At 34.1% G+C, this 70,195-nt stretch overlaps 9 protein-coding genes across 15 annotated transcripts; 7 read left to right on the top strand and 2 right to left on the bottom strand.

Annotated features, from left to right (window-relative positions):
* The first annotated feature begins 1,863 nt into the window (after positions 1–1,863).
* Positions 1,864–8,900, top strand: LOC118043371 (beta-glucosidase 40). The gene is made up of 13 exons (XM_035051337.2): positions 1,864–2,425; positions 5,305–5,371; positions 5,715–5,773; positions 5,954–6,029; positions 6,231–6,302; positions 6,561–6,648; positions 6,736–6,991; positions 7,143–7,258; positions 7,341–7,573; positions 7,718–7,752; positions 8,028–8,130; positions 8,349–8,457; positions 8,563–8,900. The coding sequence occupies exons 1-13, from the start codon at positions 2,288–2,290 to the stop codon at positions 8,735–8,737; spliced, it is 1,527 nt and encodes a 508-aa protein (XP_034907228.1). The 5' UTR covers positions 1,864–2,287; the 3' UTR covers positions 8,738–8,900.
* Positions 8,901–13,172: 4,272 nt separating this feature from the next.
* Positions 13,173–15,801, top strand: LOC118043304 (UDP-glucose 6-dehydrogenase 5). The gene is made up of 2 exons (XM_035051246.2): positions 13,173–13,453; positions 14,086–15,801. The coding sequence occupies exon 2, from the start codon at positions 14,106–14,108 to the stop codon at positions 15,546–15,548; it is 1,443 nt and encodes a 480-aa protein (XP_034907137.1). The 5' UTR covers positions 13,173–13,453; positions 14,086–14,105; the 3' UTR covers positions 15,549–15,801.
* Positions 15,802–19,128: 3,327 nt separating this feature from the next.
* LOC118043303 (uncharacterized) lies at positions 19,129–22,590 on the top strand. Its single transcript, XM_035051244.2, has 3 exons — positions 19,129–19,791; positions 20,542–20,698; positions 20,817–22,590. Exons 2-3 carry the CDS (start codon positions 20,554–20,556, stop codon positions 22,268–22,270), a joined length of 1,599 nt encoding a protein of 532 aa, XP_034907135.1. The 5' UTR covers positions 19,129–19,791; positions 20,542–20,553; the 3' UTR covers positions 22,271–22,590.
* Positions 22,591–27,786: 5,196 nt separating this feature from the next.
* On the top strand, positions 27,787–30,507 carry LOC118043302 (uncharacterized). Its single transcript, XM_035051242.2, has one exon. It carries the CDS (start codon positions 28,730–28,732, stop codon positions 30,221–30,223), a length of 1,494 nt encoding a protein of 497 aa, XP_034907133.1. The 5' UTR covers positions 27,787–28,729; the 3' UTR covers positions 30,224–30,507.
* Positions 30,508–35,433: 4,926 nt separating this feature from the next.
* LOC118043301 (protein KTI12 homolog) lies at positions 35,434–37,920 on the top strand. The gene is given in 2 exon segments (XM_035051241.2): positions 35,434–35,555; positions 36,710–37,920. A coding segment is annotated over 1 exon segment (909 nt). The 5' UTR covers positions 35,434–35,555; positions 36,710–36,751; the 3' UTR covers positions 37,661–37,920.
* Positions 37,921–40,765: 2,845 nt separating this feature from the next.
* LOC118043299 (probable methyltransferase PMT4) lies at positions 40,766–47,486 on the top strand. 5 transcript variants are annotated; one of them, XM_073412125.1, is made up of 10 exons: positions 40,780–40,983; positions 41,432–42,347; positions 42,468–42,603; positions 42,805–43,045; positions 43,665–43,890; positions 44,130–44,289; positions 44,429–44,730; positions 45,382–45,514; positions 46,128–46,331; positions 47,165–47,486. In XM_073412125.1, exons 2-9 carry the CDS (start codon positions 41,836–41,838, stop codon positions 46,275–46,277), a joined length of 1,860 nt encoding a protein of 619 aa, XP_073268226.1. In that variant the 5' UTR covers positions 40,780–40,983; positions 41,432–41,835; the 3' UTR covers positions 46,278–46,331; positions 47,165–47,486. The 5 variants fall into 5 exon arrangements, with proteins under 5 accessions (XP_073268227.1, XP_073268226.1, XP_073268225.1 ...); XM_073412124.1 differs by having other exon boundaries at positions 40,781–40,983; positions 41,435–42,347; positions 47,183–47,486; XM_073412123.1 differs by having other exon boundaries at positions 40,781–40,983; positions 47,183–47,486.
* A 908-nt stretch (positions 47,487–48,394) lies between these two features.
* On the top strand, positions 48,395–50,873 carry LOC118043300 (14-3-3-like protein GF14 iota). The gene is made up of 7 exons (XM_035051239.2): positions 48,395–48,794; positions 48,987–49,293; positions 49,488–49,575; positions 49,682–49,791; positions 49,893–50,041; positions 50,407–50,459; positions 50,538–50,873. Exons 1-7 carry the CDS (start codon positions 48,722–48,724, stop codon positions 50,541–50,543), a joined length of 786 nt encoding a protein of 261 aa, XP_034907130.1. The 5' UTR covers positions 48,395–48,721; the 3' UTR covers positions 50,544–50,873.
* Positions 50,874–55,173: 4,300 nt separating this feature from the next.
* On the bottom strand, positions 55,174–57,134 carry LOC118043298 (uncharacterized). Of its 3 annotated transcripts, none has more exons than XM_035051233.2 (5): positions 56,882–57,134; positions 56,718–56,778; positions 56,135–56,186; positions 55,987–56,056; positions 55,174–55,545 (listed from the first exon to the last, which is right to left on the bottom strand). In XM_035051233.2, exons 1-5 carry the CDS (start codon positions 56,990–56,992, stop codon positions 55,456–55,458), a joined length of 384 nt encoding a protein of 127 aa, XP_034907124.1. In that variant the 5' UTR covers positions 56,993–57,134; the 3' UTR covers positions 55,174–55,455. The 3 variants fall into 3 exon arrangements, with proteins under 3 accessions (XP_034907124.1, XP_034907122.1, XP_034907123.1); XM_035051231.2 differs by having other exon boundaries at positions 56,718–56,790; positions 56,882–57,127; XM_035051232.2 differs by having other exon boundaries at positions 55,174–55,539; positions 56,718–56,790; positions 56,882–57,123.
* Positions 57,135–58,133: 999 nt separating this feature from the next.
* On the bottom strand, positions 58,134–62,818 carry LOC118043297 (pentatricopeptide repeat-containing protein At1g26460, mitochondrial). Its single transcript, XM_035051230.2, is given in 8 exon segments — positions 58,134–58,555; positions 59,312–59,500; positions 59,612–59,749; positions 60,111–60,317; positions 60,808–61,290; positions 61,388–61,619; positions 62,043–62,546; positions 62,548–62,818. Coding segments are annotated over 7 exon segments (1,869 nt in total). The 5' UTR covers positions 62,667–62,818; the 3' UTR covers positions 58,134–58,555; positions 59,312–59,314.
* Positions 62,819–70,195: the final 7,377 nt, after the last annotated feature.

Genomic DNA, 70,195 nt, shown 5'->3' with positions numbered 1-70,195 from the left:
TGAGGTGAGATTGTCATCTGTGTGCCTGTGCCTGCGCAGATAGAAGTTAATTAAATCTCTATTTACAATTACCGAAATACATGTTTTTATCTTGTGATCGAGTGTAGAGATATAAAATTCAATTTTAGATAGTTATTTTAAATTAAGGTGTATAAAAAGTTCTGATCTTATAAGCTGTATTTTTCATTTTTCTTGACAGCTAGTTCAATGTACTCAAACCAACCAGTTACCGGATTTCAATGGTTTTGATTGAGTTCTATTGCATCCTTTGCATGTCCAACCTGAATCACCAGGCGATGAATTGGTGGCGATGCCACTGGATCCGCTCAATGGCATTAATCAAGCGACCCATATTGGCGGCGCGTGGTGCTTAGCTTAGAGCCGGCAGGAAAATACACTTGCACGTGGATTTCTCACTAGATCGTTTTCTGCTCAAGCAATCATGCAAATGTAGTGGCCCATTGGCCAAAAATGGCAATAATTCAAGGACAACTGAAGTGGGCAAGGGATGATCGATCCCTCATTGCTGTATCTCATGATGTTTCTAAATCGTTGATGGACCCAAGACATCTCTTCCATGAGATCACAACGAGGGTTTCACGTGCAGCACAAGAAGGAATCGATTACCAGCAGACTATATTTTTTCATGTGTTTATAGAGTAACTGTCAGTTGGGACCAGCAAGTCAAACTACAACTCAACCGATACCATCAAAGGAAGGAGAATATAGTTCACGTCATAAAAAATCCACGGACATGCCGAACCCCTTGTTCTTGTTAATATTGCACAGGGAAGTCCTCATGTGACTGAAATAATCGCAAGATTCTCAGAACAAAATGAATATTTAAACCTAACTCCTTTAAAACTCTCTTTCTCAAGGACGGAATACAGATGTTAGCTTTCTTTTCCGGAAAAGAAAATATCACTTTTCTCTCCTTAGAAAAGAAAAGCTTGGATGTTTTCTGAAAAAATTAACGGCGACTGTGATGAGAGAGAGAGAGAGAGAGAGAGAGAGAGAGAGAGAGAGAGATGATTGTTTATGGGCGCATTTAACCTTTTTCTTTGACAGAAGTTACGCACGTTTAAAGTTGGAGTTGATTGGTTGATAAGATTATTTCAGAATGCCATTAAATTGAAACCAAATATATCCCTACTGCCCCTTTTATGATTATTTCTTGCAACAAAATTAAAGCGAAAAAAAAAATCGTAACTAGGAAATGTTCTTTGGCATAACTTCAGCGCATACAACTCGGTGGACCCACCGCAGTTAATGTCCAAGGCCACTACGAGAAAACTCTATACGCAAGCATTTTTATTTTTTTATCCCTTTAGAGCATCTTCGAGCTATTTAGAAACAAGAGTTAAATTAATAATATAGTTTTTTAAATTATGTAAATGTATTTCTTTAACATGCATTTCAATGGTAAAAAACGATTTTAAAGAGTCAATTGTATTTTAATATTAATAAAATTATTTATTAACTGTGACTAATTAATTAATACAACTACAAGTCGTTTTTGTCTTTTTTTTCTTCTTTTAATATTATATCCCTTGGAGATGTCTTTAGTAACTAATATGGGAATGTGGTATCCCAATCCAACTGTACCTCAGCATATTATTATTATTTTTTTTTTTTAAAAAAAAGGTGTCTGGCTGTCAGCACAAAACGAGAAAAACAATTATGTTAAACAGAATCTCAATATTTATCTTAAAGCAAATCCAATATAGGCTTATTGTGGGATGTACAGAAGCGTGTGAATGTAGGGCTTTTAAAATCTCAATCCTATATAATTATGATCCCCGTAACCATCACTATTTTAAATTAATGAAAAAAAAAAAAAACTCGAGACATCGATCCAGCACCATCTCATTAATTATCACCTTTCACATTCCCACCGGCGACTATGCCCCAACGACGAACCCTTTCCATATCGCGTCAGGATTATTTAATCCTTTAGTCCCTTTTAATCTCTATCCATTAATTTTAGTATATAACATTGTCCAAATTATTAGTCTCAATTAGTTTTTGCACGAGTCAGCCAGCCAGCTAGCTAACTCCACAAGCATTCTGTTCTTGTTGCGTCATATATTCACTACTTCTCTTGTTCTTCACATCTGAATCATCATCTCTTTCTCCTTGTAAATCCAAACCAATCTCTGTCTCGGTATAGATTTAACCCCCTCTTCCTCCCTCTTTCTGGTTGTGTCTCTATATATAGGCGCATTACCTCTCATCGATCATTATATTAACCAAATAGATTTCTGTATCAAAAGATCGGCAATACAGGATGCTACCGAGAGGAGGCCGCATTGCCATTCTCATAGCAGTGCTAGTAGCTTTTGAGATTCAGACATCCTCGTCACAGATTAATAGGGCTAGTTTTCCAAAGGGTTTTGTCTTTGGGACAGCCTCTTCTGCTTTCCAGGTTTGTGTAATCTCTTTTAATTAATTAAACCTCCTGCTTTCTTCTTGAAAAAGCCAGTGAAGCATGCATATTTTCTCTCTTTTATGTTTCCTGTCGATTAAAAAAGAGAGCCCGTACACATTCAGAGGGAAAGAAAACATTGTTGAGAATGTGTGCGTGTTCTTGACTTCTTTCTGAGTTCAAACCTCAACATTACCAAACTCACCCACCGATGCTTAAAGCAAGCTCTGCCAATGAAGCTTCCCTGGTGGTTTTTTTTTGTTTTAGAAAATGACTTCCAACTGGTTATTGAAGGAAGTGTATTTGTCTTGAACTTCCCAAGTTATGTCATTTCCTCGTGACATACTAGCCGTGCCGTTTAATGCTCTTAGCCAATTGTCTTCTGTCTTTACTCTTTAGGTGGATGCATGTTAGCTACTTTTTGTCAAATACCACTTGTGTGGTTTCTCGTAATTTAGAGACGCTAAAATTCTTTTTCTTTTTCTTTTTTGAAGTTGAGGAATTGTTAGAGTGGATGCGTAAGGTCAAATTTTGTCAATATCATAAACCATTCTAGCAGTCTTTGGTACACTAAAACGAGTAGGGGCACAGACTCGCGCGCCGAGTAACTAGGGCCGCTCCGGAGGACCGTTGCTGTTTCCCTGGTTTTATGAAAGAACCACCGTATTTTGGAACATATGCAAATAGCCCCTCGTTCTTTCTTTCTTTTTCTCTCCGTGTTCAGGATGCCCAATCGCTCTGTTTTCTTAAGTGTTGCCCTCACATGCAGTCCAAAGTTTGGGGCAATTTTAGCACGATGTTATTGCAAATAACAACTTAAAAAATTATATTGGTGGTTCTCGATAATTTGAGATTGAAATTTGCATACTGAATATGAAAATTTATTTATTTATTTCGTAATTATATATTTATTTTTTATGATTGAAACTAGTGTAACATGATATCACTCCGAAGTTGGTCTAGGTTAATCTAAATGATTTGGTTTGGTTTACTATATATATATATATATATATATAAAAGAAAAAAAAAAAATTAGACAGTCCTGATAAATTAATTAATGAGTTCACACTTTTTTTCAATTCTAGGAAAAGGATTAGAATCTTTTAGTGAGCTGATCAGATGAGTATGCCACCAATTATTTCCTTTAGTTATTGTTTGTGGACACTAGGAGAGTTTTTTGTTTTGGGTACCTAAACACGGTAGAAAAATAATAAAATAGCACACGTCAAGAAATAATTAATTAGAGATGTAATATATTTTTACTAGTCTCAAGCATTATTTGCAACTAGTGTTGCAAATGACATGCAACTCGCAAGTTGCAGATAACGATTGAGATTCGATAAAGAAACACGTCTAGGAATAGTTTTTCCTGTCTTTAACTCCCTACCAAGAAAAAAAAAAACCCTAGTCACATGACTACCACAATTTTACCAGCCACAATTCATCAATTTTTTCAGTCACGATTCATTCACAACCAACACAATTAAACACAACATGTAACCACATCCATATCATATAATGTAATGTAATTAACATAATTTAATCTCACCTAATTCTTATATATAATATAATGACATCTAAAAATCATTTCAGATTTTAGAATGACCTCCACCACCACCCAAACTCGTCCAACTTGAAAACAAGCCTATAACATCCATGTAAGGGTCAACACCAATATCATCCCAGTTAATAGATGGGTTTGAGACACTGGTGGATGGTTTAACATCCCCAAGTACTTTCTTGATAAGCGATTTCATTTTTAATCACAACATTAAATCGAGCGTAGTGTTAGTTACTAAATGTCTCATCTCATCAATATCTTTATAAATAGCAGTTGTTACTGTCCAATCATCTCTCCATGATAAATAATGAGTCTATAATATGTATTTAAAAAAATAATTAATTCTCATCATTATAATAACATTATTATTAATAATATATGTTATATCTAAAAAAATTATTGCATACCAATCGATTTCATCTTAAATATCAAGATGTATAATGCATCGGATTACATGGACACCTCTGAAAACCTAATCAGATAGGTACTATAAACTAACCCTTAGTGGTCAAATATGTAGATGTCTAGATCAATTAAGCTTGTCAAATATATTATCATTCCTAGTATTCCAAAGATATAAGTAAACTACATGAATAACTACCAATTCCTCTTCACACTTATTGACAAACCAATACTAAGTAGTTTGTCATTGGGGATGGTGTTGATCGGTGGTGGTGATGGCGACTGAAAAATGGTGAGTGACCCGCGGGTGGAGAGAGAAATGAAGAAATTAGAGTAGAGGTGGAGAGAGGAGGGGTGATCTTGCGATGGATTTGAGTTTGTTTTGCGGTAGGGAGAAAGAGAGGGTTGTTGCATGTAACAGGTGTGAAGGAGGGTGATGAATGTGGTTCTAGATGTTTAAAATTGATTGGAATCGCAAGTCGTGTATAGCGAGATATGACTCGCCAAATGTATTATATATATCCCAAATATTTTTTTACTTTGGTATTTTACCACAAAAAAAAAAAAAATACTGTGCTAAAAACAATGAAAAAACTCACATAATCATCATCTAAATAAATCAAATAAGTAAAAAATGGCCTATTTTTTGTACGAAAACCTGTCGGAACTTAGATTATTCTTTTTTCTCGTCGGATATTGCTTCCACTCATATGATTTGTCCTTAAGTAGCCGGACATATTATAGTGATGAACTGGAGCAACGACTCAAGCAGATGTTGCTTCTTACACAGAAAACTTCCTGCCATGCAAAAAGGCCACAAGTAATGCATGATATGTTCAGCTTACTGCACTATAATGTGATGTTAATTAATTGTTGCAATTACATATTATTGTTCTTAATTTGATTTTATTTGCAGTATGAAGGAGCAGTGAAAGCGGATGGAAGGGGACCAAGTGTTTGGGACGCATTTTCACATACTTTTGGTAATCCTTCATTCCCAGCGAAGTCCACAGTTTGAGCAGTGACAGGATCGAATACTAATTTTCAAGCATTTGAACTAATCTTATGGCATAATTACTGCATTAATATAATTAAAGAAATCACCATCACGTGTTTAAATTGTAGAGTAGTCCTGGATATCACGTGTCGAGGCTGCATTAAGTAATTTGTAGAAGTGTTTGACCTTGCATCCATTAAACTAGTAGCTGATTGCTTCCCAACCTAATTCAAAGACCAGCTCTGAAGATGGAGTTATCAGTCAAGTCTTAGTTTCAAAATCTTTGATATTTTCTTTTCGTGAGCTTATCAAGGTATTTGGCCCTGCAGGCAAGATAATTGATTTCAGCAACGCTGATGTGGCTGTGGATCAATATCACCATTTTGATGTACGTCTTCTCATACTAAAAATTGCTTGTAGATATGAAACTCAGTCAAAGTATGCTACAGCACTGGATCAAAAAAAAAAAAAACCCCAGCAAGTATACCATGTCTTCTTTGCTTTTTGAAACATTTCACTGTAGAGATAGATATATCTAAACAGTTGACTTTGTGGTTATTGGAAACAGGAAGACATAAAACTTATGAAGGATATGGGAATGGATGCCTACAGATTTTCAATTTCTTGGCCTCGAATATATCCTAGTAAGTTTACATCATAGTATGTTAATTTTTTTTTTTTTACATTTTGGTAAATCACGGTTATGCATTTCCATGGGTATGGTAAGCGCATTCTATATGTAGAGTTTACTTTTACAGACAATCGAAAGAGGAAACTGGCACCCTTTTATATAGAGACATGATGCTATAACATAGAAAAGTTTCATACTGTGGGTCTGTGTATAGATGGAACAGGGAAAATCAATCAGGCAGGAGTTGATCATTACAACAAATTCATCAACGCTTTACTTGCTCAAGGTAAACCTTTACATTAAATCATCCTCTGGTGAGATCCATGCACTTTAGAGCTAGAAGAAGAGTTTGAGTACTTATCCTTGATTACCACTCCCCGTTTAAAAGTCACCAAACTCATGTAGCTAAAAGTATCTTTGTGCAGCATTCAATGCAGTCAATAGCTTGTAAACACCATACACCTTCGTCAACTTTGTCACTGGTTAGTGATTTTAATATGGTTTTTAATTCTCAAGGATTCCTTGTGTTGCTCAAAATTTGCAGGAATTGAGCCTTATGTGACCCTATACCATTGGGACCTTCCTCAAGCCTTGCATGACAGATATAACGGATGGCTCAGTCCCCAGATCATGTAAAAGACTGTTCTCGTAATTTGCAAATACGAAGTTAGAATCACCTTTATGATTTTGGTGGTTAAGATGATCTTTATAATTTGCAGAGAGGACTTTGCAACATTCGCAGAGACGTGCTTTGAGATTTATGGTGACAGGGTAAAGCATTGGATCACCTTCAATGAGCCTCATACAGTTGCTATTCAGGGTTATGATGTGGGTCTCCAAGCACCAGGAAGATGCTCTATCTTTCTCCACCTCTTCTGCCGGGCTGGAAATTCAGCGACTGAGCCCTACATTGTCGCCCACAACATCCTTCTTTCTCATGGGACTGTGGCAGATATTTACAGGAAAAAGTACAAGGTAAAGGCAATATACAGTGTTCTGAGCTACCGAGGAGGCCCAACTTGCCTTTTTTCTTCATTTTTTGCTCTTATCATTTATTTTATTTTCTATTTTTGTTGGTGCTAAGCTCGGGAATGATATCATGTATCTATGGCATGAATTTTTTCAGGCAAAACAACGAGGATCCCTGGGCATATCACTTGATGTAATATGGTTTGAACCAGCAACAAACACCACAAATGACATTGAAGCAGCCCAAAGAGCCCAGGATTTTCAGCTTGGCTGGTATCTGTGATCAAATCTTTCAGTACAGAAATAGCACTTGCCTAAGATATGTCCATGTTAATTTGTGATGTTTTTCCTCCAGGTTTATCGAACCTTTGATCTTAGGCAACTATCCGATCACAATGAGAAACAGAGTAGGGGATAGACTGCCAAATTTTACTGAAAACGACGTCGCTCTTGTTAAAGGGTCTTTTGATTTTGTTGGCATCAATCACTACACAACATTTTATGCACGAAGCAGTGACTCTCTGTTTGGGGATCTAATTGGCAAAGTCCTTAATGACTCTCTCGCAGACTCTGGTGCCATAACCCTCCGTGAGTTAGCGATAATGATCCCTATAAAATAATTTCTTTTCAACTATTTCCTTTAATTAGTAGAGATAATGAAACAGCAATGTGATTTTTTTTTTAAAATAAAAAAAATAATCTGTCAATAACTGGTGCTCTTATTCTTTTCAGCATTTGGTGAACATTTGAAGCCCATTGGAGACCGGGTATGCACCTCGTTGAACTTAAATATTTTCACTCATCATTTAGACCACATAACAATGTCATTTGAGTGCAAAGATTACCTGTGCATTCATCTAGAAGAAAGACATTTTAGTGTTCATTGTTTCTGATTTCGTTCTTCCTTCTTCAATCCAGTTTCACTGGATTTCAGTCTGTCTAGTTCGTTCTCTGATACATACAAATGCATCACTCTATTTTCTTGCAGCACTTTTGGGTTTAGTGTTTCTAACTCTGCATCATCACTTACCTAAAACTGCAGGCAAGTTCTATATGGTTGTACATAGTACCTCAAGGGATGAGAAGCTTAATGAATTACATCAGGCAAAAGTACGGAAACCCTCCCGTCATCATAACTGAAAATGGTAATCTTATGAATCATCATTGGTTCTGTCAAAAGGCATTCAAAACCATTTCTCTGTGTTGATTTGGTCGTATAAAGTAACGTGTCAATTTATCTTAAACTCATCTCTGTTTTTTTCTTGATCTCCAATTATGGAGAACGTCTTAACTGGCCCTTACAAAGCTTCGTCATGGAAGAAAATTCGCAAACAAAATCTGTCTTTTTCTGTGATCCTAACAGGGATGGATGATCCAAATCACGCCTTGACCCCCATTAAAGATGCTCTAAAGGATGAGAAAAGGATCAAATACCACAAGGACTATCTGACAAGCCTGCTAGCTTCTATCAAGTATGGATCACTCGCCTACATGCCTCGTCGCATATATGTTCTGAGATATATAGTATGCTACCGCATGCAAACTAATACTCCATTCTGTTGTTTTGGTTATTGCAGAGAAGATGGTTGCAATGTGAAAGGGTATTTTGTATGGTCTCTTTTGGATAATTGGGAGTGGGCAGCTGGTTACACTTCAAGGTTTGGTCTCTACTTTGTGGATTACAAGGACAAGCTCAAGAGATACCCCAAGGACTCTGTTCAATGGTTCAAAAAGTTCTTGACTTCTACTTAGAGTGGGGGAGCTGAAGTAAATGAAGATTTGCATAGGCAAACACACACACACGCCCACTTTTAAAATTACATGTCCTGATTTTCTTTAAGCACTGTGTTGTAACATGATATTATATAAGAAATTTCAATTCAAGTACAGTTTCTTTGTCCAAGTTGAAGAAAAATGCAAATTCACGATTGCCCTGATTTTGTATCGTTCAATTTTCCAATCTGTTGCCTCTGCAGTAATATTTAGTTGATGCTGAGATTCTTTTCCGATACTGTTAAAAATCTACAGTGTTCATGGGTGTAGAGAATAATGTTTTCCCTGCAACCTTTATTTTTTAAAAATCTTAATGTAATTGTAATTGTAATATTTATTGAAAAGATATTAATACAACACTAGATTTTACCAATGTAAGCTGCAGTTTTGAAACTTTTTCTAAGTTTCTGTCTTTTTGTACAAGGAGCAACCTATAATTCCAACAACAACAACTAGATAACTCAAACCTTCCAGTGCACCAATTGAAACTCCTGGTTCAGGAGGGAGGCTACACCCTGATTTCCTGAGGGTTTAGAAAGACCAGGCAATCGCTGGGGCTGAGACTGATCCACCAGATATTGCAGCTTTCTCGATGATGCCATTGCCGCTGTCATCAGTGGTCTCCTTTGCCATGCCTACAACCTTGAGGGGCTGGTGGAATCTTGTACTTCTGTTACTGTCATGGTAATTGTGATGTTGTAGACTTGTAGTGACGAGGGTGATCGATAATAGCAGCATCTTTGACGTCCACTTCGGAGAATTGTTTTTTAGCTCAAATTTGGCAAAGTCCAGGCAATTAACTTCGTTCTAAGAAATAAGAGACTTGGAAGAGCGTTGCTCTCAACTAACGTTTTGCTACCTTATCTGTATTTTTATTGTCAACGGCAAAAGATTGAACCATTCGTTCGAAGTCCCCCTTTGATCAGTGCACTGCGCAGGAGATCTGGACCGTCAATGATCTAATACAAGTTTACAGGAATAATATGATCCAAAAGTTGAATTATAAAAAACCCAGATTCTCTGATTTATGGACAAAAATCTCCTGCTGCCCCCTGATTTTTTACAGGAGTATCCTAGTTTTCTTGATTTTTCACCTTATTTTTAAATTAATTTAGTTTCGATTTTTCTTGAGTTAAAATTTAATGTAATTTTGATGGGAGCTGAAATATTATGTATCTAGCCTAATTCACACATCCCATAAAAACTTTGAAGTCAAATGTGTTTTTTTCTTGTAGTTTAGCTCATCAAAATAGCTTCTCGCTCGTGGATGGCGTGAAAAAAATAACATTCAACGGCAAGCATATTTCCTTACAAATGCAGAACGGATGTACTTAAAAGAGGGCTTTTCAAAACGAACTACTAACGGTGGTTACTGGCGGAGACAAAACAGTGTTTCATAAGAAAAAAAATTGTAGGATGCTAGAAAGCTATATGGTTTTCTACAGGAGAAAAGCTTCAGCGGGAGAGAACAGTACTCAATGGATCATGGATGAATATGTATAGATTCGATCCTTGATTAATTCCCAACGCTGCACCAAATGAAAGCGTTAAGGCCAAGGTATACTCAAATAATTAATTTTGTTTTTTATTTTAAATTACTTGTTGAAAGTACACATAGTCAGAATACAAATATTTTTTATTATTTTATTATTTTTTTTTTTTTGGTAACAATTATAAGTAGGGCTCACATTTTGCTATGCGTCAGTCAAAACGGTCCGTGACCACGTCAGTATTTAATATTCTTAGAAGATAAGATGCACTCAAATAAAGAAAGAATTAAAGGTTAGGCACTCAAATCGACACTCAATGATTGAACCAACACACAGTTGTATTGAAAAAGAAAAAAAAAATAAAGCAACCGGTTACCGTTTCTTTTGATATTTTGTTTTTTTTTTATATATATTTACGTAGGTGTCCAGGTCAGCTTGCGCGCACCACGACTAATCCTCACGGCTCACTGAACATCCTGCAAATCTAGCGAGCATGTAAGACACGCGGAGTGACAGGCGTGCATGGTGAGATTTGAACCCTGGTGAGGTGGAAAGGAATAAACTCCTTTTACTACTAAATCAAGTCCTCAAATGCAAGATAATTTGATATTTTGTTTTTATTTCGTTTCAAACCGTCTCTGTTATCATTATTTACGCCCTCAACAGCAAGATCACGCGCGATGGACCACCCGTCCAGTCCGGGGACCTCAGATTAGCCATGTAATGCAACAACTAAAATCTCAAACAGTTGATTTTATATTAAGATATTTGCTTTCTTTTTTTATTTATAAATTTAAATTCTAGATCAAATTAATATTTACAAAAAAATATATGTTTTATAAAAGCATCAAGTTAATACGAAGATATAGCTTTGACAGTATAAAAGCAAATCTTATCTCTATTAACGCTTAAATTTTTTTTTTTTAAATCTCTTATGGTGGAAAACAAGCAATATTACAATCGAGAATAAAAAAGAAAAGAGAAGAGATCCATAAAATAGTGACGAAATTCCTAACCCTGAATTTGATTGAACCTCAGGTGGCCCCTGAACAAGGACCAACCTTTTCCTGTAAATTGCTGCTCGTCGATGTCAATTTTCAATTAATTAAGTTGCAGTGTCTTCCACGCTTAGTTGAGAAACTAATGCATCAAAGAAATTATGTCGTGGAGAAGAACCACTTTACATAAATAATTAAACCCCTTTCCTTCCGATTAGGATGTCTACCTGCCTGCCATCTTCTATTTCTTCATTTGGCTTCCATCCTACTCATGGTAAAGGAACTCGGATATTATCAAGTTTTAAAATTATATTCCTGATTAGATGATCATTACAATATAAATATTAAACTTCTCATTATAATTATTTATATTAAAATAATAGTTTATATATATATATATAAAGGTTTATTAAGAGATTTTTCATATTTATCATTTCATCAATAATATATAAGATATACTTATCTTCTATTAATATTATTAAAAGTAAAATTTTTCAGGTCTTTTCTTATTAAAAACGAAAGATGTAAATACATGAATCATGCAAGAAAAATATTCGTAATGTTTTATCTCTTGAGTAAAAAAATATAGATTCAAAATAATAGCTAACTTAAAACTCAAAAAACAAACATCTTTGTTTCTTAAATTTAAAATTTTTTTAAATTTATTTATTACCTCAAATCATTTAATATTTTTCCAATAAATATATTGACTTTATTATTAGAGGATCTCTAAGCTCTCTGATTAAAAATATTTTTGCAGGTATTCAACTATAATCCTGAAGTTTTTTGAAGAAATCCAAGCTTTTGAATATATCCGATCAATTAATATCTCAAACACTAAATAATATTTTAGTTATATATCTTGGATTTTGGGACATCATCACAAGATTCACAACCTAAAATTTGAGGTGTTATTCCTAAAAATAAAAGATTTTGACTAAAAATTAATATATTTAAATTCATGATCATTAAAATTTTAATACTATATTAAAAAATTATTTTAACTCAAAAACTTAAATTATTATACAATATATTATTTCTTTTACATCAATTTAACCAAGTCTTAGAGCTATGACACTATCACTCAAGATATCAAATTGTACATTATAAGAAGATAAATTTAATTCAAAAAAATACATAGTTACATATATATATATATATAAAAGCACAACAACTTACACCATCTTGTGGTGTCACTTACCTATACCAGAGTTTTTCAATCCAATTTAATAACTGACCTGATTCAAAGCTCGAATCACAGGTTTTAATCGAGTTATCTAGATCAATTCAAATTTATTTATTAATCAAAATAATATTATTTTGGTTTAAAAAAATAAATATTTAACTAGTTGCAATCTGGTTTTTGACCAAGTCTTATTGGATCACTTGGATTAATTTCAAAAAAATTTTTTTATTAATCAAAATGATATTATTTTGGTTAAAAAAATAAATATTCAACTGGTTATATTTTTGACCGAATCTTGAAAATAAATATTTAATTTTAATTTTTTTTTTTAAACTCGGATCAATTCCAACTTTAAATTAGCTAAATTCTAAGTTAACCCGTCGGCCAGACCTGAGTTTAAAGCCATGATATATACAAGTCATGTTGTCGGTGCCTCAATAATGCTAGGGTGTGAAACTTACCTTGTTTGAAAATTGAAATACATCTCACGATTTACTTGCTTCCCCCTGTATTTTTTTTTTTTTAATGACCCTGGAGAAAACACCATGTCCCATTTGCTGTTGACACTGACCAACAGTGATATTTACGCTCTGACCATAAAAAAACAGAACAAGAAGATTCTCTTAAAAAAAAGAAAAAGAAGAGAGTAGAATGTAAAAAAGCACACTTTTGATTTTGATTTTTGTTTTCTTGTGGCATGATTTGCTTTCCTAGTTCGATTAATTAATTATTAATTAGTTCAAAAGAAGGTAGCTAAAGTGCAACGAGGAGAGAAACGTGTCAGTGCTCATTTGGGTCATCATGTAATGTTAATTATGTTATGAAATGGAATTAGATCTTGAAACGAGACTCTAGGCATGCGAGTATGTATAAATACAAGGTAAAAGCCTCTCCATTTTCCTCATTCTTCGGCATAACAAGCTACCGCCTTTGCCTTCCCTTTCTATCTCCTATTCTGCATTTTCCCAATTATCTAGACCTCCAACCCCCATTTTACTGAAAGAACCAGCAGATCACAAAGGTAACTGTTCTAGTCTTTCTCTGATCTCTGTCTGCCTTGTTGCTCTATGCATGCTTCTTTTTGGCTGTCGTGTTTTGTACATGTAGATGGTTTGCTGTTTTTTGGGCTTTTTTGGATGTTGGGTTTTTGGCATAGCGCACAATTCTGTTTCATGATGGATAGATCTGTTGTGGTTGATCTTTGTTAATTTATGGGATATTTGATCCATGCTTCCTCTAGATCTAAATTCTGGTACAGGTGATTTTGATCCCTAACTCTTGCAAGAAGGGTTTTGAAACGTTGGACTTAAATTGTTGTTTCACTAATTTCAGAGCTCTTATTTCTTGCTTTATAGTGCAATCTTGGATCTATGATTTTTAAGGTAACGGAATCCATAAATCTAATATTCTGAGCCCTTTTGTCTCTCTGATATAAACCATTTTATTGGTCTGGCTTGTTAAGATTTAAACAAATTGAATCATGATCTCATGCGAAAGCATGTTGTAATTATGAAGATTTTAGTTTTCAAAGTGTACGTGTATTAATGGAGTTTTCGGAGGGAATGTTTGGTTTTAGCTTGGAGGAAGAATTTGTATTCAAGATCTGTTGATGTGTGCTTCCCCACTGAATTGTGATTTTGATTCTATTTTTAGGCTATCCATTACATATAAATATGGTGAAGATCTGTTGCATTGGAGCTGGCTACGTCGGTGGGCCTACCATGGCTGTGATTGCACTGAAGTGCCCAAAAATTGAAGTAGTAGTTGTTGATATTTTTGAGCCTCGAATCATTGCCTGGAATAGTGACCAACTCCCCATTTATGAGCCAGGCCTTGATGATGTGGTAAAACAGTGCAGGGGAAAGAACCTCTTCTTTAGCAAAGATGTGGAAAAGCATGTGGCAGAGGCTGATATAGTCTTTGTATCTGTGAATACACCAACCAAAACTCAGGGACTTGGAGCTGGCAAAGCAGCTGATCTAACTTATTGGGAGAGTGCTGCTCGTATGATTGCAGATGTTTCAAAATCTGACAAAATTGTTGTTGAGAAATCAACAGTTCCAGTGAAAACGGCAGAAGCAATTGAAAAGATTTTGACCCACAACAGCAAAGGCATCAACTTTCAGATTCTCTCCAACCCAGAATTTCTTGCTGAGGGAACTGCAATCCAGGACCTTTTCAAACCAGACCGAGTCCTTATTGGTGGCAGGGAGACCCCAGAAGGGCAAAAGGCAATTCAAGCATTGAAAGATGTTTATGCCCATTGGGTTCCTGCGGAACGGATCATATGCACCAATCTCTGGTCTGCTGAACTGTCGAAACTTGCTGCAAATGCCTTTTTGGCACAAAGGATCTCTTCTGTTAATGCCATGTCGGCACTATGTGAAGCCACTGGTGCAGATGTCTCCCAAGTGTCACATGCTATTGGAAAGGACACAAGGATTGGGCCTAAGTTCTTGAATGCAAGTGTGGGTTTTGGTGGATCATGTTTCCAGAAGGATATCTTGAACTTGGTCTACATTTGCGAGTGCAATGGCCTCGCCGAGGTTGCAAACTACTGGAAACAGGTCGTTCAGGTGAATGAGTACCAAAAGACCCGTTTTGTGAACAGGGTGGTTTCCTCCATGTTTAACACTGTCTCGGGTAAGAAGATTGCAATTTTAGGATTTGCTTTCAAGAAAGACACGGGTGATACAAGGGAGACCCCGGCCATAGGTGTTTGCCAGGGCTTGTTGGGTGACAAGGCTATATTGAGCATATATGACCCTCAGGTTCCACAGGAACAGATTCAAAGGGATCTCTCAATGCACAAATCTGAATTGGACAAGCCCCCTCATCTTCGGCCAGTGAGCCCCATAGCTATCGAGCAAGTTACTTGCGTGCGGGATGCTTATGAGGCGACAAAGGGTTCTCACGGGATCTGCGTTCTAACTGAGTGGGATGAGTTCAAAACTCTTGATTACCAGAAGATCTATAATGACATGCAGAAGCCTGCTTTTGTTTTTGATGGACGGAATGTAATGGATGTTGATAAGCTGAGGCAAATTGGGTTTATTGTGTACTCCATTGGCAAGCCATTGGATGCCTGGCTGAAGGACATGCCTGCTGTGGCATAAGACCTGCGTGTTTTGAAGTGGCCTGGGGAAGGTTGTAGTAGAATCACATATTGCGAGATGCTATCATATATTTTTCATTATTGTTGTCTTTATTTAGCCATATATATTTTAATAGTTCTGGGATTCGATTGTTTCCTATTTGGCGGTGGATGGGTTCCCTGACGCCATTGTGTCGGGATGTCCTTTGTTGGCAGCAAAATATTATCCATTCCTGTTTAATGTAATAAATCAGAACATCTGGGAATTTTAGCTCTCTTTGCCCGCTATGCATGCATGCATGTATGCATCATTCACCGCTTCTCCTGGATGGCTGGATCTTATGTGAGTTCATGGGAAAGAAAAAAAGACATCACACTATGCGTTTATCAGTTGAACACCTGCAATTTTGTCTGTTGACGTGAACGAAAGTAGTTAAGGATGCCATGCTATGGTTATGGTGGCTCTCATTTCATGGAAGAATTCGGAGAAAACTAACAGCTGTCCTTTTACACTTCAGTACGTGTTTCAAGCTTCAATCGGGTCTCTATGCTCCTATTTGCATCAATTATGCTCTTAACTCTCGAGGACGAAGCGTAAATTGGTAATTCAGAAACGCAGTTGTGCAAACAGATTCTGTATTTGATACGATCTTCATTAAGACGCCCTTCATTTCTTTGAAAATCGAAGACAATCGAAAAGGTTCACTTCTATTAATTCCTTATAAAACGGCAATTGATTCTTTAACAATGATCAACTCAATGCGCAACAAATGTAATCAGAAGGGAAGAAAAGGCGTTCACAGTTACTTAAAATGAGACTTGTGGACTAATTAACATGTCATTAATTTTATTTATCAATTTATCTTTTCACCAAAGAACAGATATTCATTGATAGAATAGGAAGCTCACTTTTGTAATTGATGGGGTCTTCCTACCAGTGCATGATTATCAAAACTAATAGGCTCTTTCAGGACAATCGATGCTACTCTGTATCATAACATGTTCAGTTGGCTATTAGACGTGGTTCTTCGAATAAGTTCTTTTCATCCCCTTAAATCCATCTCTAAACCCAGACGAACAACTTCCCTCGTGGCCCATTGCTTCATGCATTTGGTGATGGAACCCTCTTATAATAGTAGCAGCCTCGGTGCTGGTAAGAGAATTTCCAATCACTTTGATGCTTCCTAACTTCCATTCTCCTTTAAAATCCCCGTCAAAATTATGCCTGATCATATTTTCTGGAGGGAGATTCCAAGACAAGCTTAGACTGTTCCTTTGGAACTCCAGTTATTGTTGAGGTGAGCTGTGTTAGCAAAAGCGACGACTTCAATACTCCTTGAACTAATCTGCATGGTCTCTACTACAGAACAACTTTCCTTTGGATCACGAATCCATTCCTAGCTTTTCAAAGACGCCGCAAATCACACAAATCAATTCCTTAGCAAGCTCTGGGTTTGGTCGCTGATCAATGGGTCTGCATAGGTCAATCCACCGTTCAGTGAAATTTGATCTTCCAATAACCTCGGAGTGAGAGGGGCACAATGACTGCTTCGAAGATTTGAAGAGCCTCAAGACAGTCTATTTTTGCTTATTAGCATGTTTTTTAAAAAATATTGGTAAAATAATATAGTTTGAAAAAGAATAGAAGAAATATCATATTTTGTACATGTTGCAAAGAACATAACATTTAAACTTGCCGCTACTTAGAATCACGACATTTCAAAAAAATACGAAATTGACTACATATGAGAAGGAGAGAGGAGAGAAAATAAAAGAAGTTAAAAAAAGCTTGTGGAGACACAACAAAGTTCCAATTACTACATCTTCAATATCATTGAAAAAATATCGACGAAATGAATCCAATGATATCAAAAAAAGATCATCAACAGTGACTTGAGTGTGCCACACTTACTATTTAAAGTTAGCAATGTTTGACAATAAAAGTGACCCATTCTATTCATTGTTGGTGACTTTTTTGGTGTTGTTAAATTTATCTCATCGAGATTTTTTTTATAGTATCAATAATATATAGCAATCAAAGCTTCGGTGTGTCATCAAATCTTTTTTTTTCTTTCTTTTTCTCTCTCCTCTCTCTTCACAAATTACAATGAGGAGAGGGTATGGAGAAAAAAGAAATAAAGAAAAGGATTATGGAGACACACCGAAGCTCCAATCAAGACATCATTGGTATCATCAAAAAGAACTCAATGAGATGAATTCAAAGATAACAAGAAGGTCACCAATCTTGCTGCCAAAGGCAAATAAGCCATTCATCACCTTTAAACAACAAGTGTGGCACACTCAGTTAGTCATTAATGACCTTACTTGATATTGTTGGATTCGTCTTGTCAAGATATTTTTAATGGTATCAGTGATGTAGTAATTGACGATTAAGTATGTCTATGTTATCTCTTTCTTTATTTTTATTTTGTCCTCTTTCATCTTTCCTCTCTTCTCATGTGCAACCTATTTCACTTTTTTTTCTTTTTGAAATGTCGTGATTTTAAATAGCAACAAACTTGAAGGTCACATTTTCTAATCGCAATAAGTATAAACTACATGCCAATCCTTTTTATAGTGTTATTTTACCGGTATTAAATTTTTTTTTTTGCTATTTTTCAAAGAAAAAAAATCCTCAAAATAGTGAGTAAAGAGATGAATTTTACTTTTTATTATCATATAACACAATTTAGGTGTCATTTGTTTTTTGAACCGAACCATGCTTCTTAAAAATTTGATTTTTTTTAATTTTATTTAATTTTTATATATTTTTGGATCGTTTTGATTTACTGATGTCAAAAAATAAATTATTTTAATGTAGTTTCAAGTTAAAAAGCAATTTGAAAACAACCACTACAATATTTATGAGTTTTATGTTACCTTTCAAAGTTTAATGATACATATGCACTTTTTGGGCTAAATTTTTCATATAAATTCATGGATCTGTTAGATTTTTCACTAAAGAGAATCATTAAAAGAAAATGTTGGACCTCCATTGCACTCAAGTGAATATCATGCTCAATTACTGGTAACAATTTAGATTGAAATTAACAAGTTGTTTGGGAAAGAAGTGAAAGGAGGGGCAGAGAGAGGAAGGAAAGGGAAATGAGGGTTAATGACATCTTGATTTTGTCTTTATATATATAATGTTTTTTTTTTATAATGACCTACATTACATTTTGTTAAGGGTGTTTAAGAATGTGTTAATGGTTACCTTTTAAAATATTTTTTATTTTAAAAAAATTAAAATAATATTTTTTATTTTTTAAAAAATTATTTTTGATATTAATATATTAAAATTATCTGAAAACATCAAAAACATATTAATTTTAAAAATATTAATTTTTTAAAAAAAATATTTTCAAAATACAATGCCAAACACTGTATAAAACTCATTTTACACCACTTGTTTGTCAAGAAAACTTGCAAATTTCGATTTTAATGGAAAAAAGAGAAAATCAGGCTAGACCAATCATTTAACTAGAAGTAAAAAAAGAAAAGAAAAAAAAAACAACAAAACAGAATCCAGGCTGTTGATAGAAAGGACGTTAGTGTAATTTCGCTAAACCCGGATCGGTCTCGCTTATATTAGGATCCAGTTCATGACCAAATCTAACCCGGTTAGTACATCGGACCGTGTCGTGTACCGAATTCACATACCTTTTAAAAATTCCTCATTTTTCATCGTCTCTTTCACGTAATTAAATTCAAAAATCGATCTCTGATTTCTCAAAATTCTTTCTTATCTCTTAGATCCAACCATCAATCGTTTCAATTCGCGTCATCCTCTTTCGATTGATATCAGCCGTTATTTTACAATTTTCTAGGGTTAGGGTTTCTCATCTCGATCTCATCAAGACCTCTAACCTCTCGATCCTTTACGCTTTTGTAATCGGTCTCGTGTGTAAAGTAATTTGCTTATAAAATTGAATTCCAATTTTGTTGATTATTGTAATTACCTTTGGGGTTTGGATTTCAAAGTCTTCGATCTGTTTCCAGTTTACTCGAATCTGTTAATAAGTTTAGGGGTTTTGCTCCTTTCGTTATCGGGTGTCTGTATCTTCCCTTTTCCCCACGTAATTTTGCGGTTTCATTGGTGAACATAAAATCTAGGGTTAGGGTTTTTTTCCTTCTGTTTTTTTTGTAAATTATCCGAGGGGTTCGTGTCCACACATCATTAAATCATCTTTGGAGTATAATTGAGTGTCCTTTCCGGTCAAATTGTCCTGTTCTGTTCTGGAGTTTGAATTCAACTTATTGTAAAGGTATATTACCATTAATTAGAAATTGATACCCAAAATAAAAAACTTCATTTTATGTTATTGGCGAGTTGCGTGTTGATGAATCTTTCTTATTTTTTCCTGTCCACGCGTGCACTGTTTTAATTGAACCTAATCCTAACTGTGTCTACAATGAAAATGCCTATAATGATTTTGTTTGTTAAAGTTAATGCTAACAGTGGATATTGTGTTTGTGTGGACGGTTCTCTTGAGGGTCCTGCTGTTAAGGTTATAGTTTCATTGCATGCGTGTGTTTTTGGTCTGATAAGTAATATTTCTGATGTTCTTAAGTCTTGTGTTTGAACCATCAAAGCTAAGCTGATTTGAATGTAACCAGATTTTTATGCTGTCGCTTACTTGGCTATTTAGCAATCCTGTACTGAATATGAAACTACTTGTGGACGAAGGTCCTTTGCATGTCTCAGTTTATAGTACTCGTTTGCATGTTTGCTAATGTCTTGGTTAACTTTTTTCCAGCCATTCTCAATTGTGTGATTAAATTTTGAGTGAGTTTGGTGTTGTATCCTTGTATGCATTTGGGAACTTGTGCTTAGTTCAATTTTGCAGACTCATCAGTGAGGAATCATTTTTTGGTTGCTTTTGGATAATTGCTTCAGTTCTGTCCCTCTTCGATTGTCCCATGGCTGAGATATGTTGTGTTTTGCTGCAATAGACTATTATTTGTTAATATTTTTGCTCAAGATTTTGTACAACCTTTTGGTTGTTGTGTTTCAGGCTCAGGCTTAAATGGGATTTAAACGGCCTTTTGACGATGAAGAGTTTCAGGATCTTCCTTTTAAGCAGGCAAGACAGGTGGACTATTGCAATAAGTTGACTCAATTTTCAGAAACTGGTGCGCATAGTTATATGCCTCTGAAACCTGATATCACAGGTAATATTTTTGGCTCTGAACTTAACTTGCTTTTCTACCACTGTTAATATGGTACTCTGTTCACTGTTGAAATGCCTATGTGGACTGGTCTAATTATATTTCAATTCATGTGAAGCAGATGATTGTAGGAGCAGCTTTGTCAAACCTCTGTGGCATGAGACATTTGAAAATGACAAAGTCATTGAAGTTTCAAATTTGGCTAAAGATTCTGACTCCAGTGCTCCGTTGTCATTAGTCAGCTGCAGTTCCAGCGATGAAAATTTTGGGTCCGGAATGGCAGCTTCTCCTGAATATTTTCAGTTTGAGTTTCCACGGAAAATGTCCATGCCTTTAAAGGATGTCCACTCTTTCTATTTGGATGACTTTCCTAGGAAACAGATTCCACTTGGACCAAATCATCAAGCCAGCATTCCATTATGGGACAATCATATAAAGAAGGATAAGCTAGTACAGTATCCAAACGGTTCCTCATTGTCTGAATCAGACCATCACATTTATAATGACAATGAAGAGAAGCTGATGGGCACTTGTATCATTCCAATGCCTGATACAGAACTGCAACGGTGCAGTAGGTATGAGGCTGGTTGTGGCAGATCGGACTGTGGCTGCCTGGATGAAGGCTCTTTCAGATGTGTGCGGCAGCACATAATAGAAGCACGAGAAGAATTAATACAATCCATTGGGCATGAAAAATTTGTAAACTTAGGGTTTTATGACATGGGAGAGGATGTGGCATGTAAATGGACCAAGGAAGAAGAACGTTTTTTTCATGAAGTAGTTTATTCCAGGCCAGCGTCCTTGGGCCAGAACTTTTGGAAGCACCTGGCGCAAGTGTTTCCTGATAGAACCACAAAGGAAATTGTCAGCTATTACTTCAATGTCTTTATGCTTCGGAAACGAGCTGCTCAAAACAGATCTAACCCACTGGACATTGACAGTGATGATGATGAATTTCCTCGGATCCACAGAGGCTCCCATATTCAAGTTGTAGAACAGGATGAAGATTCTGATCTTGAGTCTCCTGTTGATCAATATGATGACGCGGGCCTGGAAGAGGATATTCTTGAAGATGATGACAATGATGATGATGGCAGTGGTGGTGACTTTGATGGTGATTTCGGAGATGGTGACGGAGACACCACAGGGGAAGGTTCTGGGATAGATTATTCGGAAGCAATTGATATAAACTGTATCGATCCTGTTGTTAAGCACATGAACAAGAATGCTGGTAGTGATGGGTTGGATTTCACTGTTCAAGATGACTCTTGCATGTCTTTTGAGTTCCAAGCCGATAAAGTTGACCCTTGTGCTCCAGGTGATTCCAGGGCTGCTTTGCATGTAAATAGAGATACGAGTGACCATAGCAAATGCATTCCCGGTGAAGTAGATGGATGTGATGATGATGTGGATCAGGTATACTTGTTGGACCCGTGTGATACTAAAGATTGGGATGCACGTTACTTGAGTCCAATTAGGGGTGTTGATTTTCTTCCTACAAGTAACATCATTGAAGAAATATTTGGACAAGGAGCCTGTGAGGACCGGACAAGAGATGTCAATAGCATCAGCTAGTGCATCCTTCAGATAGTTGCCAGGCATTTTAGTTTACAATGTGTCCATTCACTGTGGAGGCCAGGATCCTGGTGCTTTTCTTTGTAAGAATGTCTTTCAAGATTTCTAATTTCTAGAGAATTGGAGCATTTCCCCCCAAATAGGCCAAAAAGAAAATGAAAAAAAGATAAGAAAAGAAAAGTTTTTGGTTTTTGGTTTTGCTTCATGTACATTCATCACCAACCTTTCTCAATGGAATCTTTGTGATTAATGGATCACATTAGCCAGTACATCCTCTGTAATGCGGGGCTTATAAGTTAGAACTCTTACTTGTTGATGAACTGTATCCTATTGTTAATGGGAGTGAGGTCATTCTTACTCATTGAACCATGTGATCCTTAACCCCAGCCAGTCACCGGAAAGGATTTAAACTTCTGTCCATCCTATTCGCTATCATTTTTTAAGTGTTGGATTGCAGTGAACTTGTTTGAGCATGGCATTGAAAGGTCATTTGGGTGCCTTGTCCTCGCCTTAGGGCGGCAGTCCCGATTCCTGTTTGTTGAGACTTAGATAGGGAATTATTGACCAGGCTCGTTTCGTTTTTGCAAGTACTTAAGGTTGGCAAGATGCTAAAAGAAAGAAACAAGTTCGGTTACAATTGTGTTGTACAAATAAAACAAAAACTCATCAGTATTTTACTGTAAATTGTGCAAAAACGACTAATAAATCCTTTAATTACCAAAAAGAAAAACACTTAAGAATAATTTTCACATATTTATTGCCCAACGTAATTACTCTCATGCCCTTAAAAAATAAAAAGCAACACCGTTAATGTTTGAGGAGTGTTTTTGGATTTTCATGTTTTTGTAAAGTGAAATTACCATGTACTCCTAGTAGTCAAAAAAGTTTTTTGTCTAAGTTTCAGGTATACTTTCGGATTTTTAACCTCGGTTTTTTTGCAGTTATCTCACGGGTTTAAGAGTTTTTTGGTCTTTTTATAATTAAAAAAAATATTGGCAGGTGCGATTTTCCTGGTAGCTGTTTGTAGCCTTCCAGAGCGATGTTTGAAGTAGCGAGCCACCATCTACATAGTGGGGTAGTACGTGTTTATATCCATGACATGGAGAAGCTCCGGTGATAATTTCCCCCTTCTTTTCTCTTCCCTCCACCTCAAAAGGTGTGTTGACCTTGCAAAATTACAAAGTGGTCCTCAAACTTTTAATTGTATCGAATTTGATTTTGTTTTTCAATTTTATTAATTATAATTTGATTTTTTATGTTTTTTTTATCAAATTTGATCCTTATTCTTTTGATTCTTATTTATTTTTCTTTTAATCTTTTTCTGATTGGATTTTTTTTTATTTAATCCCTAATCATTTGATTTTAATTTTTTTTGTTAATCCTTATTCTTTTTATTTAATCCTTATTCTTTTGATTGTCATTTTTTATGATTGCAATTCCTTTTATTTTGAGTTTTCTTCTTAATTAATTATTTTGTGGAAAATTCATCTCGCATTATTTAATTTCATTAAATTTTCATATCATATTTGGTGCTTATTGTTTTTATCATACTATTAAAACCAGGCCCGAGAGTCGACCCTCGTCATGTCCCGGATCACGGGTTAGGTTGAATAATCAGGGTTATTGGGGTCAATTGGATTTTTTATTGTGCAAGAAGTAAAAATGATATTATTTTGATAAAAAAAATTAATAGCAAAAAAAAATCAACAATTGTTGACATGATTTTCCCCTAACTAGTTGCTTGCTTTTTTATTTTGCTAAAAAGTAAAAATGGTATTATTTTGATAAAAAAATAATTGAAAAAAAAGTTCAATTATGATCCTCTTTCTTGGTTTTTTTATTTCATTTTTTTCTGGATTTAGTTCCTTTTTATAATTGCTTATTTTTTATCATTTTTTTTAATTTGTTTTTTCTTTAATTTTTTCCCTTGGCATTTTATTTCATTTTTTAATCCAAATTTGGTTATCATTATTTTAAGTGCTCTTTTTTTATCCCTTTTCTTTTCTATGTTATTTTTCAATTAAGTTCCTTATTATTTTTTTCATTAATTTTTATACTAGATTTGATCCTTGTTATTTTGATTGCTATTTTTTTTTTATGATTAAGAATTTTATTCAAGATTTTTTTTATGGTCATCTTAATCTCATAATCAAAAGTTGTTGATTTAAAAAATTAGCTTAATTTAACTTTAGTTTTTTATTTTATTTTATCCTTTGATTTTAGGCTATTAAGCCTTGTGTTTTTTTTTTACTCTCCTTCCCTCCTCCAGGGTTATACCTAATTGTGGGTTAATAAAGTTAACCTGAATTCATTTAGTTCATCGTTATTTGAATATTTTTTACTTTTTTAGAAAAAAATTAACCCGTTCTTCAACGTATAACAGTTAAAAAATATATATAATACTGTGCTGAAATGATTCAGCACGTCGTATGAAATTCAGCCCCCGTTATTGTTAACCCGGTTCTCACACCTTCATCGTTATCCGGTAATGAAATGCATCAACCATAGTTTAATGAGGTACCAGAGAGTAGCTTGCCAGTTTCATGTGACTTCTTTTTGGGTGGTCAATGAGCTCCGAGGAGAATACATATCTTGAGCTATTAGGGTGAGAGGGAGGGGTCCATAGTCCATACATTATTTTAAACCGATGATGCCAGGGAGATCACCAAAGCAGGCTAAAAAACAAAAGCGATGGGAAGTTTACAAAGTTGGTGACAACTGACAACAACTTAAAATCGGCATCCATCAAATTGTTATGAATTGATAATGCGAAATTTTCTAGTTTTTAATTTGTCAACTACAAGACAGTAAATTATTATTTTTTTTTTTTTCGGAATGAATGCTGCAAAAAATAAAATTCCATATATCCACAATGTTTTATTTAAAAAAAAAACATTTGCCCTTCCCAGACCAAATCAAGTATCTTATTATTAATAGTATTATGGTTTTTTCATAAGAGTCAATTTGTCACTATAATAATAGAGGATAGACCGGTCTTTTTATATTTTATATACATGGTAAAATGAATTACTTGTCATTTGAGTCAAATTTTTTAAAGCCAGTGTCCAAATGCATTTTCATATTTTTCATTTAGTGAACGATAAAAAAAAAAAAGGTTTTTTTTTGTTATAATTAGATTGATATAAAATTATTTTTGTAATTTTATAAATTCAATATTATTAAAAAAAATTGTCAACACACACCTACAGTGTACGTGTCAACATGTGCAAGGCTACACAACAACCAAACACGACCTTTCATCTTTCATGTCAGTGTTTAAATCATCTTGAAGTTTTTCCCTAAGTGTGGTCTACATATATCAGGTTTGACATCAACAACCAATTTTTTTTTTCTATTTTCTTCTTGATTTTTGCATTGCTCTTTTAAAATTTCAAAGCAGCCATTCAATTTGTAAATCCTTCAGATTTCTTCCTTGTTTTTTTTTTTTTACCATTTGTTTTATTTAGAGTAATTTATAAATTTTGAATTCTTTTTCAATTTTATCCTTTTTAATTTTTTTTCATCTTTAGAATTTTGGTTCCTATTTTTTTTTTTTTTTATTTTGTTTGAGATAATTTTTTAAATTGATTTTTTTTTCAATTTGTTCCTTTGTGTACTTTTTTTTCTATCAAATTTAGTCCTTGTTTTTTTTATTGTTATTTTTTCACTTTGGCAATTATTTTAAATTTATTTTTTTTATAATTTCATCCTTCAATATTAAATTGGTTTAGGATTGACCTTCTTGATTGAGCTCGGATATAAGATTTCATGAGTTTCAGGTTTAGGAAGTTCGTATGCGCTGTCTTGATTTTCTTTCCTTTTATTAAACTCATGTTTTTTTCATTTTCAAACTTCAATATTTATTCAATTAGAAATTAAGCTTTATTATTTTATTTATTTATTTTCTTTCTATAGAATTTTCACTAATTTTTAAAAATGACTTAGTTATCTCGTTCTTTGTTGAATTTACTTTGAACAATTTTATAAATTGATATTTTTTTTCAATTTTATCCTTTGATATTGGATCGATTTTCATTTTTTTTTTTTATTTTCACCGTTCAATATTGAGTTGTTTTATAATTAAGCTTCATAGTTTTATTCAATTCGCTTTTGTTATTGATTTTTTTTTATCTTTTATTGGCATATATATGTATTTGATTAAATAAAAAATTTATTCTAAGAAATAAAGATATTAAACACAACTTAGTATGTAACTCATATTACAAAATCAAATATCTTAATATTAGTTATTTTTGATTAAATATCAATTTAATTAATTAGATACATACACAAACCTTTCTATTCATGATTAAGGATTTTTTTATAAAAAAAAATATATTGAAAAAACTTGTATATTATTTCAGTAAAGCAAATTCAACCCCCGTCCAATTGATGGTATCACGTTGCCAGCAATTAAACTCAAGGGACCCTTCTTCTTTACTTGTTTTCTTTGGTTCAAAAGATAAAATACTTTTTTTTTCTATCCATGACCGCGGTGCCATCTTGAGAAATTACTGTGTAATTATTTTTTTATTAATGTGATTGTTTTAGCCAGTTTGTATGTATTTTAATTAATTTTTCAGGTTTTAAAATTAAAAAACTATGTAAGTTTTCAGTGATTTTTAAGTTTGTGAGACTTGAATTGATAATTTATAAAGAATAATTCTAGAGACTGGACAGTTAAATTATACCCCTTAAAGTTATAAATTTGCTTTTTAACACATGTAGTTGGTGGATAGAAGTTATCGACATCAATATCCCGACCTGCTAAAATATGTTTCCTAATAATCTCTTGGCCATTTTATGTGAATTTGACAAAAAAAAACGAAACTAGCCGGTCAATTTAATTAAACGCCCGAAAGGGATGGGACCAACCGGGGAAGAGGCATCGCGAAAGGGAAGCGAGGAAAAGAGTTAACAAAGAAAATAAAGAATGATCTTCGGGCATTAGACAAGCAGATCACTGCAAAGATGGTTTGACTCGATCAAACTTCATAGCAGCCATCCCGATAATTATCAAGTAACTTCTCAATTTTGTTGGGCAGGAAAATGACACAAATTATAAAATTCTACGATATTATTATGTGACTTGAAAGAGGTTATACAAGGCGTTGCCTCTCCAAACGCTTGAAGGCCCCGCTAGCCTGACCTAATAATTTAAAATTCCCTTGGAAGGCAGGCCCTAATGTCTCTTGCACGACGCAAGGCTAATTCCTTCTCCTTCTTCTTTTAAATTAAAATCTGTGTAGTTAGAATTAGAGGGAGAGTGAATTGTGAAGTCTTGAAGTTGAAAATGGAATTGCCAAATAAAATAGATGGAGTCATAGATAGTAATGGCGGCCCTTTAATTCTTGAGCTGTTTCCAATTGGGTGTTGTAGATATAACAGATATGAAAATTCAATATTCTACTTATCACCAATATATATATATTTCCTTGAGAAGAGGGATATTACAAGCATAAATGGCATTGGAAAGTAGTGGTTGGGTTAATGGGTCCAGATATGACTTGATGATGCAACAGATAAGTAGTGCTACATAATCTTGAAGGGAGGAGCTCCACGGTCTAAGCATAAGATTAAATTAAATTTAAAAAAAAGGGGGTTTGAATAATTTTCATACGAGCAAACAACGATGGCAAATAGCATTACGAGGACGAAAGGTGCAAAAGAGACGAGGAGGAGCAATTGGTTGAAGATTCTGACACTTCTTGTATAAGCAAAGACACGGTAAGGCATATTGAGAGTTTGGATGCTTCTGTGGCTGTGCAGTCAGAGAGTTGCTGGTTGTTAATGTAGTATCTACTAAAATCCTCATTCCTTGGGATCCCCAAAAGTCCCCGTTGATCTTGACCGTCCAAATCCCACACCGAATGGTTCTCAATTGAGTGCACCTGCTGCCAATCTTTTCTTCCCTTTTCAATATTTTGCTTCCATGCATGGAATTCTCCTCCAACTTCAACACTAAAACAAATAAGAGATACTTTGGAGAGAGATAAGAGAAAGAGTCATGGTTGTGTTGTGCTTTGATTGTTCTTTCACATAGAGAAAGCCTGTTCATCGCCCATCATTTTGTACCCATATTTCTTCCTTTTCTTCTTAAAAATAGCTCTGATTCTCGTTTCGCAGTTAAACACCCCCATTAAATTCCTTTGAGAGGCTCTAATGTGTGCACTTGAGAAATGGGATTTGGATGGCCTTTTCTTTAGGTGGGTCTGATCTTTGCACTTTAACAAACTGTCACATCTCTCCACTCCTTTTTATTCCCTTGATCAATCAACGGTACCAAAGCAGCAAATTTCGTGATCTGTTTTACCTGCTACTTGATCTGGATTTGACCCTGTCCTGTTCTCTTCGTTCACCGGATGGGCGCCTTTCTTTGGTTAAATGCAGCTCGTTTTTGAAGATTGAGGTAACATTGATTTTGTTATTCTTGGTGTGTTAATTTGATTAGATCAATCCATGGAAGCAAATCAAAAGAACAACTTTGTTTGCAAGTTTTGCAACAAAAGATATCCATGTGGCAAGTCGTTGGGTGGTCATATTAGGATCCATTTGAATGCTAATGGAACTTCTTCAACTTATGAAGAAGCTAAGGTTCAGGTAAGCAAGACCGAAAGCAACGGCAAGCAAATCTCTGTGTCTGAAGCTGGTGGCCAGTCTGGTTATGTTCTCAGAGAGAATCCCAAGAAAAAAAGCAGGTTTGTGGCGGATTCAAGCAATACTACTTCACTGCCAGAAAAGGTTTGTAAAGAATGTGGTAAAGGGTTTCAATCACTGAAAGCACTGTGTGGTCACATGGCTTGTCATTCTAAGAACTACTCTCAAGACCAGTCGGGGACTACTGAGAAGTTGAAAGAAATAGTTTCGGACAACCAGTCAGATAGTGAGACAACTGATCCAAGTAAGCCAAGGAGATCCAAACGAATGAGGTACAAGACTATTGATGTTTTCACTACTTCATTATCTTCTACTTCTGACATAGAGCAAGAACAAGAGGAAGTGGCTAAGTGTTTGATGATGTTGTCCAAGGACTCTGGCTTTAAAGGTTGTTTTAGTTCTCTTGCAGATTCTTCAGATAACAATTCTGTGGTTTTAGAGGGTAAATCATCATCTACGAAAACGAGGATTAATGTAAATAATGCTGTTAATGTTGTGTCTAGCGGTATCGAGTCGTTGGAGGTGAAGAAATCAATGCAGAGGGGGGTAATTTCTACTGAAAATGATCAGTCTGAGAATTCTGATTCCGGGTATTTTAGGAAGGGTCCCAAGAAGGTTGAATCGGATGTTTCTGTTCATGGGTTCGCTAGGAATGATGAAATCAAGAAGTATAAAGTGGAACTTGGTTGTAGTTACGACGATGCTATTGATGCTGAATCAGGGAAAAGATTAAGCAGGTTTAGGCGTGTTAGAATTCAATTAGGGAAGGATTTCATCGAGGAAGATGTATATGATCAAGCTGACAGGGCTTCGATGGATTCACAAAAGAGATGCAAGAATGAGTCATATGAATTTCTTAGCAGCAGGAGGGGCAAATGTGTTCCTCTTGGGGGACGCAGAGCCAGCCATAACAAGACTAATGGCTGCAGTGATTCAATATATGAGAGCGGCGAGAACAGTGTAGATACTGACTATGTCCCCAATCCAATTCCTAATAATAGTAGGACGATTCAATCTAGAAGCGGAAAAACTCCAATTGAGCAGAATTCTTCTGGCAATGCAGAGAAAAATTTGGGGTTGAAAAAAGGAAAACTACACGAATGTCCTTTCTGTCCAAAGGTTTTCCGATCAGGTCAAGCTTTGGGCGGTCATAAGAGGTCCCATTTTGCCGGGGCGGCCAGGGATAGAACTGTGGTAATTAAGCAAGATGTGCCTGAGATATCGATGCGTGGGCTAATTGATCTTAATCTTCCTGTTTCTGTGGAGGAAGAGGCAGGTGGGTTTGGGCCGTGGTAATTCATGAATTTCTGCAAGTCAGTCAGTCGGATCTCCAAACGAGAACTTTTTGCTCCTGGTTTTTGACGAAGATGCTAATGACTGCTTGAGTGTACAGACAAGGTGAATGCTTTTGGTTCCTTTGCTTCTGATTCAAGGATGTCTTGCTAAGGTAGCTATTCCATTGGTTGTTTATGCAGATGTAAGAAGCAGTTGTTTGTTACTGTTATTATTATTCTCGCTGCTGTTATTTTTTTTCGTTGTAGTTCTAAGAGGTTCTTTTGATATCTTTATTGTTTATCCTACCAATATGTATCCTTCCAAATTTTAAATTCACTAGCCCTTTTGTTTTTTTTAAAACTCGGTGTGTGTGTGTGTGTGTGTGTGTAGAGAGAGAGAGACCTTGAATTCTATGGAAATTGTATGGTTATATCGGAGAGTAAAACCGATCGCCAACTGAGTATCCCTTTTTTTAATTTAATAATGTTCAAGTCTTGGATTTTATGCATTGGTTGAAATGTTGATCCAGAAGAATCACGGACCACCTGCTTTGCTTTATGTGGAGGGGAGACACTAAAATAAAGTGTCATTTTAAAGGCTGGAAGAGAAGTTTCCTCTTCAATTTACATGCTCAAGCACCGTGTTTTCACTTCAACGCCTACGTGTATATTTTGTACAGCACTTATTTAAGCCAATCTGGGCACAGTGAAAAATTATCACGAAACATCACCAATGTCCAAGATTCGGACTGTTCTTGTCGAGCGCATGTTGATCTGATCATTGTGGCAGGTTGCCGATACTGATGGCTCCCCAAATTGCCGAGTTCAGCACCAACTAGTTTTATACTTCACATCTCTCGAGATTATGAATCAAATGTGGTCTTCACACTAACTCCCTCTCTCTTGCTAGTGGCTTCGAAGGATAAGCGGTCGGAGAAGTTGAAAAACAAAACTAGAAATAATAAACCCACGAACAAGCATTGGAGCATGTCTCTCTGGGGCCAGCCATGATCATGAGTCAGCCACACCCTGGCAAAAAAATTCTTAGGCACTCGAGTCCTCTCCCGTGCCTTGTACGCAAAATGCGGCGTAGAAGAGGCTCCAAGGGCTGAATGGTAACGGTGTCGTTTTGTCGGTCAAGCATTATTTACGGTGCATGTAATTTGCTGTTTCACTTATGAGGCCCCTCCTCCACTAACACATTGAAAATGGGAATATATGAAGTGGTTGGACTCCTGCTCTTGCTTTTGAAGATTGATTTTTGTGGAATCATGAAGAATCGAAGTTGATTCCTTCCTTCCTTCTTTCTTTCTTTTGTTCTTTTTTTTTTAGTTGTTGAAGATAAAATTCTGGTTTGGTTGTATGCTACACATCCCATCCACCTTATTTGTTTCTTTCTCCCTCCCCGGCTCAAAATTCATCACCCTTGGCATTATTAACATATAGTAGGAGTTTCTACCAAAAAAATAGTTATTTAAATTGTTTGGTTTTTCATTGGAGCAATAAAGATTCAGCCAAAAACTAATCTTCTTTTCACTTTGGATTTTATAATTATTATTATAAACTTAGTTTTTTTTCTTCAATTTTATCTTCGACTAGGTTTGTTGAGTATTAAATTTCATAATTTATTTTGATTTATTTTTTATAAAGTTTTTAAATTTTATGATTTAGGTCGCATGCTTTGCAGATTAGCCGTGTTGACTTATGTTATTTTTTTAATTAATTTTTTCTTAACTTCAAACTTCAGTATTTAGTTGATTGAGAATCGAGCTTATAATTATTTTTTGATTTGACCCGACTTGCAAGTTTTACGGGTTGGTCATGTTGTCTTGTGTATTTTTTGTTATTTTTTTAATTGAATATATATTTTTATTTTAATAGTAGGTTAATTGATAATTGAACTATAATTCTTTTTATTTGTTTTATATGAAATTATCTCGATCTATTGACTTGAGCTAATATGGGTTATTTTTTTGTCTTTTATTTATTTATTTATTTCAATTTAATCCTTCAACATTTGATTAATTGAGAATATAGCTTTTTTTTTTTGCTTTTTTTTTGTTATCATGGTCTTATAATCTGGGTCACGAGTTAGGTTAGTTGACTCAAGGTTTTTTTTTGTCATTTTTAACTGGTTTTTTTTTAATTTTATCCTTTAATATTGGATTTATTAAAAATTAAACTTTATAATTTATTTCAGTTTGCATTCTACGAGATTATTTTGGTCTTATAACTTGGTTCACAAGTTTAGTGGTTGACTCAGGTGGTTTTTTGTGTTTTTTTTAATTAATTTTTTCAATTTTATCCTTCAACATTGAATTAATTAAAAATTAAACTTTATAATTTGTTTCAACTTACTTTCTATGAGTTATCCTAGTCTCGTAACTCATGTTTAGCAGGTTAAACCAGGTTGACTATACTTATATTTTTAGTTGAATTTTGCTTTAATTACATTCTTTAACATTCGGTTGATTGGGATTTGAGTTAATAATGACTTGGATAGCAAATTTGACAAGTTAATCCGAGTTAATCTAATATATTATTGTTTTAATATTTTTTTAAAAATATCATCTTGATTTTTTTAAAAGTAAACTGTATTTTTATGGGTTATCCGAGTTATATTTGAATTTATCAAATCAATTAAGTTACATTAAATCAATTTTTTTTATAGTTAAATTTTTTTTAAAAATAATACATTAACAACACTTGAATATCTTTTTATATTAAAAGAATTAATTCAACCCGCAGCACATGAAAACATATTCTAGTTTTATCTATATACATTTCCAAATTCTGTACTAGAGTTGTTGTCAGTTGTTTATAGATTGAAACTTCTACATTTTTCGTCCGATACATAATAAGCCAAGGAATCAAATAAAGGGAAAAAATGTTGCTTAGAGTATTGCACATGATGTTCCTCCATTATATAAGTGTAATTGTAATTGTAATTGTTTATAATTCTAATGAAAACAATTAAGCAAGTTAATGCATCACGGTTTTCTATAGAATAAATTATTAGCAATTTAACAACTGTCCCTGCTAGTATTTGTTTTCTTAAATTCTGCTAGTGCGAGAGGACCACTTTGTTTTGCTCATCCGGACATGCATCCAGTGCAATCAAAGAATCATTTTAGGAAGAAAAAAAAGTCATCGTAAACATCTATATATATATGTCAGTTAAAAATCATTTGGCGTCCGTGATTCCTTGTCTGAAACTCTTCAAACCCACCTTGATATAATATCTGGACCAATCCATTTAAGTTGTTCCAGATAAATATTTGTTTTAAACGAAATTCTTCCATTATCCAAAACTAAACAAAGTCGACCTATGGACATAGTCCATGCATTTTCTCATGCCCAGTCCTGCCATGAACTGAAACATGTTAATCTAGGAGTGATTATATATGACCAGGAAGAGAGAACTCCTGAGAAAACAAAGAAACTAAAAGGAAGGAATAAATCCGGATGCTTCAGCAGTTTGCCAAGCAAGTCAGTATTTGTCTGGTATATGGCTTTGAAGCATTAGAAATCCAGTTGATCATTTTATGCTTGTTCATGTTCATCCTTATACATTGAGTAATAGGTGAGATGGTGCTGTAAATGTTCAAGAAAGGCTGAACCTGTTCCAGTAGCCGACGACTCACATCTCCCCCCACCTTGAGCTCTCGTAAGAACATTGCTACATGTAACAATGAAGAGAAGTCGAATTATAACCATTAATACGACAGTTGATGCATGATTGTGATGAGTGCAAATGAGAATTAGCTAATGGGTTTGGCCGTAAGAGAAAACTTGTTGAATATTTTGTCTATTTGCACTAGATTATTGTATAGAACTGCAGATTTATCATTATTCCACGGCTTCTTGGGTTTTACCATATGCTGCAAAACCAGAAGCCTGATGTGGGGTTGCTAGCTTATACTTTTTCATCCATGTCTTTCCTCATGGCACCTATCAACGCACACTGCTTACCATTTTATGTCTAGCTTTATATGTCAAATCAAGTATGTTTAGCTTTATATCTATTCTTTCCGAGTTTTTCAGATATGCGATTCTTCTTGTCTCTGCCATTTTGTGTCTATGCCCTTCTGTCAGGTAGTTCTGCTTTTCGGTAGCGGTGGAAAAGAGGATGGGAAGAGAGAGCAAGTGTCCAAAAATACCTAGCCTGGTTTCAAAAGTGAAAGCTCAAGACAGAATTGTTCTGTTTCCTTGTGGTTCAGTATTTTTAATAACTTAAGATACTTTTTTTGGATCTATCATGTGATAGACTAACGTTATGCCCATTAATTCCTTATGAATATGCTGTTAAAAAAAAAAAAAAACTAACCTAGTAGATTATTGTGATAATGCTAAAAAGTAGTGAAATTTAGTGTTGCTTGCAATTCCAGTACTGTTAATTCTCAAGCAAGTTGAATTTTCAAAATCAATTATGTTGCTATTTGGAATATTCAATTAATTTCAATACTCAATATAAATTAAATTAAATTAAATTATATATATATATATATTCTTTTAAATATGCAAGTTTGAAATTAACTTAGATTAAAAATAAAATAGAATTTTTATATTTTACTATGTTTTATTAACTATCATCAAATATAATTATATCTTTATCTCAGGTTTTGTTGTATCTTCCCCATCTCAATTGTTTCCGTCTTTTTTGTTCCAAAGACTAACCAAGCTCTATCTCACAGGTTAATTATTCTTAAAACCTTTTGCCACTAGCTCAAGATCCCTTTTGCCGTTCCTCCTGGCTAGTTCACCTGATTCATTTTGTTGAAACCTTTATAATTTGATCTCAAATTTTGCATGATCATGGAAAGAATAAACTCCTCACGCGAAAGCCTTCATGCGTGCCTTTAGATTTCTCGTTGGGAGGATTTTACTGGGAAATAATGCTTTATGACTACAGGCCATTAGATTCCCAACCCCAACATAAGGGTTAAAACACTTCTTCTTCTTTTTCTTACAATATTTTCTTATTAAAAAAATTTTAAAATTTTAATTAGGTGATAATGATTTTTTTTTAATTAATTTATATATTAATTAAAATTAAAAAAATTTTCTCTATAATTTTAAGGGTATACTCGCAGGATGCATTATAGTTGTTCGAGATTTTGATGATCTCCAACCTGATTGAAAAGATACTATGGGCTGGGCTTAGTGGGAGTGTTAGACCTGGTCTGATGTAGACACGTACATCACTCGAAAACGCCATAAACTAATGGGTCAATTACAACCCTGTCTAAACCACGCGTGCGTTTGTTTTTTTTTTTTTTTTTCCTTACACGGCGCTGCGGCGAAGCTTCGCTTCCTTTTCCCTCTCCCCTGCTCCGCTTCCGCTTCCGCTCAAGGTAACTTTAAGTAATCATGTTCAAATATATTTTACTTAACTTCAGAGATTGTTATTTTTCATTTAATTTTTTGTAATATATTTGGTTACTTTGTATCTCTCTCACACCTCTCATTTTTATTCTCCTAAATTTATAAATTAATTATATGCAATGATAGAAGAACGTGTTGAACTTTTTTTAAAAAAAGTTTTAAATTTTTTAGTGATGTTATGTTGCTGTCGAGCTGTCTTCGTGTTTGTTGATGTATTGCTACAAGTCTGATTTTTCATTTATTGACCTGTGGATTTGTCTCGTAGTTGCTGATAATGGCTAGGTTATTTGATGGGTTTCTTCGCGTGTCTTATGTTTTTTATAGATTTCTTGGTAGCCTGGTGCTTTTGCCCATTTGGGTTTTAGCTTGTGCAACAAATTCTGGTATTAGTTTTTTATTGTAGAACTGATTTATCAAGGTAACATAATCTTCTTTCCTTCTGCAACAACTCATTTCCCTATGATTCTATATGATCACCTCCACAGTTGTTGATATAAAATTGATAGCGCTTCAAAATTCTTGCAAGGATGTGATATGAACTGGGTTATTGCTTTGAATAGATTTATTGTTTTTCCTCCCTCTCAGTTGATTTGAAAGTGTGCTTGTATCAATCTGCAAAAGGGGAACCGACAAACATAATCAGTAAACAAGTAGAAAAGGAGAAATAGATAGTAGCCTGGAGTGGAAAGAGAGTTTTTGATAATTGGTTATTGCAGGAAAATATTAGCAACATTGAATCATATAGAAAGATTCCTGTTTTATTTTGCTCTGTAAGCTTTACAATGTGAAAGGAATAAAAACGTACCTTTTTTATGTCTTTTACAGTGCTGTTATCATCACTTCTATTGTTCTTGTATTCCTCTGCTTCAGTGTTCTCTATACCAAAAGTTTCAACTGGCATTGACAATAATGATTGACATGTGCTGTTATTCTTTAATTTGTAGTTGAGGGTGATTATTCAACCATCTGTGTGGAATCTATTTCTTTATTTCAAATATATTCTGAGCATATTGCATGCTTTTGTAAATGCAATTGAAAGGAGATATAGAGTAGACAATCAAGAAACTTAGATACACAAGTAAAGGTGAAGCATCATTGTTGATGCAATTTCCTTGTATTTCAGGCAGTAGCAGTTATTTTGGAAGGTGTTCAAGATTTCCTCCAAATGGCCTTGGTTGTAATTTGCGGCCAGCCATGCAGTGGGAAGTCCACAGCTGCACTTTGCCTATCTGTAGCTCTCAAGGAATCAGAATCTAACTCGACCATTAGAATCATTGATGAAGCTTCTTTTCATCTTGATCGTAATCAAAGTTATGCCAATATGACTGCAGAGAAGAATTTAAGAGGAGTGCTCCGGTCTGAGGTTGATAGATCTGTCTCTAGAGACAATATAATCATAGTGGATTCTTTGAACAGTATCAAGGGTTATAGGTATGAGCTATGGTGCTTGGCTCGTGCTGCAGGAATAAGATACTGTCTGCTGTTCTGTGATGCTGAGGAAACTCAGTGTAAAAAATGGAATGAACAGCGTGGGGAGAAGTGTGAAGCCACGTATGATGATACTATCTTTGAGGACTTGATAAGGAGGTTTGAGAAGCCAGATAGAAGAAGTCGCTGGGATTCTCCTCTGTTTGAATTATGTCCATTTAAAGATGGTATTCTGAAATCTTCTGCTGCCATCGTGGATGCCGTTTCATACTTGACAAAAAAAGTTGATTAAAAAACTCGGGATGTTAAAATTTTACAGCCAACAATTGCTACACAGGGTGCACGATTTTCAGAGGCAAATTCTCTATATGAGCTTGACAGGGCAACGCAAGAGGTTATCAATGTCGTTGTAGAAGCACAATCCCAGTCAATTGGGGGGCCTCTAAATGGAATTTCACTTAGCCAGGAATTACCAATTCTTAATATGTCAAGGTCAGTCGGGCTACCAGAGCTACGGAGACTGCGTCGGACTTTCATTAAGCTGACAGGTCAGACAAGCTTAAGTGGACCGCCCCCACCGTCAGATGCAGAGAGTGCAAAACGGATGTTTGTCGATTACTTGAACAGGGAATTGGGAAGTGCTTGAAGAAGGAATATGGGGATTTTCTTATACCGTTAATCTGCTACTGGGAGTGGCTTTCTGGTTCAAGTGAACCCTTGTGAATTATGTTTTCTGTAGGTGTTGGCTATTTGAGTTTCTGTACCAACAAACGTGGACAGATAGTCCCACTGTACAGGATTTGTCTCTGAATGTATTGCCTTTTTTTCTGTGTATCATTGAAATCCGAGCGATATTTTGTTAACGGGGGCAGCAGTTTACCATTGGGTCTGCTATTGTCCTTTTAACTTTTTTTCTCGTGAGACATTTTGAGCTGTAGTGTTGTTGGATCAAGAAAATCTCTCAACCAGATGGTCCCTGTTGAATCATATAGTAAGGTGCAGAGTTGTATTCCTGTCTTAGGTTCTCCTTTAAAAAAGAAAACAAAAATAAAAACAAATCATGCAGTAGACTCCATGTTTTTCCACACTCGAACCACCCTAAGTAACTAGCTCTTTCGGTTTAGAATAGTGCTCCATAAATAAATAAATAGCTCAATGGGAGTCATGGGGTCGAGCTATCCTCTTATTAGGACGGCTGGGTGATATAACAACAAACATTCACCTTGCATTTATTTTTGAATAAGCTCGAGTAATCAAAAATAGCAATTTCCCAAGGATGCCTGGCGTGCTATCGCCCCTCCTCGTTGCACGACGGTTTTTATCAGCTTTCATTTGGCTCAAATGGATCGGAAAAAAATCGAGTCTAGTTTGTACGGTGGACGGTTACGGGGTTCACCTGGCCCCTTATTTTTAATTCCTTTTATTTTTTTTCGTATATGTAATTATTACAAATTCTATATAATAATTGAATGATCTAATTTTTTTTGCTTCATAGATAGAGTTAAATTTATAAGTAATAGACTTTTTTATTCTAGAAAAAAAATAAAAATATATACTTTAATGTTTGTGCATGCAAAAAATATTACAAATTTTTTCTTCTATTATATTTTATATGATTAGTGTGTACCGAAATTGAATTGATTTGTTTACGTAGTTATCAACGTGCATGCAAAGTAAATGACCATTTTTTTCTGGACAGCCAATAAGTCATAACGTATTTTAAGGAGAGAAAAAAAAAAAAAATTGGAGTTTAGGATTCCACCGTGGATAAAGATACAAACAATTGGATTGGAACAATATTTTAGTGTTTTTACCCTTTCGTCACAAATTATTAAATCTTGTATGGGAATATAATAGTCCTTTTTTTAGTGTTGAAAAGGTCATTTATGAATTGGACAGAGACAAGAAGGTTTTTATATATTTTTTAAATATTAAAATTATTTAATTATCCTTTGAAAAAAAAAATCAAGCCTTGAACTAGAGGCCTTGTCATCTATTTTTTTTTTAAAAAAAAACAATAAAATAATTTACTTAACCTTGAAAAAAATATTTTATAAGCTTTGGTCAAGAGCCTTTTATCTTTTCACATTTTTTTTTTGGTAATAATCAAATTAATGGAGAAACTATTTGATAATTAAATTAATATATATTATTCAAAAATTAACCGTGCACACACCAACATGAAAATTGTCTCTATATCATTTACGTGGCACATACAACATCATACGATAGTCTAATAATGGTTTTCAAGATAGTGTTCAAATCGTCTTGGCTTTCTTGGATTTTGCGCATGCAACCTCTTTTTCTTGCCTTCATCCTTGATTTTCGTGTTGACTCTGCATAATTTAAAAACATCATTTTGTTATTACTTCACATACGATTTGTTATTTTTAAGTTTATTTATTTTATTTAAAATAATTTATAAAATATAATTTTTTTTTTAATTTTACCAATTTGATTTTCTTACATTTCAAATTTGGACCCCCTAATTTTAATTATTGTTTGTTTTACATGAGATGAGTTTTTAAAAGCTTTTTTTTTAAAAAAATTTATCATCCTTAAGTTTTTTTTTCATACCAATTTGATCCTTGTTATTTTATTTAATCTCATACTTCAAAATTAAATTTGTTAGAAAATAAGTTTTTTTTTTATTGAGTTCGGGTCTAGAATTTCATGGGGAATGAATTTAAAAGATTAACCTAGGTTTGGAAATTTTGCTTAAGTTTGTTTTTTTTTTTCCCCTTTGCTATAAGCTCCTTTTTTTATTTTTATCCTTAAATTTGCTTATATATTTTTTATTTAATTTGATTTTTGATGTTGTTATTTTTTTTATAGGATTTTTTAATAATTTTGATAATGATCCGGTTATTTAAGATATTTTTATTTTTCATTATTTATTAAAATTAGTATTTTATATAATTTTTATTTTTTAATAAATAAAGTGATTAAATATAAGTATGAAATGTTTATCTCATTGTATTCTACTTAGTTTACTTCATTGATTATTCCTTTGATAGTGTATACAATTTCTCTCGGTATTGTCACGGCTACTTTTATAATGATATTAGAATCATTTCCATAAAAAAAATAAATTAAAATTGGTTGTTGAATAATGACCACATTAGAGCAACGATAAATATTGAACAAACCTTTTTTTTTTCTCGACGTGTTATTTACAATGTTTTTTTTTTTAATCATATTACTACTCCGCTCATGTTAGGTTACCAAACCAGCCAGCCTCATTATTAAAAATAGAACAGTTTAAGGGTGGGGTGACGTAGAGAGGTATGTTTGGCTGTCGAGAAGAAACATACATAGTTTTTAATTAACAAAAATACATGCGATTTGATATGCTTGGACCGACGCAAAAGAAAGCAACACTTGACCTGTACCCTCACCATTAAATAATAATAATAAAAAAATACGTAACGTGATATGTTTTGATTGGTTCAAAAGAAAACAACTTCACATTTGTACTTAACCTTAAATTCCGAGTATGAAACGGTTGTATTTAGTTGTTAGCATCCACCAGATTTAGGTATATTATTATTATTATACACGCCGAGAACAATGGTGTAATCAACTGCCAATTTAACAGCCGTCTTGCTACCTGTCACTCCAGCACATCCTCTGTAACCATATTTCATTTAATTCCAAAAACAGTAAAAAAAAAAATGCAAAAACTTGGAAATGTTATTTCAATCTAATGCTGTTATTATTTTTTAAAAAAGGAAAGAAATGTTTCAAGTATTTACTATTTATCCTTTCTACTTTCTAGTAAAGATATGGGGCAAATTTGGATCTGATCACTTAATTAATTAACTGATCATCACAAGATCGACAGACGCTCATCCATACCAGCATCAACCCATGAAACTAGACTCTCTCTCTTCCTCCATAAGACCTTTCTCTATCTTTCTCTCATTTTCGCATTCGAGAGTCACGACTCTCTCCAACGAAACAAAAACGGTAATTCATTTCGTCCTTGAAAACCCCCCTGGCTTTCCATTTTTTTTTTGTTCTCGTTCCATTTATGAATCAAATGCGTGTTTCTTTTTTTCTTATAAATGATCATTTTGTTAGTCGTTTTTTTTCCTCTGGATCTGATCTGCGTGTGATTCTTCTTCTTCTTCTTTTTTTCTATTATTTCTTTTTCGAGATCTGAGTGTGAGTGATGGAAATTAATTTCCTCTCAGAGAGAGAATTATAGTAGAAACTAGAAAGTTTCTGAAAAAAGAGAATTCAGAATCCTAGGAAATTTGTTCTTTTTCTTTTTCTATCTTCTTCTTTCCAAATCCAATTCATTACAAGATTATCATTTTTCTGTTCGATAAAAATGGCAAAACAGTCCGTTAGGGATTCAAAACGATGTGATACTGATGCTATGTTTTGTTTGTTGCTGTTTTGACTCTTGTAGCAGGTTGATCTTGATTGGTTAGTTTCTTGAGACCGTTTTTTTATTGAGAAGGAAGATATTGCTTGTCTTTGAAATTCATCGAGAGCTTACATTCCTTCCAAATAGTTCAATTTTGTGGATTTGTTACTCTTAACCCGGAATTGAAATCCGGGTGTCCCAATCACACTGGTTTTTCTGTCTTTTGGATGATGTGAGTTTGACCTCGCTGTGGAAGATCTGTGTTTGTTGGTAGGGAAGTGTAAAGGATCTTGTATTCAATGCTTGTTGGAGTTGTGCGGATTCATGGTAACATATATAGAAGCTTGTGTGCTACGATAGTTTTTGGTTTCTGCAGCTCTTGGAGATTTAGATTTAAGTTGGATATTTAGTGGATTTTGAAGTTCATTTTTTTTAATAATTTGGACATGAGAAGCCCTTGGTTCAATAAGCCATTTGCTATTCTTGGCCCCAGACCGCCAATTAGTTGTTTGCTGCTGTGCTTTGTTTGTGTGCTTGGACTAATCGCTATCTTGGGTTCTACTCCTTCGAGTGTGTTTGATTCTGTGACTCCCATTCCAGTGCCTGATGTTTATTCCAGTTATAGAAGGTTAAAGGAACAAGCGGCGGTTGACTATTTGGAGCTTAGAACAATCTCACTAGGAGCTGGTCGGCAAACAGAGTTGGAACTCTGTGGCAGAGAAAAAGAAAATTACGTGCCTTGTTACAATGTTTCAGCAAATTTGTTCGCTGGGTTTAAAGATGGGGAGGAGTTTGATCGGCATTGTGAAATTTCAAGACAAAGGGAACGGTGTTTGGTTCGTCCTCCAAAGGATTATAAGATCCCCTTAAGGTGGCCTGCTGGTAGGGATGCAATCTGGAGCGCAAATGTGAAGATAACCAAAGACCAGTTTCTTTCTTCCGGGAGCTTGACCAAAAGGTAATTTTTGACTGATCCTAATTAATTGGTATTCTGGTCCATATTAGAATGGTCATTACAAGTTATGATTGTATTACTGTTTCTGAGTACTTTTATTTTTTCTTGATATATTTACTACAGGCTGATGTTAGTGGAAGAGAATCAATTTGCCTTTCACTCTGAGGATGGGTTGATCTTTGATGGTCTCAAAGACTATTCTCGCCAGGTTGCAGAGATGATAGGGTTAGGAAGTGATTCTGAATTCCTTCAAGCTGGTGTAAGTGTTTTTAGCATTACTGTTACCATTTGGGGGCAAATTGGATTTCAAAAACACAAGCATTTGTAGAATAGAGTGCTTTATTGTTTGATATAATCTTTCATTGATGTTCATGATCTTAATGTCAAAGATGCCCTTTTGTTTTCCCTTTTCTCATCTGTTGTTTATATATACCTCTTTAACGTATTGTGTTCATTACAGGTGCAAAGTGTGCTAGATATTGGTTGTGGATTTGGTATCTTTGGAGCTCATTTAGTATCATTGAAACTAATGCCTATTTGTATTGCGGCATATGAGGCAACTGGAAGCCAAGTTCAACTGGCCCTTGAAAGAGGTCTTCCAGCGATGATTGGCAATTTTATTTCACGACAACTTCCATATCCACCATTGTCATTTGACATGGTTCATTGTGCTCAATGTGGTATTGTTTGGGATGAAAAAGGTACTCGGTTAGTTTCTAGATGAGGAATGTTTTCTGCTGATTACTCGATGGCTTTACTCTGGGTGCTGCTGGCTATAGCTTTATAGTTAACATCTTGCTCCCTGCTGATTTATTGACATATATTTCTGTTGCTGCTATATTGTACTCTTATTTTTCTTTTTCAAAATGTCAGTTCTCCTATACAACCATGGATTTTGGATAGCTTATCTAAAGTTGGCAATGTCAACCAGCTGCTGTAAATCTATTGAGTTTTCCCTTCATCTCTAAAAATTACATTTATAAACTATGTCCTCATCACGAGGGAAAGACTATTTGAAAATGTATGCGTATTGTTATAATAAAGAAGCTGATACTTATAGATTGTGCCAAATCAACATATTATGGTTATTTCTTAGTTCTGGAAGGTACATGAATGATGAAGAGATAGGTGCAATAAAATAATTCATGTTCTGGTTGATTGTATTGCTGAATTTAGAGCCCTAAAGAGAAAAAGTACCAGGGAAGGTTTCTTTTTAATGTCACTATTGATTTCGTACTGACTTAGTATTTGGAGAACTTGAAGGGACTGTATTTTTCAAATTTGCTCGCTTTGCTTTCTAACAGTGACTCAATAAAACAGATGGCATGCTCCTTATTGAAGTGGATCGAGTTCTTAAGCCTGGAGGTTACTTTGTTTTAACTTCACCAGCAAGCAATCTACGTGGAAGTTCATCGAATACAAAGAAGAGAAGCACTCTGACACCAACAGAAGAATTTAGTGAAAATATCTGTTGGAATCTTATAGCTCAGCAGGATGAGACTTTTATCTGGCAGAAAACTGTGGATGTTCATTGCTATAAATCTCGGTGAGGATGTTAACAATACCGCACCAGTATCCCCTAAATTAATTTTTATTCCCTTGCATATGTTGAATGGTTGTGACTTCTGAACTTGTATTGTACAGCTTCTGAAACATGGCCTTGCCTTTCAATTTTTGTGGCTTAGTAGAATTATCGAGCTTCTGTGTTTTTCGCTCTCTTCTCTGACTTACATTTTTCCTGGAAAAACGATAATAATTCTTTTTCCTTTTTGGTCTTTCCTGCAGAAAGCATGGTGCTCTACCACTTTGCAATGATGTTCACAATACTCCATATTATCAACCCCTCGTGTCATGTATAAGTGGGACCACCAGCAATCGCTGGATTCCGATCCAGAACAGGTCCTCTGGTCCCCATTTGAGCTCAGCAGAGCTTGTAGGTCATGGAAAGTATTGTTTCAACACATTTTACTTTCTTGCCTTTTTCTTTTGTTATATTCTTACTTTGTCCCTTTAAAACCTTTTTTTATTTCAAATTTATCACATTGGCCGTTCTAGTTTATTGATCCATTATTATCCTTGCAGGAGTTCAGCCAGAAGATTTCTTTGAAGACTCTCAGGTTTGGAGATCAGCTCTCAGAAACTACTGGTCTCTGCTTTCACCTATAATTTTCTCCGACCATCCTAAGAGGCCAGGTGATGAAGATCCAATACCTCCATATAACATGGTACGCAATGTTATGGACATGAATGCACAATACGGAGGTTTGAATGCTGCAATGCTGGAGGAAAAGAAATTAGTTTGGGTGATGAATGTTGTGCCTGCCAGGGCTCCTAATACACTTCCTCTCATACTTGATCGTGGTTTTGCTGGTGTCATGCATGACTGGTATGTTAGTTTCATTTAAGACACATGCTGTTGTATAATTCTAGTTTCTAAGTTTCTTTAACTTAAATCATTTAAAACTTTATTGTCTTACTTATTCTTGATATTTTGAAAAATGCCTTGATAATTAAGAAGGTTGCATGACCTGTCTTCTTTTTTAAACTCTTTTGAGGAGGAACTTTGGCGAATCAATTTTTTCCCCTAAAATGCTTTAGTTTTTGTAAATGCAGTACAATATTTGCCTGTTAACTTGTATTGAGCAACATCGTCTTGAAAACTTCTGAAAATCAAGATACCCTGCAAGAAGAATTGTGAAATCTTTTACCATTGCTGCAGATGCATTTATCATGACTCTGATGGTGCTATAAAATTTCATGTAGCTTCTTCGCAAAAAGCATGGACATCAACTTTACTAATGAACTTTACATTTTCAATCTGAGCTTAAAGATCTGAAGCTGTTGGCATCAAATCATTTTTTCTGCTTTGGATTGCATTGCAAATTTAAGGACCTCGTTTATGATTCTTTTATTCTCAATAGCTTGACCTAATTTTTCTGGTCATAGCTTATCAATTTTTCCATGACAACATGTTATGGAATATGCTATCTTATTTCAATTTAAGAACAAAGGGAACAACCTGTCTTCTTTTGCACAGGTGTGAGCCATTCCCCACTTACCCCCGAACATATGACATGCTTCATGCTAATGGGCTCCTCTCACATCTCAGTTCAGAGAGATGTGCCATGATGGATTTATTTTTAGAGATGGATCGAATTCTACGCCCTGAGGTACTTCTTACTTTACTCCTGGTATTTTTGAAACCCAGTCCTTGAGATTGTTTGCAATGACCTATAAGATTGTTCACTTTCTGATTTTAAGTGGTGTATGAGCATTGCCTTGATTTTTTGTGGAGCATCTGGGCATTGCCTCATGTTCTCCAGGAATTGTACTCTGAAAGTATACAATACATGCTTTGATACTCGTTGTCTTTTTTAATGCTGTAAATCTTTTGAATGCGACATCAAACTAGAAATCTATCCTTGGGTGCAATTAAGCCCCATTTGTAGGTATATGATTAGGAATGAGAATAATAATTACCTGATAATCTTGCTGGTCAAATCGAAGGAATGATTATATCTGCCAGACCTCATAATTAGCTACAATATCTCTCCCATTTTGCCTTTAATATGATGTCCTGAACTCCCCTCACCCCTGCCCACCACCCTTGCCCTTTATGCTTAAAAAATAAAGGTAAAAAACAACAAGAAGAAATCCCATCCCATTTTAGAATGCATTGATGTTGTTCCTTGTTTCCTGTGGTGCTTGGCTGCTTTTCCTCGTTTTCTAATTCTGTTTACTGTCTCTCTTTGTTTTTTGTTTTATTTTCTGGTTTTATTGCAGGGATGGGTTATATTTTCTGATAAATTGGGAGCTATTGAGATGGCAAGAGCACTTGCTATGCAGTTACATTGGGAAGCAAGGGTGATTGACCTAGATAATGGCAGTGACCAGCGGCTACTTGTTTGCCAAAAACCATTTATGAAAAAATGAGTGGTCTAGCAACAGAAGTTCCCTCACCATGAAAGTGTACATGTTCTTGCTCTGGTAACTCATCTAATCTCTCTTGAAAATTGGACAAATAAAACTTTAGGGAGTAATGTTTTGTCTAATATGGTATACATTTCACCAATGGCCTTGTGGTTCATTGGTACCCTTGCTTGCTAAACAAGAGGGGTGAGGATTTGAGTGCTAGCCCCACCTTAAGCAATACTTTTTTTGAACAGACGCACACTGTAGAGGTTCATCCAATGACCATGCATGAGGCTTTTTTTTTTTTGGAGGGGGGGGGAAACAATTGAAGTTTGAGTTAGGAACTTCAGCTCAGTTTATGTCTGCGCTGGTTCCCCTTAGCGGCTTGCTCATTATAAACTCCATAAACACTTAGTAACATGTAATTGTAAACAGAAGTTCCTTTTTGGGTTGAGCTTGGCAGCCAACACTTTGTAGGCGTGGTTACTGCTCAGTAGTAATCAGTGCTCATGATGATCGGTCCAATCACCTACTCAAATCTGTTTTTTTTCATTGCTAAAGACCTATAACAAAACTTGCAGCCAATCAGGGCTGCAGAGTTTCTTGGTGAAAAAGAATCCCTATCCTTCACTGTTCAGTTGTGACTAATTAATAGTAGATACAAGCCTCTTGTTCTTCCCAAAATAAAATCTAGGTCTTCTAGAGTCGGTTGAAAAGACTAGGGATTTGTGTCCATATGCATTAATGATTGAGTTCAATAGTTAACTATAGTGGAGTTAACTGGGAAAAAAACCCAGGCTTTAAAAAACTTTGCTATAAATTATAGTTCAGTTTGCATGCTTCAAAAAAATCGAATTTTTTTTTCCTCTTTGGATTTAACACAGGTCGTGCCTTAAAATTGATTGCAGTGCTCTTGTTCTTGCCAGATCACGAATACTTTTGACAGCATCCCTGTGCTATAAATGCCTGGGGTCGAGTTCAATGACTGGAAAAAATATAGGGGAAGCGTGGGCTGTATATTAGAAGAAAGGCGTGCTCCAGAAGTGGGCTGCGAAGCATTCCAATTTTTTTTCATGGCATTTGTAGCAATTCTTTCATCACCTTATTTCTTCTTTTAATTCTTTTTGAGTGGTAATTTCTTAATTGTTTTAGTATCGGGCACTGTATTGAACGATACATTGTATCACACTGCCAGGAAATGATAATTACAAATTTATTCTTTTCTTCGTTTCTCTGCGATCCCTGCGCAGTTGTTTAATTCAGAAAATTTTCAAGTGAATGTGTTTATAAAGAGAGGAGAGGGGAAGTGAAAAAGAAAACAGAGAATTCTCAAAAATCTGATTGACCTGAATTCTACTATCAGACACTCAAAATTAATTGCATGCACTGCTTGTGAGGTTTAGTAGTTTATGTGATGGCAGCGATGTGGCAATCGTCCTCAAAGTTTATTTTCTATCGGTTATCCTCCTAATGTTTCCTACAGTTATCAATAAGATCCTTTGTTACCAAAAAAAAAAAAGAGTTTTAATTTCAAGATTAATTGACATGTATTTTTGTTGATGTATCCTTCTCCATTTTTCTTTATTCATTTTCTTAATGACACCACTTTATGGGAGCCCATGCCTAGTGTAATTGATCGAACGAATAATAAAAGCAAATTCTACAATCTGCATGAAGAGTGAAGACTCAACGCTGAACAACTCTCTAATTAATTTTGTGATTAACTTGTGATCACCAAGAGATTAGCATGAAATATTAAAGTGGCGATTAAATATGATATTTCAGCTATATATAACATGCAAACAACATATTAGCACTTGCGTTTCGTCACCGCCCATAAATCGCAAGTAAAATGTTATTTTTTATATTTTTGTGTATAAAATCATATTTCTATAAGATATTATAAAAAGAGATTTATTTATAATATTTACTTGAATTGAAGGAGTTTTTGTCAAATATTTATATTTTTAAATACTTTGGATAACTCTACAATATCTTAAAAGTCTTTTTGAGTTTTTGTCAAATATTTATATTTTTAAATACTTTGGATAACTCTACAATATCTTAAAAGTCTTTTTTTCTTGTAATTTACCAAAAGAGTAAGTATAAGGAGAGTGTGTGTGTGTGTGTGTGTGTGTGTGTGTAAAGAAGGAGATGCAAGTGGAGAAGAAGAAACAGGTGTAGCTGTAAAATCTCGAAAGGACCCCTCCGACAGAAAGGATTGAATACATCCAAGCTATGGTAGGAAATAAAATCACGAAAAGCGCGGTTCCTCTTTCCGAACCCAACTTACGGGTCAGATCTGTTATTTCTCCTCCCCTCCAGTCGCTCCTTTTCTATTTAAAGCACGCCTCCCTTTTCTTTGCTTTCAGACCTCTACAAAAAATTCTCTCTGGTGATTATTGATTTGTCTGCGAACACATTGTGATCTGATCGATCATATCTCTCTCAGAAATTAAACTACAATGTCGACCGAGAAGGAGAGAGAGACTCACGTTTACATGGCCAAGCTCGCTGAGCAGGCTGAGCGCTATGATGGTAACTTTAATTTATATATTACTCGCTTCTTCTTTGTTTTTGCGAGTACATGCATTGTTTTTTTTTAATGGATAATTGGGTTTTTCTTTAAGAAAAAAGTTTATATTTTCCCAGAGATAGACATTTTCATTTAATTTATGCCCATTTTCCAGATTATCTGAAATCTGTAACATCTTAATATTGACGGAACAGAAATGGTTGAGAGCATGAAAAAAGTTGCCAAACTTAATTGTGAACTGACGGTGGAGGAGAGGAACCTCCTTTCGGTGGGATACAAAAATGTAATTGGGGCTCGGCGAGCTTCTTGGAGGATTATGTCTTCAATTGAGCAGAAGGAAGAATCTAAAGGAAATGACAGCAACGTTAAACTGATTAAGGGTTACTGCCAGAAGGTAGAGGATGAACTCTCCAAGATTTGCAATGACATCCTGTCCATCATTGATGAGTATCTCGTCCCCTCTTCTACCTCAGGAGAAGCAACCGTGTTCTACTACAAGATGTGAGTTATATACGTTGGCCTTTAGATATGATCTTTTATAGCAATTTCGTGAACTGTGTAATGATTGATTATGTTCTCAGTTAAGTAGTTCACAACAGTATTACATGTAAGAAGGCATGAAAGTAGTGATCTATAAAGGCCTGCTTTTTATTTTTTATTTTCTTAATACCGGGTCTTGGCATCCATGAATTCAGGAAAGGTGACTACTACCGCTATCTAGCCGAGTTCAAGACTGATCAAGAAAGGAAGGAGGCAGCCGAGCTGTCATTAAAGGGTTACGAGGCATGTTACTTTTGTTTATCTTTCATAAATATGTAATCCATTTATTCGACATTCTCTAATTTTGTCATCATTTGATATGCTCCTCGTGTTTCCATTTCTCTTTTAGGCTGCTTCCGCCACTGCAAGCACTGATCTGCCTTCAACCCACCCAATTCGTCTTGGCCTTGCCCTTAACTTTTCTGTTTTCTACTATGAGATCATGAATTCTCCGGAGAGGTACGTTAGATTATATTTTTTTGCAATCTAATGCTGTCAAATTGTATTATCCTGTGTTCATGACTTTCTAACGATCTAATTTTTAATGTTAATACTTGCAGGGCCTGCCATCTAGCCAAACAAGCTTTTGATGAGGCAATTGCAGAGTTGGATACTTTGAGTGAGGAATCATACAAGGACAGCACCTTAATCATGCAGTTGTTGAGAGATAACCTCACTCTCTGGACTTCTGACTTGCCTGAAGATGGAGGTACATTATAAACTGAATGAGAATTGAGAAACCGAGGTTTAGTAGCATTATATTCTGCTGGTGAAAAAAATGTCGTTACCAAATCGTTGATACTCATCCTTGAAAAATAGAGGAGAGGAGGACCAGCCTGTTCTTGTCTACTAAAAATAAGATTTTAACTTGATGGATGTTAACATGCTCACAGATGATAGATGTGCCACCATTTTGTCGGCCACTCGTATTTTGGCCCCAATAAGGGACGACTTCTGAATCTCTGTTTCTTAGATTGGCTTACATCAAGGCATACCGTTGGTTGATTTCCCATTAATTCATGTTTTAAAACACGTACGTCTTAAACTTCATCTCAGACAAGTTGCATCATGTAGGTGATGATAACTTCAAAGGTGAAGGATCAAGGGAAAAGCCTGCCGAAGGAGAGGTTAGTTCTCGTATACCTTCTGCTTCTTTTTTTTTTATCTTTTCCACTGCCCTACAAAAAATTGTAATTTCCTTTCAGCACTGAGGGAGAGTTAAGAGAACCCTGCACATGGCAAGCGGATGCTAAACAACTTTGCAGAAGCGGCATCTCTTTGTTATCTTTCCTGAAAAAGGGATTGAATGGAACGATCTTGAAAGTTTTTGATGCCATTGATCTTTTTGAATCCCACCAAAAGCTGATGATAAGAATGATCAATTGCTATTCCTTTTTGTTCCTTTCTTTTATTTTAAACAGAGATTTTTTTATTTTTTATTATATTATTATTCGTTGTTCTTTCAAGCTTCGTATCAGAATCGGGGACCTCCTTTGTTTTACCTTCTGCTATTTATCCGTCCAGCTGGCCTTTTAAGCCTATGTTGCTGCACTCTCTTTTTTTTTTTTCATTTTTTGTTATGTTGTTTTTTTTGTATATTGATTGATGCATGTGCACGGAAAAATAAATTATTTATGATTTTTTTAAAAAAATCTGAATGTTAAATGATAATATGAAAACATTCTAACTCACTGATTAAATTGAGCCTCAAGAGTGGCTGTGATTACAGCTATTATTATTTTTTTTTTTAAAAAAGGCTAAAATTTCTATATTTAGTTGTCGTTCTACTATCAACGTTTGCTCGAGTCTTGACTCCCATATGAAAATAAATCGGTGGAGAGGCAGTAAAAAAAAATCAAAAATGACATAAATTTGATATTTCTCATGAAAATGTTTGTCCCAAAAAAAAATATTAAAAATCACGTTTTGGTAATAATTTTTTTTTTTTAAACATGAATGTTCGGGTCAACTTGCGCATACTTCGATTAATTTCAAGAATCTTAAAATTAATGATTATATAGGTCCTCAGTGGCTGTTATTTTTTATAATAACCACTTGATTCACCTTGGCTGTTATTTTTTATAATAACAACTTGATTCACCTTGTAGTGGTTGTTATTTTTTATTTTTAGTATTAATATATTAAATTTATAAAAAAAATGTTTAAAAAATAAAATTAATATCTTTTCAAAGTGAAAACCTTCAAAAGAAAAAAAAAAAAAAAAAAAACCTAAATTTATGACAAGACAAGTGCAATGCAGTCTGACCTCTATCTTGCAAATTTATGACATTGAATAGTTATATTAAAATGTTGCTTCGTCGCCAAATTGATGTATTGAAACAATATAAAAGGATCATCAATATTGTCAACGCCATAAGAAAATCTACTTCAAATTTATTTTCTAGGAATCTTACAAGTTTTCAATCCAAGTATACTCTTTGGAATTATTATTATTTACCCCTACAAAAAGTTGCTATCAATATATTTAAATTGATGTTTTAATGTAAAAAATCAAAAATCAAATTTAGTAAGTGCCCTTCGAGTTTGGACGTTTGTCGTTAAGGGAAGGGTTAAAGGGATTGTGGATGCTAAGAAAAGAAGTGATTAGAATTATTTTTTTATTTTTTTGGAAAAGCCATGGATTTCATGCGGTAGAAGATGGAGGAGGTGGCTTCTATGTTAATAGTATTTAAAAAATATATGGTAATGTTTTTTATTTGAAAATATATTGAAATAATATTTTTTTTATTTTTAAAAAATTATTTTTAATATCAGTCTTTAAAAATAATTTAAAAACATTAAAAAATATTAATTTAAAATAAATATAAAATTTAAATTTAAATTTTTAATTTTTTTAAATATATTTTTAAAACACAAAAATAAACCGAGATTAATTATATGTAATTGTGATGTGCAGGAGGATGAAAGACAGTTACGTGGCGAGGTGAGAAGATTAGTGGAGAGAATTAAAGTAGGAGATTGTTGGAGCCTCTTTACATGTTTGATATTGCAGTAGTTTTTGTGGTTGTGATTTGAAAAAAATTATTTTATAAAAATACTTTTTGTTGAGGTTAGTTTGAAAAAATAGGTGTTTGGTTAAAACTGTGGTTGAAATTGAGGTTGAAGAAAAAGTAATTTAATGTGTTTGGTTAAAAAAATACTTTTCAAATTAGGGTTATAAAATAATTAAATATATATATATATATATATTAATACTAATGATTTTTAATTTAAATATTGTAAATTTAATTATTGTTATTACATCATAAAATAAATAATATTGATATCAATTTTTTATTATTATTCCATTAAACTATGTGCAATGTCATCACATACGAAATATATCCAATAAGGACTATATTTTTCATGGTTTCTTAAGCGCGCAACAACAAAAACTGAATCTTTTGTTACGTCATCAAGCGATCTCCTTCTAAGTTTTTGAATAGAACACAATTAAAATAAAAATAAAAACTGAATTTTTTTTACTGGGCCGGACTCGGCAATAACGTAATTGGAATTGCAATCAAATTTCACAAATGCTACGTCATTATGCGATATCCTTCTAATTTATGTAGTGTTATTAAATAATATTAAGTACTAGTTTTTCGAGTAAAACACAATTTTTTTTAAAAAAAATCAACAATTTCATTATATACAAAATTCATTCGACAATAACTACAGTTATCATGATTTATCTTGTGTGCAATAAAATTAAGTAAAATATTATCAGGAATAAAATTGAGATTAAAGTACGAATAAATTTAATTTACCTTAAACTAATTTTTTAAATATATATATATATATATATATATATATATATATATATATATATATATTTCACGTGAACAATACGAGTGCAATTACTTAAATGTACTAGTTTTTCAGGAAAAAAAAACCTTTGCACACTAGTTTTTCAAAAAAAAAAAAAAGCTAACTATTTACTTAGTGAACAGTGCGCAGTGGAGCCATGCATGGCTCCACTATTAACAACGGGTTAGAAGCATGAGAAGCAGCATTTTGCTGCTTCTCAAAACCTGCGGTGCAGCCTCAAATATCAGTGGGCCCTACCAGCAAAACACCCTGCTTTTTCTTTAACCAAATACTAGGTAGTGTGGCTGCGGGTGAACCTCACCCGCAACCACACTACTAAACAGCCACTAAGGTGATGGTTCGAAAACCAAAATGATAAAATATCAATAATATCTAATCCTTTTAGTTTATAGAAATTAGATCTCCAAAAGTCTCACATAAAAAGGTTTGATGAAGTATGGTCAAATCTTTTTTTTATTTAAAAATATATTAAAATAATTTTTTATAATTTTTAATATTAACAAATCAAAACTATTAAAAATCATTAAAAAAATATGATTTTATTTAAAAAAAAAAAACATCTTTAGAAAGTATTTAAAAACAAAAATAACCTCACTTCCAAACATTCCATAAATTTCGCAGGAATGAGGCTTTTCTTCGCATATAGATATTTTCCTCCTCAATCTATAAATATCCCATAGAAATATTTTCTTCCCATAAGGCTTCTGTGTGTTTGGAAGTGTGCTTCCACTTCTGTTTTTTTATGCTTATTGTTTGAAAAAAAATATCAATTACATATTTTCTGATAATTTTAATATGTTAATATTAAAATTTAAAAAATTTTAAAAAATCATTTTAATACATTATTAAATAAAAAACTATTTTAAAAATCACGTTCATTTTAATACGCTAGGTAAAAGGGGTGTGAGCAAGTCATGCAGTCTTATAATTAGTTTTTACAAAAGAGTCATTCAAGAGTGTTGAGTTTTTAAATAAATATAATTTAGTCCCTAATTTGTTTCTTTCAAATAAGTTACTATACAGAAAATCATAAGCTTTGTGAAAATTATTGAAATAGATATACAATATTATAGGAAATAAAAATTCAATTAAATAATAATATCGATCACAATAATTTTTAAATAATCACATCAAAGAGCAATTGATGTAATCAAATAAAAATTATCAAGAAGTTCACGAACTAACTAACTTATTACTTTAAGATAGAATTCATTCCTATAATATCATATATCTTTTATGGTTTTTTCTCTCCTTTGATTTTTTCGAGTTAAAAGCAAGGACATAATTTAAAAGAAAAATAAAGAAAAGAAAAGAAAAATTCTTATAGTAGATATACAATACTAAATGAAATAAAAGTTTTATTTTTTGAACATGCATATCTATTTAAATTAACTTATCTTTTACCTTATCTATTAACTCATTTAAATTACATATAGAAACTTAATCGGTAAAAAATCAAGTCATAGACTAAATTATATTTGTTGTAAAATATGATGACCAAAAAAACTTACAATTAAGCACTTCTTTGTAAGTAAAAAAGCATAGAAACCAAAGTAAATTTTTTTGAAAAAAAATCAAAGAACCAAAAATATAATATTGTATGAACATGACAAGTTAATTTTTAACAACATCAACGACACCAGCTGACGGAAGGATTAGAGAATGATAAAAACATAATATTAATATTAATATTAAAAAAAAAACCTTTTAAATACAAAATACAAGGCAGAACAATGTAAAAATGTACTAACCCATTTATATTATAATTTGGCAGTTATTTTAATGTATGGACGGCGCTTGAACACACCAGGAAATTACCAAATTCTTCAGCTTCTTACCCCACATGAATCTCTTTTGGGATGAGCAGAATATATTGATTGAAACTAGAAATCAATAGACAAGAAAATGCATCCTATATTTCTGACGCACTTGTCCTCATTATTGTTTGACCCTCACCCAACCTTGTTTCTGCCGTCTTCAAAAAACAGAATATCTGACTCAGTTTCCCCCTTCAAAAATGGCAAAAGATATATATATATATAGCCCACTGGAAATGATAGTGGAAAGTAAATGAAACTATATTAACTAAAATTTACATATTTATCTTACTATACGAGTCATGTGGGGGGAAACTTGAAAGGATCATTACAATGGCCTTCCAGAGATTCTAAGCAACGCGACTCCTCTCAAGTTTGCCCCAGTTTTGGATTTAAAATATGATCAAGAAATATGCTCCCAGCTAGGATTGTTGTGCAAGGAGTCCAAAAAAGATGTAGTTCAAAATTATCAATTTCACTCTTCCTTGACAAAATAACTCTGAGGCAAGGAAAAATCTTCCTCGTGATTCAGAATTTCTGCCTCTTCATCATCTGGTTTCTGAAACTTGACAGAAACAAGCCAAAATCATTGCGCACACATTATATGTTCTCATAAAGAAAATAGGGATGATGTATAAAAGAGAAAGCAAGAAAAACACAATATTCGCAAGGCATAGACTAAAATATTTGATTGTGAAAACTTTGATCTTTCACCAGTCGCAAATTATATGTCATCATCTAATTTCATAGACATACTTTTAAGATTTCATGCACTATTCCTTCTATAGGAAACAATACAAGGTCAGCAATGAAGTGAGCCAAATTTAGCATCCAGCAAAGCTGAGACATTTATCAATTCATATACGCATCAAAATCTCCAATATTTTACTTGAAATGAATTTGTAGTAGCATAGCGTTCAAATGAATTATTTTCTGTATTGCAATTCGCAGCATTACTTTTTTGTAACACGAAATTAAAATGAAAAATATCACTGAAATTAAATACCAGCATTTCAATGTTGTAGAAACGGTCCAGCAACTGCAAAACCTCGTCTGGAGAAAATTGCCGATCAAAGCTGTGATCGAGTGATCAATGTGTTAAAGCATGTAAATGGAAACTTTTAGAAAGGAAACAGAGTGGGAGACAGAACAACCTTCTCCGAAGAAATTCCATGAGACCATAAAGTACAAAGTGGCGATGCATGCCTGCATGAAAAGAATTTTTCAAATGTTTTGTTTAACTCTTAAAAAAAAACAAAGGAAAGTGGAACTAGAGATATATCTATTAACTCATTAATAACTCATGTGAATTAATTGCTAGATGACTTATATTTGTCTCATTACATATCTCACATAGAAAGTATTTGTATTCTATCATCAAAAGAAAATAACTCCTCAACAATCTTGATACCAAACCGCAAATCTCCTGAACAGAAGCTTTCACACCAGAAAATTATCACCAGTAAATGATAGCAAATGAAGCACATCCCTCAAAACTCCCAACAAATAGCATCACAACATAATCACATAAGGCGCTGTTCCGATAGCCCCACTGACATGTTCATCATACAAGCAATGTGCATTTCCCATTCATCTCTATTAATTTAATCCATACAAATGCTACTACAGGGAATATGACACAACAACACAATTCCTATTTCAAGTTCATTAAAAAAAAATCAAACCCACAATCGAGCGAATTGAGATAAAACAGAAGAGGAAAATTGAAGAACCTGCCTCTTAGTTTGACAGGAGGGTAGATCTCCAGAGCTTCTAAGAGTCTTAGCTCCAATTCCACCTGTGATTGCTCCTAATTGACCCCAAAGAATAAATATTTTGAACTCCAATTAAAATTCCACAAGCAAAAAAAAAATATACGTATGGGAGAGAGGCAGAGAGACCTTGGGAAGAGAGGAAGCAGAGGAAGGAGGAGCTTTGCATGGAGAATGTACGGACATGCCGTCTTGTTCCTCTTCTCTCTCTTTGCCATTACGACCAGCCCCACCTTCCATTTGTGCTCTGATTTTTTCTATTTACCTGAATTTTGGGTTAAAATTGAAAAGGGAAGGGAATTTCCGTTGGTTCTTGTCTAGGGTTTTAGCGTTTGATCCAAGTTACAAAATACTTCGAACCAGAAGGTGTAATGAACTTTGCGCAATTGGTCCAGTCCATATCGTGTTCGGTCTTAAGCAGTGCAATGGGATTGGCCTTTGATTTCAATGGTTTATATGGTTGCCATTAGAGTCCATGTTTACTCCCCTGGTCCTATCTTCTCCGGCCCTGCAACATCAGAGTTCTCCCAGTTATTTGGGCTATTGGTCCGGTCCATATTTTGCTCGTTCTTAAGCTAGTAAATGGGCTTGGTCTTGGGCTTCAGAGTGCTCTAGTTTCAAATTTTGAGGCCGTGGATCAGTTTGCCTATACACTTTTTTTCCCTTAAAAATAAAGAAAGAACTACACGGGAATGGGAACAGAATGAAAATTTAAGATTTTTTTTTTTTAAAATGATATGGTAAATAGGAGTAATTTGAAATTTTAAGCAAAAAAATCAGATATGATAGAGTAGATTTTCGTAAGTTGAGAGTAGATTGATGAAGTTTTTTTCGAGAATTTAATCTAATTAGTTACCATACTCGATGTTTATACCAATAACACAAAGGGACAGTGGTGTTTTAAATATAAATCTTGTTCTTATCCATAGAAGAATAAAAAGAAAAAGTCTTAACCTCTCAACTCTAAAATGATTAAGCGAGCTTTTAACCCTAATTTTAACTTCACATTTTAAAACAGCAAAGAAATTTTATTTTCTCTCTCATGTGAAATATATTTTTTTTTAGAAGATTTTTAATTTTATCAAAACATGACAACTAAAATTTCTTTAAAATCAATTTTTTATTTACCTATAATTTCTTTAAAACATGCTTCATGTTAAAAACACTCATGTTAAAAATTTAATTGGAACATGGTTAACTTAAAAAGCGAGTAGACCCGCTTTTAATTTGAATTCAAATAAATCCGTTAACCATCTTTTAACGAGTTTTCAAACAATAAACACCCGAAAGTTCCGTCATGGGCACCAAGGCCAACTCTTCTGTTCTACATGAATTAGAGGCAAGTTACACTCTGCACGCACGATCACATCACCAACCAATATCTCCAAAAAATAACTGCATTACGCAAAGTACTCCTTGAAGACAAAATTAGCTTAAGCACTCGATTTACAGACAGAAAGACAAACATCTCACCAGTAGAGTACCTAAGCCATTGCAGAATTTCTATCCTACATAAGAAATCACGATTGTCCTACATTTATTTGTCAACATTGAAAATCTTTTGGACCAACATTTCCCTGCCCTATAGATTTCCCTCAGTAGAAGAAAAAAAAACCGAGAAGCATATGGACGATATTGAGGCTATGATAATCAGATCAATCCTGATCCTTGTATCAGTCCTGCCAGAGTCAAAATCGAGTACAATTAAGTAATGCACAGACAGGAAAGAATTTCATTGGACAGGAGCTGGAGACCAAGCAAACTGCCACCACTGAGATTACCAAGAAGAAACAGTAACCAAACCTGAAAGAATATAAAGAAAGATCAGTAATTCAGGTTGATGCAAGATTAACCCAAATCAAGGTAAGAAGAACGCAAACTGCACTGTCATCATTTACTGAAAAACGCAGTAGTTTTTCCCATTCATTTTTTTATTGCGTTATTGTGGAAAGCAAATACACAGGTAGAGATGATTTTTTTTATAAAAAAAAAAAAAAAATATATATATATATATATATATATATATATATATATATTTGAAGTGTCACCTAACTTAGCTAGTGGAGTTTTGACATTGTCCCCAAACACATGGGCCATGATCAAACTTCAGACAAAACCTCCACCGTGGCGTGTTTAAGCAACGAAGGAGAGTAGATTGAAAAGCTCATTTACTAGAGAAAAAACTACCATGGGACAACGATGCTCAAATAGCCATTACTTTTTTTATGGAGAAAGAGATCATTTCTTTAATGCCAAGTAAAACTTGAAAGAAATTAGGAAAATTTATTTGTTCTTGATATATATATATCTAAAAAGACCACTACAATCTTGACTATAATTGTTACTTTCCGCATAAAATTGATCCATTATATTAAGAAGGTAAATGTTAAATTACTGACTAATTTCTGTAAAAGAAAATGAGGCGAATCACATGCAACAAGTGTTAAAGTCAAAGCAAAATATTATCCTATTTGAGACCATCATGCTATACACCAAGAAGGGCAATTTTCTCTTGATTTTGTTAAATGTAGAAAAAACATTCAACTCATCAAAACTTACCAATCAAGCAAAATCAGTGCTGTACTCCAGATTAAACAACAAGTCCCTACGATTTTGAGAGCCCAACCGATAGTCAAACTTTCTAGCCCAGAGTTCTACTCGATCATCACTCTCATATTCCATTTCTCGAATACATCGCCTTTTGACCTTCTTTAGTATTTCCTTGGAAGGGACAAATCCAGCAGAAACCTGGTCAACAGGTTCATTGTGCATGCATTAGTTTCTCTAGAGATGCAAAAACTCATGATAGAAACCAAGTACATCTCAATACGCACACCCAAGAGGAAAAAGGTGCATTACCATCTTGTCAATCACCAACACAGCAGCTTTTGTATCTCGGTTGATGAGATGAGCATCAACAAGCAATGAATATGACATTGCATTGGGTTTAACACCCAAGCTCACTAAGTGCTCGAACACATTTGAAGCTTCAAATGTCTGCCACAAGAGAAGAAAGAAATTTTACAATGAAATAGATCCTGTATATCAAACAAGCAGTTGATAGGATTGCATGCATTTATTTATTTTAATGTGTGCAAGTATGAGCAATACATGTTACATATTCCAAAGAAATCATCAAAATAGTCTTTCTTCAGCACCTCTGCAACACATGGCAAAATTCATTGAAAGCATGCACAGACCACCCATATAAATATGAGATTCATCAAGGGGAAGGTGACTGCATGCAGTACTGCAAAGCCCCTTTTAGTCTTTTACACTGAGTAGAAAACAAAATGGTATTGATGCGTTGCTAAATTGCATGTGCATCATGCCTAGAGAGAGCCATAAAATGATCTACCTTTTTGAGCCTTCCAAATGCAAAAATTAGAGCATTGTATGAATGAATATTAGGGGTCAGCCCAAAAGATGAACTAATCGCTTCAAAAGTTTGGTAGGCGCGGTCAAGATCCCATATATTTGCACAACCTAAAATTATACAATTAAGAGCAGCCACAGACTTGTATGGAGATTCTGCACGACTTAAATTCTCTAGCTGAAAATATACCTGAGAAAGATTAAAACAATGAGAATCAGTGATGTAGAATTGGAGGAGAAAACCAACAGAAACACCTAAGAACAGTAGGTTAGATTGGCTAAAATCTGAATTAAATTGAAGTTGGAAAAAGAGAAATAGGTTTAAGGTTTGTAGAGAAACCTCAAAAGCACAAATTGATTGATAGAGAATGAGACATCTTTTCTGAAATTGCCTCAGAAACCATTTGTGCTAGTCAAAAGCCCAAATCCTAGACTTGTAAGAAACAATATCTCTATTAAAAGTCAAATAATCAAATGACAACGAAAGAATCCAAATGAATAAAGGGTTCCTAAACCAAGTAACTAAAGAATCCAAATGAATAAAGGGTTCCTAAACTTAGTAAGAAAACATTTTGTGAAGAATGACTAGTTGAATTAACAAAATTTGAACTCGAAGATGATTTGTTAAAAGTTAACAATAAGTAAACACTGATTATCAACTTCTGAAAATTAAAAAATACCGAGTCCAAAGTCTCAAAACCCTTCTTGGAGCAAGCCAGAACTAGTGGATTCAAAGAAGAGAATGGTGAGAACAATTCTTCTTCTGCTTCCTTATCAGAACTCCCATAACAAGACTCCAATTCACGCAAAGTAGCAAAAGCTTTCTGCAGACTGCCCAATGATGCATGGGCATATATCTTCCCAATATACGATTCCGGGTTAGGAGCCTTCTTCTGACGTAAAGAGCGGCGAAGGATTGCCCATGATGCATCCAGGAGAGTGGAGTTGTAGGTCCTGCCAGCAGTTCCAAGCGCTGCCACAATCAATCCTTCATCCACTGAAAGTAGAACGATTGGCCTTGCCTTCTCTCCTCGAGCAATCCATCTAGCCATAAACTCCAGGGCACAGAACAATAAATTGCTGTTATCCTCTTTTAATGCAATTTCAGCAATATGGTTGCATAGGTTCCAATTTGGACAGAGAGCTTTGTTCTGATCCATTTTCTGTTAACACCGTACGCAAAAAAAATCAGATCAAAAAACCACGCATAAAAAGAGGGGTCTTTTATGCAATAAATTAAAAGGCAAAGCAGTTAATTACCTTACACTTCTCAATAATCGATAGCAACAAATCCAGTCTGCCAAAGTTACAACATTTTCTAACACATTCATCAAATACTTTCATCGATAACATGTAATCACCTTTTAGAATTTTATCTATATATTTCAAGGCAGTATCAAAAGCATCAATGTTGCCTTTATTGAGAAGCATGGTAACAACCAGGTCATAGGATTCCTCATCAGGCTGCGATTCTTTTCCCGTATGCTCCATCCTGAAACAGCAAGCGATGTTTCAACACAAACCCTGCATGTATTCAGCTGAGAAATTGTTGTGCTCCTACACTCACATTCATATAGGTCCACAAGGTAGTTACCACAGAAGGTCCCCACATGAATGTGAAAGGGGATGAAAAACACTCTGAATACTATGAAATTACTTTGAGGCTCTGACAACGGGCATGTAAGAATTAGGAATTCCAAAATAAGATGATTTTTTCACTCAAACATCATGCAACTATGCAATTACTTATATACAAGACAATCAATTCTGAAAACAAAAAGAAATGAAAATGATAGCCGAACATAAAGGCATAAAGCTCCAAACTTTAACTTCACACAAACAAAAAGAAAAACACATGCATCTCAGTTTTTCCATAAACACAAATGGATGAACAAATAATCCAAAATTCGCTAACCGTTGAAGCAACTTCTCGGCAGCCTCAGTCTCAAGACCTTCATACATAGCTTTAAGAACAAAATTGAAGGAAACAGTATTAGGCGAAAGATTAAAATCCTCCATTTGAGCAACCAAATCAAGCAAATAACCAGCACTAGCTTTCATCATTAAATTAGCTCTTAAATAGTGATTATACAAGCTAACATCAGGCTTATTAGGCTTCCCATTTCTATCTAGTGACTTAATCCACGCCTCAAAACACCCCTTGATATCTTCCCATCTCTTTGACGTGGTCCAATCAGCAAACATATTCGATAGCGAATTCAAGTCCATGTTTGGAGGCATTGATTGGATTCTAGAGGTCTGGTTATGGAAGAGACCGAGCGGGATCATAGGGGAGTTAGGATTTTGGTAGATTGGGATTGGGTTTCGCCAGTTTGTGTCATTGTAGAGGGGGCTTCCGGAAGCTGGATTTGGAGGGAAAGGGGTTGAACTAGAGTTGGGGTTTGGGTGATGGGTGGTCGGTGGCGAGATGGGCTTCTTGCGAGAGGTGAGTGAAGGTGGATATTGATTTGATTTGGGGGTTTAGGGCTTTCATTAGGGTTTTTGTTGTTCTTGTTAGAATTGCCATTTGGGAAGCCATTGATGGGGAGGGTGGGGTAAGAGGGGAGTACGAAAGCGAACCACTTTCTTTCTGGTTTAGGGTTTTTCAGTGTTTAGTGTTTGAGATGGGAGCGGCTTCTTCTTCTTCCTTTTTTTTTTACTATATTATCTGGAAAGGAAGGGGTGCTTGTTTGGTTAATAGTAGAATATAAGATATTAATGGGTTTAGGGTTTATGGGTTGTTGAGCTGGGCTATTCTTGAAAGAAGTTCACATGCTTAAACCCATTGTTAGGGCTCGTTGTCTCTTCGTTCAGCTCACTCCTCTTGTATTGTGACTTCCTTTTGGGTTAAAATATCTGTTTGGATCACGTTGATAAAATAATGTTTTATGGCCCGAAATGTTAACTGCTCAATATTTAAAGCTCGTTTGATATTTTAATAACAGATATTTTTTAAAATATTTTTATTAAAATATATATTAAATTATTTTTTATATTTTATATCAACATATCAAAATAATTTAAAAATACCAGAAAATAATTTAAAAAAATAATAATTTTTTAAAAAAATACTTTTAAAATACAAAAATATACAAACAATTAAAATGTTGAACCATTCTAATATTATTGTTTGTAGCTATCGGCAATTATGGTTTTTTTTTTTTCTCCTTCTGATCGGTGTCATTCTCGAATTCATTTTTTACACGCTAAAATTAGTATTAAGGTTATTGGTTTCGTTCGGAAAAATGCAAGCTATTTGTTTAAGAATATGAAACCCATGACAATTTTTTATTTTTTTCAGCTATTTGTTTTTGATCTGCATTTAAAGCAAAACACAAGCTCAATCTATTTTTAATAATCCCAAAACACAATGTATTGTATATGAAGGACTCACGTAGATTAAAAAAACACAAATTTGTGAAAAGCAATTCTCAACTGTTTCCGCAAACCTGTGAACGCGTTAAGTGAAGAGTGAATTATAATTCACTCTTCATTGAACTTCCATAGTAGATTGTGACTCCACTGTTTCCGCTGAACCGGTTCCAGGCTAAAGTTAAATGCATTGAACCGGGTCCAACCCAGTTAAAAAAATTAATTTTTATTTTTTTTAATTATGTTTTATTCGAAAAATTAGAAGGATATCGCTTGATGACATAGCATTTGCAGAATTTGATCATGATCCCAATTTTGTTCTTGCCAGGTTTGATTCGGTTAAAAAAAATTCAATTTTTATTTTTAATTTTAATCGTGTTTTATTCAAAAAATTAGAATGAGATCGCAATCCCTAATTTTAATCCTAATAATATTTTACCTTATGTTGTTGCACGCTTAAGAAATCAAAAGCACTTGTAGTCCTTGTTCGGATAGATTGCGTACGTGATGAAATTATAGATAATTTAATGGAACAATAAAAAATATTTAATATCAATATTATTTATTTTATGATGTAATAGCAATAGTTAAATCTACAATATTTAAATTAAAAACCATATATATATATATATATATATATATATTATTTTATAACCTCAATTTGAAAAAGCATTTTTTTAACCAAATATATTTAATTATTTTTTGTTTAATTTTAATTTTAACCATGATTTTTATGAAATATATATAAATACTAAACCAATCTTAACTAAAAATATTTTTATAATATAATTTTTTTCAAATTATAGCATTAAAAAATACCATAATACTAAAGACAAATAGTTAAGGGGAAAGCACGCCACTTTAAAGATCCGACCGCTTGAATTTTGGTAAATAATTACGTGGTTGGCTTTTGATATTTGAGAATTGAAAATTACCACTAATTTATTGGCACGCATCATGTGTGTAGTGATGATCGGATCGGTTAATACCGACCTGAACGTCAGAGAACTTGTAGAGGATATCTAACCCAACTTGTTTCCCTTGACATCTGCTAAGCAAAATCCCTCCAAAGGTTGTAATGGCTACCCATAACTAGGCTAGATGGCCATCTTCATGCAGAATGGCTGTGCCCATTTCCGTCGTCGAGGTCCCTCCTTTACCGATGACCGACGAGAGCCGGACCTTAATGATCAAAATGGGAGTTTTTTTTTTTTTAAAAAAAAAAAAAGAGGTGGGAGCTCTCACCTCACAGCCTCCTCGTCTATTATAGCAAAAGTATTATTCTGATGCCCAAAAGGATGCCCGCGCATGGAGCAGGCATCTGCCTTTGTGGCTGTGGTCCAATTATTCTCTTTTTGGCCTGTAGATGGGAATTTTCGCGGCCCCAATCAAGCACTTTAGAGACCGATCACCTAAAGTAGTCTAAAAGCGAGCATGGAGTTTCATAGAATTCCATGTGTTTTTTATTCGTCGTGGTTCCACCAAACCTTTGATTGTTTGCTTGACCACAGACATCACAAAAATTGCTCATTGTTTTCTATCCTTTTAATCAATCACGTACAACCTGTTGTGCGTTGTTTTTAATAATGCATTCATACTCCTATGATTAGCAGTATTTTTCTTGTTTAAAGGCTGTTGGTCTGCCTTTAACCTTGATTAGCAGCCTACCATTGGCGTAAATCTAAATAGATTATTATTCAGGGATTTCCTTTTTCCTCGCCTTGCCTGTCATGATAATAATCGTATTCTGAATGGGCCTATTAACTGTTTTGATGATCTTCCGTCGCCCCTTTCTTTCTTGTCCTTCTTTTTTCTTTTTGGTACAATTCTCTCGTTCTTTAAATTCCTCAAAAATGGTAGATTGATGGATCAAGATATATCTCTTTCAGCACAGAATTCATAATGGTAAATGGCTTAATTTTTGGCTTATTTCCATACATCTTTGACGGGTCTTGCTAAAACACTAGAGAGTTCAGGTGTTGGATATCTCTTGTACCTTCTTGTAAGCTTGGATGGGGTAAGTCGAGCCCAGGTGTTGGACACTTTCAACTATAGTTTTAAAACCCGACCCGGTCATCAATCCAATCCAGTAATCGGGTCACAGGTCAGATGGGTTGATCCAGATGAACCCAAAAAAAACACGGTACCCTTCCTGCCCTTTACTATCTCTCCCATCTTTCTTCAATTTCAACACAACTACTTCCTCTTCTCCCTCTGTACCCATCCAAAGAAACAACCAGCAAAAGAAGAGAGAAAAAAAAAAACGAAACTCAACCCCTCCCCCCCACAAGCGAAAGTTACCAATCAAGAAAGAAACCTCTCTTTTCTTTCTTTCTTTCATTACATCGTGTTACCCAATCAAGTTAACAAGTAAGATTCACAGCAGCATTCACAACAATTTCACAGCAAAGTTCAGGTCTTTGACCATTTGAAGTCGCTTAAAAATAAAAAAAACAAAGAAAATGAGATATATACCCGTGGAGCTACAAGCCTGCCAGTTCAAAACAAATGAAAAAAATCGATGCCACTGTTATAGTAAAGCTCTCCTGCAAGTTCAACAGATGGAAGAATCTTTAAAAGATGTTTCAATTTGAAACAAAGGATAGCGAAAGAAGAAAAAAAAATGAATTCGGTCAACAACTCATCTAACTTTATTCTCAGACTTGAAACAACGATCCTTATTCAAGAGTCTTCTGCTCCTTTGTTCTTCTTCGCATCCGAAATGGGTTTGAAGATTTCTTGAATTAGGTTTGAAATTAAATAGGTTTTTTCACAATCTCACTTTTGCATTGCGTTCATTCCTCTACTCATCTCGTTTTGACATTTTAAGTGTAAAAGGCCAAAACGACATCTTTTCAGCCATGAAGATATATATATAAAAAAACTCGAGTCTTAGTCGGGTTTGCCTGGGCCGGGTCCCGGGGCAACCGGGTCTGGCTGGGCCAATTCCCAACCTGTTTTTTGCTTAGACCCGGCCGGCCACGGATCCGGGTCCCGAGTCAGCTCGCCCAGCCTGGCCAGATTTTAAAACACTACCTTCAACACCTTGTTGTAAGTTCTGATGGGGTCTTAAGTGTACCACTCAAGTCCATCTCCCACAAACATGTCTCGTTAAGTCTTAACCTTTTTTATAAATTCAAAAACATGTTTTAGATTCTATTCAAGTATTAATATTTGCGTATGAAATATTCTTTCCATTAATGCTCGTATAAGAAATATTCTTTTGCATTAATGTTTATTAATACTTGCGTTAAGAATTTTTATTTTTTTTATAAATGTTATTATGATAAAAATAATTTTTAGCTTTCTATTATTAAAAAAGAAGAAGAAAAACAACCACCAACATTCGAAGGGCATAAATATCAGTTGGAGCTAAAAGGTTAAATTTTTTCTACATATCTGATTTTAACTCATCGACGAGCGCCGCACGTTGAGAAATGATTTTTGCGAAGGGTGTGGTTTTGTAATATCTTTACCGTTGAACTTGAATCGATTTTTATTATTGTTTAATCACTGCGATGACACGAATCTGATTTTAAACCTGACAACACCTGGAAGGAAACACGTGCACTGTACCAATATGGAAAAACGTATTAATTATTAATAATAATTCAGATGGACGCATAGCGACTACTTGCACAAAGATGAATATCGCATGGAGGCAAGCGCTTGACACTTCCCCAGAAACTAGCCAGCACTCTTCAGACACCATGTGTGCTCTCACTCGGCCTTGTAAGTTTCCGAGCTACCACTTGGCCCAACGGCAAGAACTCTTGGCCGACATTAATTACGGTAACCAGTACTCTCCGGGTTTTTCTTGTAACCTTCTCTTTGTCGCTGGAATGGAATGTGCTTGTCTGGTTGTGTTAACTCCCCTGCTTGGCCTCGTGGCCGGGGTGGTTTTTCTTACATTTGTTTGTGATTTAGAGCATGTTAAAATGCCAGTAAGAGCCAAATCCTGAGCAATTATTAGCGCACATGCATGCCGACACATGATGATCTGATTTTGTTTTGAAGGTTGGATACGTATATTGTTTTTATTGACTAACCAGAGAGGCTGGAAGCAGTGCTTGAGGACACCATATGATGGTAAAACTCGGTGGATCTTACGGACCCAGTAGAATAGCTATACGGTTCTCTGGTAATCGAATTCGTCAGCTGGACGTGAAGCTAGTTTGTGTGGTATCCGGGTTAAATTAAATGTATTTTGATTAACCTTATTGATTTTAAAACTAATAATTAAATAAGCATCCAGGAGCGATTAAAATTAACAAGCATGTGGTTGGAACATAAAATCAAAAAAAAAAAAAAATACTAAACTAATATCACCGAACTACTTTTTAGATGTTAAAGTTTTCACATCTCTCCTGTTGATGAAGTGTGTTTTTTAACGAAAAATGTTGATAAAGTACTACTGTCATGTGAGGGAGAAATGGAAAGGAAATGAATTACCTTTATCGATGCAACTACAAGACGTGTAGTCGGATTAACTGTATATATTAACAGTTAACTAGGTTAATACATTATTTCAATTATTAATTAAGACAATTGTTTCGTAGCGACCTTGGTTAAAGAGGGGTGATGCATGGTTGACGTAGTAGGTTTGATTCGCTTTGAAAGCAAAAATGCTCACTTTTCTATCTTTTTTTTTCTTTAAAAAAGCAAAGGCGGATAACCCCTTGGAAAAAAACAAATAAAACAAACAAGCTAGCCCCCGGCGAGCGAGCCTCTCTCACGCCCCGCACTTGAGCTTTTTAACAAACCCATGATTTTTTTATTCGCCATCTATATTTTTTTCCTTGATTCAAAGTAAATTTAATATTTTATGTATTTTAATAGTAAAAAAAATATAATATTAAATATTTTTAAATCAAGTCTTAATTTTTATCAATTATCATGATTCATTCTAAATCTATCAAATTAATTGGATCACTTCAAAGTAATTCTCAAATATATTAATTTTAAATTCAAGTTAATTAAAAAATGAGGACAAGAAAATCTAAGATTAACTTTCTAGATTAAACTTAATAATAATCCTAAATAACTTATTGCGGTTCTTTTTTTTTATGTTTATAATTTTTTTAATCTAATAAGAAGTGATAGCATATTCACATTCTTCGAAACAATTACAAACTTTACCTTTTTACTATTATTATTAACATAGTAACGCATATCTTTATTTATTTATTTTTATAAAGTATATTCAAAGTCGGGTTTAGAAAAAAAGAAAATTAAAAAGATATTTGAAAAATGTGATTGTGATTGTTTTTTTAAATATTTTTTATCCGAAAAAACATCAAAAATAATATTTTTTATTTTTAATATCAGCGTATCAAAATAATATAAAAATATCAAAAATATTAATTTGAAATGATTTTTTTTTTATTTTTTTTAATATTTTAAAAATATAAAACCAAACATACTTAAGTCCTGGGTGGAATTACCGCCCATCGTCTTCTTTTCTTCATTCCAATTGAGAGTAGATACAAACAAGAGATTTTCAGAGAGAAAAAAAATTCCATACTTATCCGAAGATACTGGATCAACCGTGCCTTAATCGGGGTGTTAACCAGTGCTTTTTACAGTGGAAATAGCATGTTTTTGAACATAATAGGTGGTCTTTCGCTGGAATTGTACTATAGATTTGAATCATTTGATCATGAGTATGTTAGGAATATATGTCTCCGGAATTGTGATTATTTATGCTTTTAAGTATTTTTTATAATACATCTTTCTATTTTTTTAGTGATTATGGTTCCTAATATTAAAAATAAAACTTTTAAAAAATTATTATTGTATATTTTTTAGTAAAAATATTTTAAAAAAACATCGATAGCAAGGAGAAAATTCACACCCTGCTAACTAGCCTACAAGTACAAAGTGTGAACGTTTCATGTCTACATTTTACGTGTATCACGTAATTTAAATAAAAAAAGAAGAAGAAAAAGAAGCGAAATTTCAACTCAAGCATTAATTCGTGTCAAAATTCGCACGCTTCAGGGTCGGGGTCCAGGCATTGGAACTGGATCGACGGACAAAATTATATTAAAGAAAAACTTTAAAAAGATAAGTGTTTGAGTGTAGCTAATGTAGAGTAAAATGACAATTTTGATTTCCGTAATAACAATTAACGAAGTGAATATTATGGGTTAAAATAAATTTTCAAAATAGTTTTTTAATTTTGTTTTATTTTAATTTGATTCATATTTTTTTATTTTTTATTTATTTTATTTGAGATAATTTATAAAATTGAGATTTTTTTATTATTATATTTGATTTTTATTTTTTATTTTTTATTTTCTTGTTTTAATTTATTTTTAATTTTATCTCTTATGATATATATTTTTTAATTTTTATATTGATTTTGATCTATTTTTTTATTTTGTACTTTATCCCTTGCGGAAGGTGTTGTGCTGGCTTTTCTTGGGTTCGGGTAAAGAGAACATGGGACGTCTGGCAACACAGAAGCAATGGCGAAATGCAATAGACTCGAAGTTATGAGAGGGGTTGATTCGGCCACGAGGCTGATTTCTAAATAAAAAACAAAAAAAAATATTTTAAATTTTAATATGTTATATAAAAAAGTTCAAAAATAATTCATAATATATATTGTAAATAATAAAGTTTAAAAAATTATTTATTTTTTTTATTTTACATTGAAAATATATCATCTTCTTTAAGTTGGTATTAAAAAAA

This window comes from Populus alba, chromosome 10 (genome assembly GCF_005239225.2).
Source record: "Populus alba chromosome 10, ASM523922v2, whole genome shotgun sequence".
Taxonomy (NCBI): Eukaryota; Viridiplantae; Streptophyta; class Magnoliopsida; order Malpighiales; family Salicaceae; genus Populus; species Populus alba.
This window is presented reverse-complemented; position numbering and strand designations above follow the sequence as displayed.

Coding starts and splice junctions, on each gene's coding strand:
- LOC118043302 (XM_035051242.2), top strand. CDS start 28,730: ATGGAAGCAAATCAAAAGAACAACTTTGTTTGCAAGTTTTGCAACAAA.
- LOC118043371 (XM_035051337.2), top strand. CDS start 2,288: ATGCTACCGAGAGGAGGCCGCATTGCCATTCTCATAGCAGTGCTAGTA. Junction 6,303..6,560: donor CAACGCTTTACTTGCTCAAG/GTAAACCTTTAC, acceptor CAAAATTTGCAG/GAATTGAGCCTTATGTGACC. Junction 6,649..6,735: donor TGGCTCAGTCCCCAGATCAT/GTAAAAGACTGT, acceptor TATAATTTGCAG/AGAGGACTTTGCAACATTCG.
- LOC118043304 (XM_035051246.2), top strand. CDS start 14,106: ATGGTGAAGATCTGTTGCATTGGAGCTGGCTACGTCGGTGGGCCTACC.
- LOC118043298 (XM_035051231.2), bottom strand. CDS start 56,992: ATGGAAGGTGGGGCTGGTCGTAATGGCAAAGAGAGAGAAGAGGAACAA. Junction 56,057..56,134: donor ATGGAATTTCTTCGGAGAAG/GTTGTTCTGTCT, acceptor ACTCGATCACAG/CTTTGATCGGCAATTTTCTC. Junction 55,546..55,986: donor TCTACAACATTGAAATGCTG/GTATTTAATTTC, acceptor GTTTCTGTCAAG/TTTCAGAAACCAGATGATGA.
- LOC118043300 (XM_035051239.2), top strand. CDS start 48,722: ATGTCGACCGAGAAGGAGAGAGAGACTCACGTTTACATGGCCAAGCTC. Junction 48,795..48,986: donor GCAGGCTGAGCGCTATGATG/GTAACTTTAATT, acceptor TTGACGGAACAG/AAATGGTTGAGAGCATGAAA. Junction 49,792..49,892: donor ATCATGAATTCTCCGGAGAG/GTACGTTAGATT, acceptor TAATACTTGCAG/GGCCTGCCATCTAGCCAAAC.
- LOC118043303 (XM_035051244.2), top strand. CDS start 20,554: ATGGGATTTAAACGGCCTTTTGACGATGAAGAGTTTCAGGATCTTCCT. Junction 20,699..20,816: donor TCTGAAACCTGATATCACAG/GTAATATTTTTG, acceptor CATGTGAAGCAG/ATGATTGTAGGAGCAGCTTT.
- LOC118043299 (XM_073412125.1), top strand. CDS start 41,836: ATGAGAAGCCCTTGGTTCAATAAGCCATTTGCTATTCTTGGCCCCAGA. Junction 42,604..42,804: donor CTGAATTCCTTCAAGCTGGT/GTAAGTGTTTTT, acceptor TGTTCATTACAG/GTGCAAAGTGTGCTAGATAT. Junction 44,290..44,428: donor CAGAGCTTGTAGGTCATGGA/AAGTATTGTTTC, acceptor ATCCTTGCAGGA/GTTCAGCCAGAAGATTTCTT.